Genomic DNA, 72,089 nt, shown 5'->3' on the forward strand with positions numbered 1-72,089 from the left:
TATGTATTTGTCAAACTATACTTTTGCAGGGAACATTTATATGCTTAGACAGGAAGGTATCTCAAAGGGTTAGAGAGTCATTAAACATTTCATTTTCTTTATATGAAAGTTGTATTTGTATATTTATATACATATTGAACATTTATCATAGGTTGAATGTATGTTTCACTACTTAAAAATAAATGTATGAATCAATATGCATGTTATTTCTTTGTTGTATGCCTCAGTACCCCCAACATTAAAAACATGTGGCAACTCTTGTTCTACCAATTCTAAAGTACAAAGTAAGTCATCTTTATTTGAAATAATCAAGTTTCCATTCATTTAATGATAAGGCACTTTCTGGGCCACAATGATTAACCATTTGAACCCGAGTGTGTTATCTTACCCTGCAGGAGTGTATATCATTATTTTAGTTTTATGATTTTTATGTAAACTTATCAGGGCCCACCTCTACCTGCACACAATATAGTGATCAGTTTGTCCATCTGACATCACTTGTCTTGAGCATATTTTCTCTATTAGCGCAATCTGTCTCATACTTTACTCTCGGTGCTTGTGGCTTAAAAGCATGCAATCACCTTGAACCAAGATTTTAGGAAAAAAGATAGGGCATATCAGAAATCCAGTTTTGGACCTCAATATCTCCCAATGAGATTAAATTTTACTCTGACTTAATTTACTGTCTGCATGCAAGGGGTGTATTGTGACTTTGAATGCATTGTGGATTAAAGCTGCACAAAAGTGTCAGTCAGTAGAAGTAACATATTAGTAAAGAAAAAGTAAATGTGCATCTTTTAAAAAAATAATTTTGAATGTAAATTGGATTTAACTGATCTAAAATAAAAATTTCGAACACCAACTTTTTTCTCATGTACGTAATGAGCTGGATGTTTTTGGCTCTACACATTATGATGATGGCTCACAAGAACTTTGATATTAATGAAAATACAATTTTTCCTGAACCTATTAAGTCGTTGAAAAATTAAAACACATACTGTATCCAGGATTTTGATAATTTTTAGTAGGGCGTGTCATAAATATTCAGGTGAGTAGTGAGGCCTGTAAACCTCATGATTGTAGCACACATATAGAAGCAATTATTAAAAAATGATATATTCTATTCTATTTTTAAAACCTAAATTACGTTGATCATCTACAATTGTCTCTATAGTCTTTCTAGGTCTAGGAATCCGTAAATAAATAGTATGCGGATACTGTACTGATCCAGGCGAGCTTTAAATCCAAAAAGAAGATCGGGTTCGGAATGCTCTTAATTGATGGTGTGAAAAACAAAAGCTAAACTGTAAACAGATAGGACGTACTTTGTCGTTAAAGATGCCTTGCTGTGGTCCAGTGGACTCTTTTGTTAGCCCTTTTGTAAAATACGTTCTTTTCTTCTTCAACTTTCTATGTTGGGTAAGTATTTTGTCGTCGAGCTACTGTTAGTTAGTAGCTGGTTAGACTTAGACATGCCCTCAGGACCGTCGGACTGAAGCAGCGTAGGATGAAATCTAAACCTAGACTACTTTGCATATATTGTGAAGCCTTTTATACGAGAAAACTAAATCTTAACATTATATGATTGTCTGTTCTCTGAAAAATATTTTCATTAAGAATTTTTTAAACCCTGATTGTTGAAAATATTGTTCCAGTAATGCCAAGGAATAAATCTCATTAAATTAATATAAATAGAATATTTACCAAGGACGTACATTCCTGTTTGTAGTATCACTGTAACTTGTAGCCCATCCTTCCAAGTTAAGGGTTTCTGATCTGCTTCAATTTGGAGTGAATCGGAAACCATCGACTCAGAAGGTGTACCTTTGATAGAGCTAAACAGGCTGATATCCATGGTCCATCATAGGGTATCAGGAGAAAACGTACCCAGGAGAAAACGTACCCAATCTCTAGGGTACGTTTTCTCCAGGAGAAAACGTACCCGGGTACGTTTTCTCCTGGAGAAAACGTACCCTATGAAAATTATAATTATACTACTTAATAGTTTTTAATACTTTTAAATACTATTTTGCATAATAAATATACAGAAATGTAAGAAAGTGATAGATAAATATATTTAATACTTTATAATTTGGACATTTTAAATATTTTCAAATGCTATTTAATGCATATTTCAATGCATAGATGTATAGAAATATATTCATTTTATGAATGATATCTTTATAATAATTGTAGCAACTTTTATTTTAGTACGTAATAATCACCTGTCATAAAGTGTTATCAGTCTACTTCTTCTAATTATCCATTTATCGGTAGCCTTACCGATTTGAGTTTCTCTATGCGAGATCCCCTGATTTTAATTATAGTGATAATAAATTAAATACCTGAGAAGTTATTATTACATGTATGTAATATTATGTACTGCCTCTCCGCGCAGGAGGTAGAAATATTCACTCTCCACACATTATACATGTCAGTGGCGTCGGAAGCAAATTGACTGTTGAATGTTACATTTCGTAGTAGTTTCCATATATATGAATCAAACAAATATTTAAAAGACTTGGACTTTGTTTTATTAAGCAACTTTGTTTTATAGATAATTTTCAAAAAAATGTTTTAAAAAACGCGATATCGAATTCTTGAGATACTCATCATTTAGTTCTCCAAATGAGATTGCAATAAAAACTAATTATTTAACTGTTTCGTTTATGGTGGATTAATTGTCGACTAATTAAACTGCTCAGGCCACGTTCGTGTATGTGTATGTTACAAATTATTGTCTTAATAATTTAAGTACGTGACCATGGTGACTATGCATTTAAAAACTACAGCAACAAATGATACAAATGTTCATTGTATATTTTATTTTATTTCATTTAAGAATATCTATGAAAACCATTACTTATTATTTCCATACCTGGAGAAAACGTACCCTATAAATTGGGTACGTTTTCTCCTGGGTACGTATTCTCCAGCATTCCATCATAGCCACCAACTATTGCATTCCTCCCTCCCCCCCTCTTCACTCCTAAAGACTTGGCCTAAATTCACATTGTAAGGACTTGTTAATCATCTATATTGCCTGAATAAGGAAGGTCTCAACACAACCTGTAAGGTAGTATGAATATGCAGAAAACCACATGCACAATGAAAATATAGGGCTAGATGGGGAATTGAACCCTGGACCCATGCAACTTAAGTTGGGAACTACTGGTATATGTTGAACTATCCACTGACCAGGCATATATCCATTGTTTATATAGCTACGTCAATTTTTTTTTGCCTACGAAACAAATTAAACCTATTTTAGATATAAGACTTAAATATGAATGTAAAATAAAACCTAAATAAAAATTTCCTTTCCTTATTTCCTAGCTCTTAGGAGGTGTATTGATAGGCATTGGAATCTGGGCCTACTTAGAGAAACAGAAATATTACAACAAAGAGATAGAGTCAGTATATGATGTCATCTTTGATCTTGCCATAATCTTCCTAGTTCTGGGAGCTGTCATATTTATCCTGGGATATGCAGGATGTATCGGTGCTCTCAGGGAAAATGTCTACCTCTTGAAATTTGTAAGTATATCTAAAAACAGTCACTTAATATTGAGCATTTGTATATTAACTTTAATTAACTTCCTCAATTGAATCTTGCATTTGCTTATCATTTTTGTGATTTAAGAATTTTATTATTGTGCAAACTGATACCAGTAGGCAAAATATTTTGAAGTTTTCTTTTTCTGTTTGGTACAAATATGCAGGATATACCATACCATGTATTTGCAAACACTGGGACTTCATCCCTGCATTGGAAATTTTAAAATAATTTGTATTTTCTTTTTTAATTATTTTCTTTCATCAGGTGCTAAAGTTTTAGGTGATATCTGATATTAATTACACTATTATTGGGTTTTTTTTCAGTACTACTTTGCTATGCTGCTGATATTTCTGGTTTTGCTAGTTGGTGCTGTGTTGGCTTTTGTTTTCCGAGACAAATTTCGACAGAGGTTTACCTCTCTACTTAAAGATAATCTGATCATTACCTACCAAGACGACCCAGATAAACAGAGTACCATTGACTGGTTACAAGAACAGGTATCCAAATTATACCCAAAAAAAATATTTTATGCAAGAACTTTATTGTGTGATTTTGCAGTTTTGTTTCAAATTGTGATTCTATAAAATCGTGAATGCCAAACTTTGTTATGAATAATATACTCTGAAAAAAGCAAGATTTTTAATTTTACGAGGGATATTTCTCATGACCTTATTATGCATTTAATAAGGAATCTACAGTAGTGCAGTTTTGCCTTACTTCCTGTTGTATTACATTGTTTTTTTTGGACAGCTTGGATGCTGTGGAGTGAACTCGTACAGGGACTGGAACAAGAACCAGTACTACAACTGTTCCAGTGAGGGCAAGTATAACCCCAGCCCCCTGGCCTGTAGTGTCCCCCACTCCTGCTGCAAGGTCCAGGACACACTGATGGTAAGCACTCTCAGGACAGAAAACAACTTTTATCAAATATGTGTTCAAGTTTGGTGAAAATTAAAGAGGTTTTTTTTAATTTGTATATCTAGAGAGCTTTCTATTTTAACTTTCAGGCTGGAGTTCCAAACATACTATGTGGAAATGGAGTTCTTAAAATGGTATGAATTTTTAGAAACAGAATTTAATAGATTTGACAAAAGTAACAAAATGCATTAACCATTATTTAACAAAGTCCTGTAAAGTAATGCTTATTTGTCATCAGAACATTAATGATGTATATTTAAAGTAAAGATACATTTACCTGATTAAAATTTCACTTGTATTAAAATCAGTACACTTATGCAATGATGATTTAATGGGTGGATCTGTGACAACATATTTTTGATTGTCATGAAATATAATTACAGGGAGGCGATTCCTCGCTGGTCTACACCATTGGCTGTATTGATGCCGCCCTAGGTCTGGTGGAGACACAACTGCCTATCGTGGGAGGAATCGCAGTTGGAATATGTTTTGTGCTGGTACTATCAGCTTAGTCAGTTTACCATTCCAATGCCTGAAAAAATGACGACAAATGATTCTTGTCACAGTGCTCAAAATTTATCAAGATAAATAGATACAGTTTAACGGAATATTTTACATCATGCAATATATGACTAAATAAAAGACAGCAAGTATTCTTGGAATAAGGTGTAAAATATAAATTGCAATGTTTCAATTCTGACTTTTTACATCTTTATAAACTTTGTAATGAAGAGAATGAATGCAAGTACTGTACTATTGGAAGGCAGCTTCATTTGTACCCCAAAACAAAATGAATTGTCTAACTACCAGTAATCTATATCCACACCATCTGTGCAAAGTAGATACCAGTAGCAATTGGTCAGAAATTTTGCAAAATCCTTTAATTATTGAAACTGAACCCTACTTTAAAGTGTTGACCAGGTTTTGAACCTCAAAGGAAAACTTTTCAGCTGCTGTCTTAGCTTTGGAACATTTTGTAATACATCTACTAGCATCAATAAGGTGTCCAGGTAGCGTAGTGGACAATGCACTCGCTTTTCACCGCTGCGACCCGAGTTCGATCCCCGTGATCGACAGAGGTCGTATGTGATAGGGTATGGCGGTCGCCCGCTTGGACACGTGGGTTCTCTCCGGGTACTCCGGCTTCTTCCCACACCAATGACCCCCTCGCGCTAACATCCGTGCCAACGAGAGATATTAATATAAGTTGTAGAACTTGTTTATCAATCGTTGTAAAATAAATAAAGTTCAGTTTTTTTTTTTTTTTACTAGCATCAATATGGGGAGAAAAATGATTCTATTTAATATGTACCTTATTGCTTTATTTCATTACATTTAATATGGAGATATGTTTTCATATTTTCAGCTGATTGCCATGTTTTTGTCCTATCTCCTGGCAAGGCAAGTTGAGGATCAAATGTTGAGATGGAGCATATAAGGAAATGAATTACATGTACTCCGGTGATCCAGCTATGAAGTAAAGTCAAGACATTCTAAAGTCGTTAAGTAAAGAGGAAAGCTTAAATGTCATATATCCATTAACAACATGACACCTTAATTGTAATTTTTTTATGAAATATTTTGATATATACATGTAAATACTCTACAAAACACACTGAACTTTTGGTTTAACAAAGTCATATTTGTTCAACTAGAGCTAAAATGCAAAGTCGAATCTCAGAATTTATAGTGATATTTTTTTTTTTCACTTTGTTTGTGGGTTTTATTTTTGTTCGGTTTTTATTGTTTGTTTAATGTACATGTATTGTAATATAAAACAGAGGTGCTCTAGCTATATAGAGAAGAATTTTTTGAGGGAGACGGTCAAATGCACTCATTGATTTAAAAAAAAAAACCAACATTTGAATGCATACAGTACAATACCAATTCAAATGTATATATGGGGATCATGTTGTAATTTGTTGGTGTTTTGTTTATATTTATTTTTGTTTTAATTTTATTTGTTACTTAATGTAGTATGCAGTATTTTGGTGCCATATTGTAATTTTTTTTTTTCTGAAGTATGCAAAGTTGAGGTAATCAAAACGGACTGACATGTACTTGGTTGAAGGTATACTACAGGTGCTATACTTAACTTCTTTAGTCACTCAGGTGATCCATTGCTATATAACTTGCCAGTTGGTGTCATTGGTCAAACATTTTTAAATTTTCAACTATTCCTTGAAACCTTCAGGCTATTTTTGGTATGTAGCATTGGTAGGGGAAGATTTACATTAATTTTGAAATTCATGACCCCTGGGGGCCCCCTTTGGGAACTCTTCAGATTACAAGTCCGAACAATTTTGTTAAAGCATAAAATTGCTGTGACCCAGACTGTAAAGTTTCATGGGCCACTTGTTTTAATTCTAGCGATTGCTAGCTGTTGGGCCAGTCACCAATTTAAAACTTAAGTTGGTTTTAGTTGTCAGTTGATAAATAATTGTACATTCCTCTTGTTGTTTTTTTTTTAATACCATGACAGTTTTGCCTTTTATTCTACATTGTAAAGGGAATCTGCAGACATATCTTTACAGTTTTTCTTGCCTTAGAAACTTGTTTAATAAGAATTATACAAAATGTTTTGATAAAGTGAATACTGGGTATGTATGATATTAATTGTTGAACTTTCAGGTGTTTTATTTATTTTAATGCCTATATTTGCCATGCGCGGATCCAGAAAATTTTTCCAGGGGGGGTCCGAAGGATAATTGTGTTTGCCAGGGGGGGTCCGAGGCATATTTTCGCGATAATTTTACTATCTAAATTTAATAAATTTTCATTTTCCAGACCCCCCCGACCCCCCCTCTAGATCCGCGCATGTTTGCTATGAAGTCTGTTATGTTGTCAATTGACATTTTTGTAACTTGTTGGGTGTTTTTTTATCTTTTGGTTAGCATCAGGAATATTATGCTTATGTCTGGTTGTATATATATATAGATAGAAATAATGAATGAAGTATTCATATTCACGGTGATGGCAGCACTGATATATAGGAAGTTTGTAATTTGAATGATGCATATAAGTCTTTAAATCTAAAATCTGATAGATCGCAAATGTCAAAACAACTATAAATTGATAGCTGGAGAGAATTTTTATTATAAATGCTATCAACAAATCATTGTTTAGGAGGTTTACTTTATATCTGGTTTTCTGGTGCAATGCTTTGTCTCAAAGCAAGTATGGTCCAATGTGACAGAAACTAGAAAGAATTGTTTTCTTTATGTTATATTAACCATACAAGAATTTAAATGCAACAAGTTTTACTTTACATGTTAAAGTATATTTTGGAAGTTGTATATATTTTTTTATTCTCTTAATATATTGTACATCTTTTTTCCACAACCTTGAATCTCTCTTGATATTACAATTTCCTTGGGTCTTTACAAATTTTTATTTTGTAACATGTTGATTTTTTGTTGTGTGTTTATGTGTGCTCCCTATTCAGAAATTATTTTTGTTTGATTTTTTTTGTGTTGATGTTTATTGGTGTTTAACTTACTTTTTAATGATGTACACATATGATTTTAATATTAGTTTTTATAAATTCAAATTAACAATATTAAAAATTTGTTATTGTCCATCATGTATAGTGCTGTGGCTGAACTTTTGGATACATGCATGTACATGTATGTATTTCAAACTGCAATAGTTGCCACTATTACGTATCTATAAGATTTGATTTTTTTTTCTTACTGCCATTTTTTCTGTGATATTCAAACTCCTGAAGAAACTAGTCTTTGTAAAGCCTGTGTGAATTCCTTGTAAAGATGAAAAACTTTTAAACTAGGGGGAAAAATCATGATAATATGTCGTAGGATATACCCGGTACAAAATTTTTGATACATTCTTGTATTTTGGCTTGATTTAATTGTTGCTAGTTTAGTGTGTGGTACATGTATTAGGTATTTTTCATGTATTTTATATACATAATGCTTGACAAAAAGGTGATGGATCAATTTTGTAAAAACATAAAGGAAGTTATTGACATATATGCAAAGTATGATATGCAATATACATGTTTATGTGCAATTTTACTGTATTAGAAAAAGGTGAAATTTTCAACTTATTTTATAATTACTGCTATTATGATTAATTCAAATTGCAATCATTTTGCATCAAACTCTAGGTGAGTACTAATTAAGCAAGAGATCAGACACTTAAAACTGCTAGGTCCATTTGCAGCAGTTTTACCAATTGTTTACAGTAAATAATATTTCTATGAATAAAACAGTAAACAAAATATGTTTACTTAATTGCATAACAAAATTTGGGGAATGCTTATGATTCTGCTTGTGTAATATAGTGAAAGTTTCTAACTTTCAAAGAGAATTGGTTAAAAGAAGGAAGGAAATACCCGTAAAAAGTTGGTGCCATTTTAAAGTTTTTGTATTGAAATGTTTTGTGATGAAAATAACTATTTGTATATGATTTTAAAAGACTTTTGATAAATAAATTTATTTATACCTAATGAGTTTCCTTTTATTTGAATTACCATTATAGTTTTTTTTAACCTTTATTGTCACTCAGGTGACTTATTGCCTCTGGTCTGCATCAGTTGCCATTCATTTTACATTTTAAACTTCGATCATCTTGAAAACTGATACATGTAGGTATATACTATTTTGAATTTGAAGCATTTCTACAATGAAAGGAATCTAAATTATGACATTTATTAATTAACAACACCCGGCATGTTGAAAAAGCCTATTTGCATGGTTATGATGTCTATGAGGCCCTCTACCAAAATTGTGAAATTTATGGTCCCTGAAACAAAGGTTCAGGCTCATGGATGCAGGCAATATGGCCATATTATATAGTGAAAATGTATTTAATATTACTTTAAAAATCATGCTCTATACTTCCACAACAGGGGAAAATAAACATAATGCATGCATGGTTGTGATGTACATTAGGCCCTCTACAAAAATTGTAAAATTCATGGCCTCTGGGTCAGGGGTTCAGGCTCATGGGTGGGGGTTAATATGGCCATAAAGGGCGCTTTCCATTTACATTGCCTCGCCGGCGTCGTTATCGGGAAACGGCGACGTTAATGGAACGGTTGGCAACGTCACAATGATCCAACGATGACGATTGCAGCTTAAAACTGATACCAATCTTAAAATTTGATCCAAAAATGTTGGCTATTTGCAGTTTTAATGTATTTCAATGTAGTACGACAAATTGTAGTTTTAGAAATACTAGTTTTGTAGAATATGATAACATTGACGCCATATTGTTTCATTATCGGCAACGGTATATTGCGTTGCAACAATCGCTCGCCGGCGACGCGCGTTCCAGCAATCGGCGACGAAGGCAACCCGGCAAATCCGGCGATGCTGGTTAAATGGAAAGCACCCATAGTTAAAAATGTATTTAATTTTAGAAAATCTTTAATGTACCAATCAGACCCAACCTAACAGAAAGTAAACCCAAACTTAACCCTGGGTTTACTTTCAGGGTTTACTCTGGGTTTACTAGAGTGGACCCAGAGTGAACCCAGAGTCAAATCCCAAACTAAACCCTGAGTGGACACAGAGAAGAAACCCCGATCAAAGTACACCCCTGAAAGAAGACATTACAAAAATGTCAGTCAGTAGAAGTAACATATTAGTAACGAAGAAGTAAATGTGCATCTTTTTAAAAAATCATTTTGAATGTAAATTGGACTTCACTGATCTGAAATAAAAATTTTGAACACCACCTTTTTTTTCGTACACGTATAGAATGAGCTGGATGTTTTTGGCTTGACACATTATGATGATGGCTCACAAGATCTTTGATGTTAATGATAATGCAATTTTTCCTGAACCTATTAAGTCTTTGAAAAATAAAAACACATACTGTATCCAGGATTTTCGATATTTTTAAAGCGCTAAGCATAGCTGCAGCGCTTTTTTGTCGCCAGATTTCTGATCCTACTTCCACTTTCGATTTCGCATTTCCGAAATACCGCCACCTACTGGAGGATGCTAGAAAAGTCGTACCCTGGAGAATTCTAACTTGGGAGAACTCATAACTATGCAGTAGGGAAAACATATCTTCAAGTTATCCTACATGCAGATACATTTGTTCTATCAGTATTAAATTGGGAATAAATTCATTTAATGAATATTATTATTATACACACGTATATCGGATATGGGTGCTCCAAAAGATATCACATTCATGATGATGATTTCTTTCCAATTAGAATTTTTTGGGGGAAAAATGCATTTGGTTGTGTATTAGGTGTTAAACAATGATTGGAATAACTTGGCATAAACACTAGTGCATCCATCAAGGCGTGAGAGTTTGTTACGTCGAAATTACACGTGTGCTTGAAAAGCACAAGACCACAAATCAAGATCTTTTCATCAATCCTCCCCTAAAAAAACAACATGCATAAAAAATTCAAATGATCTTACATTATTACAAAAGTTGGATAGTCAGACACCTTACACATGCTTTTTCATTACATAAAAGGTTATCCCTTGTCGCAGGTGGAAATGAACCAAATTCGAAGGAAAAATCGGAAATTATTTTTCCTCAGCCCTCTTTTGACGTGACCTAAGATAAAATACTGTTGTGACATATTTGAATCGGCATCCATGACAACACCCTTTAAAATAAATTATGTTGGAACACGCTACTTTTTACGTATGATAAGATGTGAGCTAAAGACTTAATTAAATTTAATGATATACCCTAAAATATACCGCAGAAGAGACTGTCTATGATTTAACACTTTCTTCCCGGCTTAGCGCTTTCCATTACTTTCAGTACTTTGATTTTAGTAGGGCGTGTCATAAATATTCAGGTGAGTAGTGAGGCCTGTAAACCTTATGATTGTATCACATGTTTGGAGCAATTATTTAAAAATGATATATTCTATTAGGCCTATATTTTTAAAACCTAAATTACGTTGATCATCTACAATCGTCTCTATAGTCTTTATAGATATAGGAATCTGTAAATGAACATACTATGCGGATACTGTATAGATCCAGGCGAGCTTTAAATCCATTAAAAAAATCGAGTTCGGAATGCTCTTAATTGATGGAGTGAAAAACAAAAAGCTAAACTGGAATAGTGGAAACAGATAGGACTATTTTGTCGTTAAAGATGCCTTGCTGTGGTCCAGAGGACTCTTTTGTTTGCCCTTTTGTAAAATACGTTCTTTTCTCCTTCAACTTTCTGTGTTGGGTAAGTATTTTGTCGTTGAGCTACTGTTAGTTAGCTGGTTAGACTTTGACATGCCCGTCGGACTGTAGCAGTGTAGGATGAAATCTAAACCTAGACTACTTTGCATATATTGTGAAGCCTTTTATACGAGAAAACTTAATCTTAACATTATATGATTGTCTGTTCTCTGAAAAATGTTTTCATTAATGAAATTTTTAAAACCTGATTCATTCACTGATTGTTGAAAAATATTGTTCAAGTACTGTTGCATAGGCGTCGGAACCGGGGGGGCTAGGGGGGGCTTAGCCCCCCCACTTTTTTTGCCAATTTATACCTTACCATTAGAAACATAGCATAATAGAGGGTTCAGCCCCCCCACTTTTTCTCGCAGGAAAGATTATTGTTTCTAAATTTACCTTGAAAGATTGAAAATTTGGATTCAGAAGCATCCACCCACCCCCCCCCCCCCCCCCCCCCCCCCCCCCCCCCCCACGGAATAGGAATTTCATGATTTTGGGGAAAAAAATTGTTGGGTAAGTAATTTTGTTTTTTACGGGAAGTATAGGTATACCCCCCCCCCCCCCCCCCCCCCCCCCCCACGGATTAGGATTTCCATGATTTTGGGAATTACTTTTTTCTCAATATTTCCGAGGATTAGTCTAGCCCCCCCACTTTCAATTTGCTTCCGACGCCAGTGTGTTGTAGTGCCATGGAATAAATTTCACTATAAATGAATATAAATAGAATATGTACCAGGGACGTACATTCTATACTCTGTTCCAATATATCCTGGATTTACATTTTGCTTAATTGCATGATATTTGTATTAAATACCTCGAGGTTCAACTGATGTCCATTCAAAAGTATGAAAAATTTCCAAGATTTCTCAGTCGAAACGCCCCTGTTAGCTTATCAGGTTTCAATACAATGCTAAAAAAAGTGATGTCTACGGGGATATTGTATTGCAGCATTTTAAGCCCAGATGATAACGTTGAAAAATTGTGCGATGTATTGTGAGTGTATTCCGAATGGAGAAAAGATGTACACATTCCCCATTATAAAACTCCGTAAGGAATCTTTTTTTGTCCCTGTGAATTTTTCTGAGAGAGAGATGATAATGTGTCAATGAAATTATCTTGGAGATTATCCCTTTCAACTATTTCAATTGCACTTCTTTCACAGGTATGTTTATTTTTATTAAAAATCGTCCAAATGTGCTGCATAAATATCTTGGGACAGACTATAGTACCGGTATATACATTCCTGTTTGTAGTATCACTGTAATTTGTAGCCCATCGTTCCAAGTTAAGGGTTTCTGATCTGCTTCTCTCTACACAAAGAGCAGAAGATTTGGAGTGAATCAGAAACCGTTGACTCAGAAGCTGTACCTTTGATAGAGCTAAACAGGCTGACACCCATGGTCCATCATAGCCACCAACTATTGCATTCCTCCCTCTCTCCTTATCACTCCTAAAGACTTGGCCTAAATTCACCTTGTAAGGACTTGTTAATCATCTGTATTGGCTGAATAAGGAAGGCCTCAACACAATCTGTAAGGTAATATGAATATGCAGAAAACCACATGCACTATCACCAGTGAAATGACATTCATTTCACTTTTGATAACTTTTAGCATATATTTTCATTGTCTACTTTATTTTACTTTATTCTTATCTTATAAGTTCCCATACTTAGCAATTCCTTATTGACATCTAAAGCATTCCTTATTATTTATTTCTAAAGGTTGTCCAAGCTGTTGTTTACTTCTTAATTCCCTTTAGTGATTTCACAGTAATTGTTAATCTTAAGGTAAGGTTTGCGGCTTGCATTTTTTAGAGGTTGTACCAAAGTTACATACCATTTTGTTCACTATACTAAAGTCTTTTTTCTCATGAAATTCAAATGAATTTTGCCCGTCCCGTTTTATAACTACAAAAGGTCAAAGTTCATGATTTCCAATTTTCATTTTGATGAAATGTAAACAATTTCGTGAAAATATGTACATTTTATATGTGACTATTATGGGGGTTATTTATGCTTAAAATGTTCGAAAATAATATCACTATTAATATCATGATTCACTTTTATTAATTTCTGATGAACTATCTAAAAATAGAATAAAATGCAACAAAAGTCATAATTTTGGACTACTATTTTGTAAACGAAAACATTTTATTTGAAACCTTTCCAAGTCCACCGATTTCAGGAAAAACGTATCTTAGAATATGTGTAATCTGGCCCCGAGGTTATAAAACTTTCTTGAGTACGATCTCGTACTCCAAATCGTACTCCGTGCTCCAAATCGTACTCCTACTCAAGATATCGAGGTTATAAAACTTTTTCATACTCCTACTCGTACTCCGGCTGAGTACAAAAATGCGATTTTCTGAGTAAGCTTTGAAGCTTTCTCAAAGTCGTACTCAAGACATTTAATCTAAATAGAATGCAGTGCAAACATATAATATTGTTCATATTGTAACATTGCTGTATTATACGCTCTAATTTAATCATATTTACATGTATATGAATTAAAATGGAAAGTTTTTACCATTTTATTAATGACATATCTAGATATAAAGGAGGTGAATTTAAGAGTAAGGGCGAACTGCAACCAAGATTATCAAAATAACTTTTAGATAGTTTTCTTCATTAATTAATGTACATATACATGTATAACTACGTACTAAATACTACCGTTGAATAGCTCGACTTTTTAAGAATTCTGTTTTTTGTCAAATACGACCCATACCCATCATTTAAAACAAAGAAATCAATGTACATGTATCATAATTAATCAATTTCAATCAGATGTACTTGCTGGGTCCATTTTTTTATTATAGTGAAAATGTAGGTTAGTTCTAAACATTACAAAGGATGGGGGATGCATAAAAGTCTAACGCTTTCTATTACTTACTTATTAATCAATTATCATTTATGTTGCATGCCACAAAACTTGGAAAGGGAAACATTTTATAGAATAAGCGGTAAATCAGTGGCGGAGTAAAGGAGGTCGCACCCGGCGTCCCCCCCCCCCCCGCCCCCACAGCCCTAAAAAAATTGTCCAAATAAAGTTAAATCATACTCCTTCTGGCAAAGAAAATGTACAACTTGCGAGTCTTAATTATCTTTTTTTTTTAACTTGGGGGATTTCTCTACATTAGACTGTTTCAATTGTGCAATATGAAGGAAACGCGTGTGTTCAATGGTGTAACTAAAAAAACCCAGGAAAAAACATTTTGGTTACGCTGTCCTTGGGTTCAAATATGACCAGTCACCCATATACCCACCTTTAAGTAATTGGTTATACTAACTAGTGTTTTGACGACTCTTCCATTGTTATTATAATATAAGCTGGTATATATAGTTATCTTTTATTAAAACTTCATTAATTTACATTGTCCCATTGAACTTGATTTTTAAACTGATTAATTTACAGTCATTCGAAAGAAAAAAATAAAAAGGATATGTTTCTTGGATTTCTACAAGACAGAGGAATTTGATGACTGTAGGTCTTAAATCTACAAACCTTTAAAAATTGTAAATAATTTTATTACTTTAAGTATACCGGTGTCATATAATATTTTGATACCGCGAAATAATGAACCCGGGTTCAATATATTATGCGATATTATGAACCCGGGTTCAAAATATCGCTGCGATATATTGAACCCCCCCCCCCCCTTAAAATATTGAACCCCGGGTTCAAAATATTATGGCTGCAACATTTTGAAACCCTCTCGAATTTTCATTGCTCTTGGAGAGGGGGTTCAAAATATTATGGCCGCGATATTTTGAACCCCCCTCCATTTTTTATTGCTATTGGAGAGGGAATTCAAAATATTATGGCCGCGATATTTTGAACCCCCTACCTATTTCCAATTCCCATTGGAGAGGGGGTTCAAAATATTATGGCCGCGATATATTGAACCCCCTACTGTTTCCAATTTCCTTTGGAGAGGGGGTTCAAAATATTATGGCTGCGATATTTTGAACCCACCTCAATTTTTCATTGCTATTGGAGAAGGGGTTCAAATATTCCCTTTGGAGAGGGGGTTCAAAATATTATGGCTGCAACATTTTGAAACCCCCTCTATTTTTTATTGCTATTGGAGAAGGGGTTCAAAATATTATGGCTGCGATATATTGAACCCCCTACTTATTTCCAATTCCCTTTGGAGAGGGGGTTCAAAATATTATGGCAGCATAATTTTGAACCCCATACCTATTTCCAATTCCCATTGGAGAGGGTGTTCATAATATTATGGCTGCGATATATTGAAAACCCTTCTTATCATGGTACTCTTCCAAGTCCATGGCAGATGCGGTCTCAAATGAATTGATCAGTAGAAACTCACAATTCCCAAATTGTATTACATAACAGGGATATTATACAGGCTGATGTCAGCTATGAAGGGAGCCAATTAATGTTTACCTAGCTACCACCAGTGTGTATACGCAGTACACAGGTGTTAGCCCCTTTTTCTCCCACCTGGGGACTACCATTTAGAGTAACCTCCAAGGATACCCTATTTTCTTGGTAACAAAAAGAATCACCAAAAACAATATGATTTTCATTCATAATATGTTTTATTACAGACTGACAATAAAAGCACAATCATACCCCCCCCCCCCCAAAAAAAAATTGAATTCTGTATATGCATGAAGAAAAGATTGGGGAAGAAAAGATTGGGGGGGGGGGGGGTAAAAAGCAATAAAAGAAGGGGGGCATTATTATTTATAATTAAATTTCACAGCCATTAAATTTTGAAACCCCTAGATCTCCAATAGCCAGTAATAAGAAGGGTTTTATGGCAGCCATAAATTTATGAACCCCCTCTCCAATGGGAATTGGAAATAGGTATGGGGTTCAAAATATCGCTGCCATAATATTTTGAAACTTCTCTCCAATGGAAATTGGAAATAGGTTGGGGGTTCAAAATATCGCAGTCATAATATTTTGAACCCCCTCTCCAAAAGCAATGAAAAATAGAGGTGGTTCAAAATATCGCAGCCATAATATTTTGAACCCCTTCTCCAATGGGAATTGGAAAAAGGTATGGGGTTCAATATATCGCAGCCATAATATTTTGAACCCCCTCTCCAATAGCAATGAAAAATAGAGGGGGGTTCAAAATATCGCGGCCATAATATTTTGAACCCCCTCTCCAATGGGAATTGGAAAATATGAAGGGGGTTCAATATAACGCAGCCATAACATTTTGAACCCCCTCTCCAAAAGCAATGAAAAATAAAGGGGGTTCAAAATATCATGGCCATAATATTTTGAACCCCTTCTCCAATGGGAATTGGAAAAGGGTAGGGGGTTCAATATATCGCAGCCATAATATTTTGAACCCCCTCTCCAATGGGAATTGGAAATAGGTAGGGGGTTCAAAATATCGCGGCCATAATATTTTGAATCCCCTATCCAGTGGGAATTGGAAATAGTTATGGGGTTCAAAATATCGCTGCCATAATATTTTGAAACCTCTCTCCAATGGAAATTGGAAATAGGTTGGGGGTTCAAAATATCGCAGCCATAATATTTTGAACCCCCTCTCCAATAGCAATGAAAAATTGAGGGGGGTTCAAAATATCGCGGCCATAATATTTTGAACCCCCTCTCCAATGGGAATTGGAAAATATGAAGGGGGTTCAATATATCGCAGCCATAACATTTTGAACCCCCTCTCCAAAAGCAATGAAAAATGGAAGGGGGTTCAAAATATCGCGGCCATAATATTTTGAACCCCCTCTCCAATGGGAATTGTAGAAAAATAGGGGGTTCAATATATCACAGCCATAATATTTTGAACCCCCTCTCCAATACCAATGAATAACAGAGGGGGGTTCAAAATATTGCGGCCATAATATTTTGAACCCCCTCTCCAATGGGAATAGGAAAAAGGTAGGGGGTTCAATATATCGCGGCCATAATATTTTGAATCCCCTCTCCAATAACAATGAAAAATGGAAGGGGGTTCAAAATATCGCGGCCATGATATTTTGAACCCCCTATCCAATGGGAATTGTAGAAAAATAGGGGGTTCAATATATCACAGCCATAATATTTTTAACCCCCTCTCCAATACCAATGAAAAATAGAGGGGGGTTCAAAATATCGCAGCCATAATATTTTGAACCCCCTCTCCAATAGGAATTGGAAAAAGGTAGGGGGTTCAATATATCGCGGCCATAATATTTTGAACCCCCTCTCCAATAGCAATGAAAAATAGAGGGGGGTTCAAAATATCGCGGCCATAATATTTTGAACAACCTCTCCAATGGGAATTGGAAAAAGGTAGGGGGTTCAATATATCGCGGCCATAATATTTTGAACCCCCACTCCAAAAGCAATGAAAAATGGAGGGGGGTTCAAAATATCGAGGCCATAATATTTTGAACCCCCATCCAATGGGAATTGGAAAAAGGTAGGGGGTTCAAAATATCGCAGCCATAATATTTTGAACCCCCTCTCCAATACCAATAAAAATAGAGGGGGATTCATAATATCGCGGCCATAAAATATTGAACCTGGGTTCAATATTTTATGGGGGGGGGGTTCAATATATCGCAGCCATATTTTGAACCCGGGTTCAATATATCGCGGGGTTCAAAATATTCTATGACACCGGTAATCACGAGAAGAAATATCTCAAACGTCTATTTAAAGACTTCCTTTTTACCCTACAAAATCTCTAGAATCCTGGAGCTTCTGGTGCCGGCTTTGCCCCCTGGGTCACCAACAAGACTTTGCCCTGGACCATCTGGAGGCCACAAAGCGGCCTCTCCAGACTCCCTGTTTTATACTGACGCCCCCTCTACCTTCACATTCAGGATCTCCCCCTGGAACTAAATATTTTTAAGAGGAGTTGGTGTTGGTGTGTGTGTGAGTGGGGGGGGGGGGGGGGCGAATCCTACTTCCTGTTGTTTATCTATACGATTGTTGGTTTTTTTTTAAATTTCCATAAAACAGTTACTGTCTGCATGTGGAAAATATTGGCTTATAAATCGCCTTTCCTCTGTAGTGTCAAAAACGCTGTGAAATTTAGAGTAATTTTGAACAAGGTTCATTTCTTTTTATCTCGAAATATCGATAATAAAAACCTATTTTGAAAGTTAAAAAAAAGCAATCTTACTTGGAAATAAAGAAAGTAATCAAGAATCAGCAGTAAGTAATTAAAACGCAGGTTAAAGGGCGTTAGATGTAAACATAAAGATAATATTTCGAATTTTTGGGAGTTGATTTTAATCAACTCTCCTATGCAGTTACTCTTGCAAACCGAAAGTGAAACAGTGTTTGGACCTAAGCACAAATCATCACCGCTGACAAGACTAAGTTCTTGAAAATAATAGAAAAAAAATATCGATGTAATGTATGTTGAAGCATTGTTTTTCAAGGAAACTTATCTATAAACACTTTGAAAATAGTCAAATTTTATATATTACGAACAATTTAGATATTTTTGTAGTCTCATATATTCCTACGACAGAGTTAATATAGTCTCGTTCAACCAGACGCTCGGCTGTCTCCGAAAATCTGCGACAAGCAGAGAGGGGGCTCTCTTGCTTGTCGGTTAATAACGGAGACAGTCGAGCGTCTAGTTAAACGAGACTAGAGTTTGATATCAATAGTGCTTGGATCCATACAATTTTTAGAATTGTTTCGATAACTAATACATACAAGTAGTTGATATATATCTTTAAATATCACACAGCATGATTCAAATGGGGTTTCTCGAAAATCTTGTCGGAAAAGTCTAAAAATTCATATTATAAAAAAGTGCGTAATTCAAATACAAACTAGAAACTAATTGCCATGCAAGATAAATTGATTTTAAAATAAATGATAATCGGTAAAATCAACTCCCGTCAGTACTTCAGTTCTTTGATTAAGTTTTGTATTGGCAATAATTTTAAAATTATGACGTACATATTTGGCTTCCTAGGTGACCATACATACTACATGTAGCTGCAGAGATCTATGTGTGTTTTTTGTCTAATATAGGCCGCAACTTCTTTTTAATTTTACTGCGGGAAGGTAGAGTATCCATTCCGAACCATCTACCAGTATTTGATTTTTGTTTTCCAAATATTAAAGAAATTTTACCATGGAACATCACCTACATTACGATCTTTATTATTTATTTCGAATTAAAACATCGAGAGCATAGACATGTCAAATATACGTAAGGTGAAATGCATTGTTTGGTTTAACATTTGATTATAAACGCTCGAATATAAGGATGATGGGTCCCGGTGACCCCATAGTCTTAAGTATTATATTAGTATCTTTCTACAAATAAAATTTGGTGTTATGACATCAAATTTTATTCTTAAATACACCGTTATGGAAAAACATTAAGTATGATCGACGTATACATTCTGCTTCAGAATTCGGGTAATTTACAGTTAATTAAAAGCTTGTTTATGTAAAAAAAAAAAAAAAAAAAAAAAAAAAAAAACACTTAAATTAATCATAACCCGCATGATAGAAGCTAGAATTTATGAGAGAGAGAGAGAGAGAAGAGAGAGAGAGAGAGATTTGATGGGAATTATTGTTATTCTATGCAATCGATTGAAAATACATGTACTACTTAAAATAGCTTCTTCGCATTTTCATGTGAGAGATTTTTCTCTACATAGCTTAGCTGTGGGAATATTCATCTGTTAAATTGTTTAATTTTATTAGCAAGTAACTATTTAGATAATTCATATAGCTATTCCTTTTTTATCTAAAGTAACCAAATATCTATGTCAAATGCATCAAAATTAACACATATATTTCGAATTTTAAAGATGAATAGGAAAAGGCTTGCTCAAAAATATCAATGGACGTTACTTAAGATTAAAAATGACACAGTATGTATATATAAATTCATTTTCAAGCCTTGACTAAGTGAGAAAAACTTGAACCATCAATAAAACCCCACAAAAAGGGGTACAGCAACTTTAGAACACAGTTTCCTTGAACACGTTGTTTCGGTTTAACGTGGACCTCAAATTGGAAATTTCAAAAATATTTCAATTAGTGAATTTTCTTAAACTCTCGTGCACATTCCCAAAAATATTAAAATGAGAAACTTTACGTGTGTCTTTGGCTTTTGGCATATGTTCATTGATGCAATTCCAACACCCACCCCCACCACACCCCTTCAAGATATTAGATGTTTTTTTCTCACAAGAATTTTAAAAGGCAAATATAGTACTAAGTATGCTGCAATTAAATTGGAATACCCATATAATTTCCTTAGTGTATACTATATGAGTGTGAAAATAAACGGATTTCTCAGTATTTTTGTGATTTTCCCAAGTATATGTTTCTATTTTTGAATTAAACTCTTCCCTGTTTTCCCTAATACAGGGACTGCTCACTAAATATCTTAAGAGATATCCACTTGGGGGCAGTGACTTTCCAGTTTTGTATTGGCGTCGTTTCTGACCTTTTCCTGGCATGTAAAATATCAAAATCGTATAAAAGCCAGGAAAACTTAAGATATATCGAACTAAATTCTATGTTGAAATACTCTCTTCATATCCGTGTAAATTCTTACTTCTTTCTTTTATATTCATATCGTTCCTTACAACATAATTATACTTAATCTCCATGCTTGCAGATGGAGAAGGTAATATGTACATGTAAATAATGAGTTACATTTTGTTGATAAATAAATAATCTGAATACATGTACAGTTTGCCTACATGCCAGGACTATTTACATGAATTACCGTTCTATGTCTTTCTTCAGAGACGTAAAATTTCATCGATCGGCTTTTGGAGCATACTCCAAATAGTACTCAGCGGAGAACGTACTCCAAAACTTTTATAACCTCGGTTTTTAAAGTCGTACTCAGTGGAGCACATACTCGGAGTACGGAGTATGAGTATGAGTACGAGTATGAAAAAAGTTTTATAACCTCGGGGCCAGATGTTTCTAAAACACTTATTCAAAACCATATGATGCGGCTTTCGTTTTCGTGGAAATTGATAAAATGCTTGTGTCCTCTTATATTTTCATTGAAACTAAGAAACTCCGCAAAATAAAAAAACCTGAAATCAATTATGACGTCATATAAATTTTGACGTCAAAACTGAAATAAAGGGTAGTTGGTGTTACGTCACAATGAAAATGTGTGAGTTATCTCCCTGTAACCGCAAACCTTACCTTAATTGTCAGTGACACTGCTCATGGCACTGGGCACTCATAGGTGTTAGTTAGAGTAAACAAAACCACTTTGACTTCTTCACATCAAAGGGATGACACTGACAACTTAATTATTTGATTAACCCTAAGTGACAACTTTACCTTAGGCAATTCATAGAGAAATTAATTCTTGTACATTAGTTCTTTTAGAGAGAGAGAGTTAGCTTTGAGACTTCGGACTGAAAGGATGTAGGGCGAAGCTAGGAAATCATGTAGAGTGTTAGGAGACAAATTTCTAATTCATCTGTTTGGGCCCTTTTCTCTAAATTACAGTTAGGAACAAGACTTGCTCATTAATGTTGTTATCTGCATGTGTAGATTGGATTATTTAACATTCAATCTTAATAAACTTTTCTTATATCCTGCCATTTGGACTTTGTGCATTCTTGATTTACTTATCCCCCTTGAGCTTAATTCCCCAAATGAACGTGCACCATCGCCTAGTTATGTACCAGACATCCGGGCGTGGTCACATGCACAATGAAAATATATGGCTTAATGGGGAATTGAACCCTGGACCCCTGCAACTTAAGTTGGGAACTACTGGTATATGCTGAACTATTCACTGACATGGCATATATCCATTGTTTATATAGCTCCGTCAATTTTTTATTTTTTTTTGCCTACCAAACGAATTTAACCTATTTTAAATACAATGTATAAGATTTAAATATGATTATAAAATAAAACCTAAATAAAACTTTCCTTTCCTTATTTCCTAGCTCTCAGGAGGTGTATTGATAGGCATTGGAATCTGGGCCTACTTAGAGAAACAGAAATATTACAGCAAAGAGATAGAATCAGTATATGATGTCATCTTTGATCTTGCCATAATCTTCCTAGTCCTGGGAGCTGTTATATTTATCCTGGGATATGCAGGATGTATCGGTGCTCTCAGGGAAAATGTCTACCTCTTGAAATTTGTAAGTGTATCTGAAAACATTCACTTAATATTGACCATTTGTAAATAAACTTTAATTAACTTCCTCAATTGAATCTTGCATTTGCTAATCATTTTTGTGATTAAATTATTTTTTTTTATTGTGCAAACTGATACCAGGAGGCAAAATATTTTGAAGTTTTCTCTTTCTTTATGGGACAAATATGCAGGGTATACCATACGCTGTATTAGCAGACACGGGGACTTCATCCCTGCATTGGAAATTTTAAAATATTTTGTATTTTCACATTTAATTATTATCTTTGATCAGCTGCTACTGTTTTAGGTGACATCTTATATTAATTAAACTATTATTGGGGTTTTTTCAGTACTACTTTGCCATGCTGCTGATATTTCTGGTTTTGCTAGTTGGTGCTGTGTTGGCTTTTGTTTTCCGAGACAAATTTGGACAGAGGTTTACCTCTCTACTTAAAGATAATCTGATCATTACCTACCAAGACGACCCAGATAAACAGAGTACCATTGACTGGTTACAAGAACAGGTACCCAAATTCTAAATAAATGATGTATTTTGTGCAAGAACTTTATTGTGTGATTTTGCAGTTGTGTTTCAAATTGTGGTTTTATCAATATCGATAAATATTGAATGCCAAACTTTTTCATAAATTTAACTCTTGAAAAAAAAGCAAGATTTTTAATTTTTCAAGAGGTACTTAATGTGATTTTATGCATATTATATATTAAAAAATACCTTGCACATTTAATTAGGAATCTACAGTAGTACAGTTTTGCATTACTTTCTGTTGTATTACATTGCCTTGTTTTTTGGACAGCTTGGTTGCTGTGGAGTTAACACATACAGGGACTGGAACAAGAACCAGTACTACAACTGTTCCAGTGATGGGAGGTATAACCCCAGCCCCCTGGCCTGTAGTGTCCCCCACTCCTGCTGTAAAGTACAGGACACACTGATGGTAAGCACTCTTATGACAGAAAACAACTTTTATCAAATATGTGTTCAAGTTTGGTGAAAATTAAAGAGGTTTTCTTTTAATTTGTATATCTAGAGAGCTTTCTATTTTAACTTTCAGGCTGGAATTCCAAACATACTATGTGGAAATGGAGTTCTTAAAATGGTATGTATTTCAAGAGACAAAATTTGATAGATTTGAAAATAGTATCAAAATGCATTAACCATGTCTATGTAACAAAGTCCTATAAAGAAATGCTTATTTGTCTTCATAACATAAATGATGTATATAGAAAATAAACGTACATTTACTTGATTAAAATTTAGTTATTAAGATCAGTTAACTTAAGCAATGATGAATTAATGGGTGGCTCTGTGACAAAATATTTTTGACTGTCATGAAATATAATTACAGGGAGGCGACTCCTCACTGGTCTACTCCATTGGCTGTATTGATGCTGTCCTTGGTCTGGAGGAGACACAACTGCCTATTATGGGAGGAATCGCAATTGGAATATGTTTTGTGCTGGTACTATCAGCTTTGTCAGTTAACCGTACCAATACCTCCAAAAAGTGATGACAAATGATTCTTGTAACAGAAATGCTTAAAATTTATCAAGATAAATAGATACCCTGTAACAGAATATTTTACACCAACAGGTATGCAATACAGGTAATTCTCAAGGGCTCGAACTTCAATCGCTCCAAGTTCTTGATCGCTCGAAGTGAGTCCAGGGTCCCGATTTTTTTCTCTATATAACTAAGCAAATTTACTCTTGATTTCTCGAAACCCTTGTTCCCTCGAAGTCAAACTGCAGTCTGGTTATTCATAATCTATAGTTTTTTACTCTTGATACATCGAAGTCGCCGTGTATCTCCAAGCGCTATACCTAATTAACACATACTTGGTCATTTAAATGGCTTAAGGCATTAGAAGCGGGACCCGTGTCACAGGTTGTTTATTCAGGCGACACTTGTCCTGCAAGGTGATAATTGTTTGATGATTGACCATACCGATACCTACATGTAGTCTATAATTAACACCAACTGTTTTACGATAATTTGGAGACGCAATGAAAATGAAAAATTAATTGAGACGAAACGATGATATTGAGCCATGGTCAAATTTTTGAATTATAAAATTATAAAAATTATGCTTATCAGCATTGTTGTCATTATAATAATTATTGCTAAACAAGTTCTTACAGCTGGTGAAGGACCCGTACAGTGGCAACAATGGGTGTTACTCAGCTTTCACATTTATGACATGTCGATCACCTCGCAGTACAGTAGTTCTGAGCAATCCTGTCTTAATATGATGCATAAAATAAATAATAATTATGAATTTATTCAATAGTTGTTTGTATTTAGTTTTAAAAACATCCAGTTCTGTATATTTTACCGAAAAGAAAACGTTTATGCACGTGCGTAATGTTATTACTAAATTAATGGCTTAATCATAACATCCGGTAAGACTAATTTTACAACCCGTCAGTCAACCCGGAAAATTCCGAACTTTTGAAAACTCAAACTCTTGAAACCTCGAAGTTTTTCCTCTGTCCCATGAACTTCGAGGTATCGAGAGTTACCTGTATATGACTAAATAAAAGCCAGGAAGTATTCTTGGAATAAGGTGTAAAATATGAATTGCAATGTTTCAATTCTGACTTTTTACATCTTTATAAACTTTGTAATGAAGAGAATGAATGCAAGTACTGTACTATTTGAGGGCAGCTTCATTTGTACCCCAAAACAAAATGAATTGTCTATTTAACTACCGGTAATCTATATCCATGTCATCTGTGGAAAGCTGATACCAGTAGTTATTGGTCAGAAATTAATGCAAAATCCTTTAATTATTGAAGCTGAACCCTACTTTAAAGTATTGACCAGATTTTAAACCTCAAAGGAAAACTTTTCAGCTGCTGTCTTAGCTTTGGAACATTTTGTAATACATCTACTAGTACATGTACTAGCATCAACAAAAAAAATGATTCTATTGAATATGTACCTTATTGCTTTATTTCATTACATTTAATATGGAGATATGTTTTTATATCCTATTTTCAGCTGATTGCCATGTTTTTGTCCTATCTCCTGGCAAGGCAAATTGAGGATCAAATGTTGAGATGGAGCACATAAAGGTACTCCGGTGATACAGCTATGCAGTAAAGTCAAGACATTCTAAAGTCGTTAAGTAAAGAGGAATGCTTAAATGTCATATATCCATCAACAACATGACACCTTAGTTGTTATTTTTTATGAAATATTTTGATGTATACATGTAAATACTCTACAAAACACACTGAACTTTTGGTTTCACAAAGTCATATTTGTTTTACTAGAACTACAATGCAGAGTCAAATCTCAGAATGAATGATATTTTATTATTTAATTTGTGTGCGGGTTTTATTATGTCTCCCCTTTCAAAGGGGAGACATATTGTTTTTGTCGACTTTCTTCTTCTTCTTCTTATTCTTCTTATTCTTCTTCATCCAAATTTGTCCAAGCCGTAACTTAAATACCCTTTGACATTAAGACTTCAAACTTAGAACATAGGTAGATGGTATTAAGAAGGAGTGCACGCCACCAAAATTTTTGACCTTGACCTATTTTCTTTTTCAAGGTCAAGCATTTTATAAAAAATAGAGTTTGGACTATAACACAAGATTCCTTAAACATACAAACTTTTAACTTGTATCATAGATAGATGGTATATAGTCCAGTTGAACCTTACCAAAATTTTTGACCTTGACCTTAAAATTTTATTTCAAGGTCAAATCAGAAAAAACTTCATTGTTCACCTCCTAAATATTCTTTGACAGAAGGACTTCAAACTTTACACAAAGAACAATTATAATACACTGAGGTGTACTATTGATAAATATTTGACCTTGACCTTGTTTTACTCAAGGTCAACTTGAGAAAAAATAATTAAATTTTGTCTGGGTGGTACCTTAAATACCTTTTGACATTAAGACTTCAAACTTGGAACATAGGTAGATGGTATTAAGAAAAAGTGCAGGCTATCAAAATTTTTGACCTTGACTTATTATCTTCTTCAAGGTCAAGCGTTTTATAAAAAATATAGTCCGGACCATAACACAAGACTCCTTAATCATACAATCTTTTAACTTGTATCATACATAGATGGTATATAGTCCAGTTCAACCTTACCAAAATTTTTGACCTTGACCTAAAAATTATATTTCAAGGTCAAATTAGAAAAAACTTCATTGTTCACCTCCTAAATATTCTTTGACAGAAGGACTTCAAACTTTACACAAAGAACAATTAGAATACACTGGGGTGTACAATTGATAAATATTTGACCTTGACCTTGTTTTACTCAAGGTCAACTTGAGAAAAAATAATTAAATTTTGTCTGGGTGATAACTTAGATACCTTTTGACATTAAGACTTCAAACTTGGAACGTAAGTAGATGGTATTAAGAAGAAGTGCACGCCATCAAAATTTTTGACCTTGACTTATTATCTTCTTCAAGGTCAAGCGTTTATAAAATATATAGTCCGGACCATAACACAAGACTCCTTAATCATACAATCTTTTAACTTGTATCATACATAGATGGTATATAGTCCAGTTCAACCTTACCAAAATTTTTGACCTTGACCTAAAAATTATATTTCAAGGTCAAATTAGAAAAAAACTTCATTGTTTACCTCCTAAATATTCTTTGACAGAAGGACTTCAAACTTTACACAAAGATTAATTATAATACACTGAGGTGTACTATTGATTAATATTTGACATTGACCTTGTTTTACTCAAGGTCAAATTAAAAAAAAAATGATTAAATTTTGTCTGGGTGGTAACTTGGATAGCTTTTGACATTAAGGCTTCAAACTTGGAACATAGGTAGATGGTATTGAGGAGGAGTGCACGCCTCCATAATTTTTGACCTTGACCAATCTTGTGTCTCAAGTTAATTCATTTTCTAAACTGTATCATATATGGATGATATCTAACATATAGCTGACTTCATTCTTTTTCACTTATTAAATTTGCCCCATATTACAATCCTTTGGGAGAAGGGGAGACATGTGTTTTTTTGTATAAAAAAACAATACCCACTAGTTTTTGTTTGGTTTTTATTGTTTGTTTAATGTACATGTATTGCAATATAAAACAGAGGTGCTCTAGCTATATAGAGAAGAATTTTTTGAGGGAGAAGGTCAAATGCACTCATTGATTTAAAAAAAAACCCAACATTTGAATGCATACAGTACAATACCAATTCAAAAGTATATATGGGGATCATGTTGTAATTTGTTGGTGTTTTGTTTATATTTATTTTTAATTTATTTAATTGTATTTGTTACTTAATGTAGTATGCAGTATTTTGGTGCCATATTGTAATTTTTTTTTTCTGAAGTATGCAAAGTTGAGGTAATCAAAATGGACTGACATGTACTTGGTTGAAGGTATACTACAGGTGCTATACTTAACTTCTTTAGTCACTCGGGTGATCAATTGCTATAACTTGCCAGTTGGTCTCATTTGTCAAACTTTTTAAAATTTTCAAGTATTCCTCGAAAACCTTCAGGCTAATTTTAGCAATTTTTGGTATGTAGCATTGGTTGAGGAAGATTAACATTAATTTTGACATTCATGACCCCTGGGGGCCCCCTTTGGGAACTCTTCAGATTACAAGTCTTAACAATTTTGTTAAAGCATAAAATTGCTGTGACCCAGACTGTAAAGTTTCATGGGCCACTTGTTTTAATTCTAGCGATTGCTAGCTGTTGGGCCAGTCACCAATGTAAAACTTAAGTTGGTTTTAGTCGTCAGGTGATAAATAATTGTACATTCCTCTTGTTTTTTTTTTTTAATACCATGACAGTTTTGCCTTTTATTCTACATTGTAAAGGGAATGTGCAGACATATCTTTACAGTTTTTCTTGCTTAGAAACTTGTTTAATAAGAATTATACAAAATGTTTTGATAAAGTGAATACTGGGTGTGTATGATATTAACTGTTGAACTTTCAGGTGTTTTATTTATTTTAATGCCTATACTTGCTATGAAGTCTGTTATGTTGTCAATTGACATTTTTGTAACTTGTTGGGGTGTTTTTTTTTTCTTTTGGTTAGCATCAGGAATATTATGCTTATGTCTGGTTGTATATATATTTAGATAGAAATAATGAATGAAGTATTCATATTCACGGTGATGGCAGCACTGATATATAGGAAGTTTGTAATTTGAATGATGCATATAATTCTTTAAATCTAAAATCTGATAGATCGCAAATGTCAAAACAACTATAAATTGATAGCTGGAGAGAATTTTTATTATAAATGCTATCAACAAATCATTGTTTAGGAGGTTTACTTTATATTTGGTTTTCTGGTGCAATGCTTTGTCTCAAAGCAAGTATGGTCCAATGTGACAGAAACTAGAAAGAATTGTATTCTTTATGTTAAATTAACCATACAAGAATTTAAATGCAACAAGTTTTACTTTACATGTTAAAGTATATTTTGGAAGTTGTATATATTTTTTTTATTCCCTTAATATATTGTACATATTTTTTCCACAACCTTGAATCTCTGTTGATATTACAATTTCCATGGGTCTCTACAAATTTTTATTTTGTAACATGTTGATTTTTTGTTGTGTGTTTATGTGTGCTCCCTATTCAGATATTATTTTTGTTTTATTTTATTGTTTTGATTTTTTTTTTTCGTGTTTAACTTACATTTTAATGATGTACACATTTTTGTACAAATGATGGACAAACAATATTGGTTTGTAATAAATTCAAATTAACCACATTCAAAATTTGTTATTGTCCAATATGTAAAGTATAGTACTGTAGCTGAAAATTTGAATACACGCATGTACATGTATGTATTTCAAACTGCAATAGTAGCCACTATTTCATTTTAATAAGACTGAATTTTTTTTCTCTTTATACTGCTGTTTTTTTTTCTGTGATATTTAAACTCCTGAAGAAACTAGCCTTTGAAAGACATTTGTGAATCCTTTGCAAATTAAGATGAAACACTTTTAAACTAGGGGGAAAAATCATGATTATTTAATGTCATATGATATGTACAATATTTATGATACATTCTTGTATTTTGGCTTGAATTACTTGTTGCTAGTTTAGTGTGTGGTACATGTATTAGGTATTTTCCATGTACATTATATACATAATGCTTGTAAAAAGGTGATGGATCAATTTTTTATAAACATATAGGAAATTACATTTTGTATTGACATATATGCAAAGTATGATCTGCAATATACATGTTCATGTGCAATTTTACTGTATTACAAAAAGGTAAAATTTTCAACTTATTTTATAATTACTGCTATTATGATTAATGCAAATTGCAAACATTTTGCATCAAACTCTAGGTGAATACTAATTAAGCAATAAATCAGACACTTAAAGCTGCTTGGTCCATTTGCAGCAGTTTTACCAATTGTTTACAGTAAATAATATTTCTATGAATAAAACAGTGTACAAAATGTGTTTACTGAAATACTTAACAAAAATTGGGGAATGCTTATGATTCTGTCTGTGTAATGTGTAATATAATGAAAGTTTCTAACTTTCAGAGATAACTTATGTAAAGAAGGCAGGAAATACCAGTATATGATACTTTATTTTGTTAAATTTGGGACCAAGCAACTTCAATGTTATGAATAAAATTTAAAAAGTTGGTGCCATTTTTAAGTTTTTATATTGAAATGTTTTGTGATGAAAATAACTATTTGTATGGGATTTTAAAAATTTTGATAAATAAATTTATTTATACCTAATGAGTTTCCTTTTATAGTTTCTTTTATCCTTTATTGTCACTCAGGTGACTTATTGCCACTGGTCTTCATCGGTTGCCATTAATTTTACATTTTAAACTTCGATCATCTTGAAAACTGACACATGTTGGTATATACTATTTTGAATTTGAAGCATTTCTACAGTGAAAGGAATCTTAATTGTGATATTTATTAAATTACCACTCCCAGCCTGTTGAAAAAGCCTTTTTGCATGGTTATGATGTCTATGAGGCCCTCTACCAAAATTGGGAAATTTATGGTCCCTGAAACAAAGGTTCAGGCCCAGGGGTGCAGGCAATGTGGCCATGCATAAAGTGAAAATGTATTTAATATTAATTTAAAATCTTCTTCTATACTTCCACAACAGGGGAAAATAAACATAATGCATGCATGGTTGTGATGTTTATGAGGCCCTCTACAAAAATTGTGAAATTCATGGCGTCTGGGTCAGGCGTCCAGGCTCATGAGTGGGGCCAATATGGCCATATAAAGTTAAAAATGTATTTAATTTTAGAAAATCTCTGCAGTACCAATCAGACCCAACCTAACAGAAAGTAAACCCAAACTAAACCCTGGGTTTACACAGAGAGGAAACCCCAATCACAGTAAACCCCGGAAAGCAGACATTACATGTGTATTTGGAATATACAAGTGGTAAAAATTACAGGCAGTAAGATGGTAAGATAAAAGACAGCTATATAGGTCTGTCACGCTTCAATGCGTAGAGTTGACCCAAAAAGCAAATCCTAAGTAAACCCAACCCCAAATGGACACAAATTTTCAAAAAGCAGACCGAGAGTAAACCCGAAAAGTAAACTTGGGGTTTAGTTAGGGTTTACTCTGGTGTTAGGTTGAGTCTGATCGTTACTCGTGTACTTCCGCAGCAGAGGGAGACAAATCAATTGTATGATGATGCCAATGAAGCTAGGCCTCTAACTAAATTGTGAAATTCATGAACCCTGGGGCTTCAATTCCTTGGTTATGGCCAATATGGCTGGCATGCACATCAGAGTCAATATATAAATAACATATATCTCTGATGCACACATATTTTTAGTGAATGCAGAGACATAATTAATGTTATTAATTTATGTCTCCGGTGGATATATAGATAAATTTATAATATTTTTGTCTATACTTTTACCGTATAGAAGGAGATAAACTTAATGCATTGTTAAAATGTCGTTTTACCTTTATTGATGCTTACTGGTTGTTAATTGATCAATATCTTAAAAAAAATCAGAATGTGAAAAATAATCAAAAAGGGCTATTTCTATTGAATAGAGAGTTTTAAAAGCAAGAAAGGGTGAGAAGAGACAAGGAATTAAAGGGGAAAAAAACCCTTTTATACACGATTTATTTCTGATCTTTTTAAAATCAACATTTTATTGGAAACCTACATAACTAATTATGCATTTGAAGGGAGAAAACTCTGTCTGTAACACTTTTGAAAGTCCCGCCAAACATAAAGGCCGCTCAAGGGTTGTGAGACAACGTCTACATTTCCATTCTCGTAGTTCTTAGGTTCTAAGATATAAAATTTGCATCTGGTTTAAATAATCAGTAAATTTGGTGAAATGTCACCCATACCTATACTCTTATTCTTCAATTTGTATTTTATTTTTATTTTACTTATGCGGTCTTGTAATTTACCGCCATTTGCAATTTGTAAACAAAGCCGGAATATTAGCAAAACTTTATTTCAAGATCACCTATATATCCTTAAATTTTGCATTATGCATAGTTGAATATTATCGTTTATGATGTGCATAACTTAGAGACTCGTTCAAAATGTACATCAAACAGGTAAGGTTCTAAGAAATCCTGAAAAGCGATAGCGTCTTATCAATTGATGTTCGTCTGCAGGCCAATATGTGATCAGGAATGATACCTATGCCGCAAGACCAGTCGACAATGCACGTTACTTAATAGAAACGATACAGTGAAAATATCATATTCACAAAGATTACTTATTTAGATAGATAAAGTAATGGTGTATTTTTGCATAATGCCGTGCATAAGGTATTTGTTAATTAGTGTGTGTTACTTCATATACAGCAAAAATGGTGTTAAAAGAATACCGTAAGCACTTCGAAACTCACATCATAGTTTTCTGTATAAGATACTCAGTGTGTGAGTCTTTTCAAAACACAACTTTGTGTCAGTTCTAGACCGAGTTGAATGATGATCAATCATTTGATGTTGTTTATCATATTGCAAAGCAAGTTATTGTTCTATAAAATATATGATCTTGTAAAAAGTGATTTCCCGACAGGTTATCTATGGTTGTTATATCGTAAAAAATAATTTATGAACAAACACACTCGCATTCTCAAACACAATTCATGGGGTTGGGGAATAGGTAGGATTTACAATATTTATTGTAGTGATGACAATTTATTTCAGAATTGCTAATCCGTTAATCATAACTGACCAATTAATCGGTTACTCATATCATACTACATCTTTTAGTTTACTGTCGTTAATGCCAAAGAAAGCTTTAATGTAAATTTTTTGTCAACATATGTCATAATTTTATATCTAAATTATTCATTGTAATTTTCAAAAAAATCTTATTTATTGTCAAGAGCAGGCTTGAAATAAAAATCCCTGTCGCAATTTCAAAGTCAGCTCAACTTATCAAGTAAATATGAACATCAAAATTGAATTTTTAAAAAACTGATCTGAAATAATTTGGTTTCAAAATTTCTGTATTGTAAAGGTCTGACTATTCACCTCAATTACATTTTTTTAAGGTAATTATCCAAGGATTTAGAAGTTACAGGGATCAAACCATTGTTGAGCCTTTTAGCCCAAAACACAATGTTATAGGTACAGTATATTTATTGTTCTCTTAAATCATAGTTCTTTTTTTGCTTGATCATTATTGTAATTATTAAATTTCTGGTTTTGCAGTTGGCAGAAATGGGTCAGGAAAAAGTAACTTCTTCTACGGTAAGTTTAAGTTGGCTCTATTCTTGCTATAGACTAAATGCAATGGTCATTAGTAGACATTAAGTGTTGCTCTCAGGCTTATTCAACATCTTGTATTTGTTTGTTCACCAGCTATCCAGTTTGTCCTGTCAGATGAGTTTAGTCATCTTAGACCGGAGCAGAGACAGGCCCTTCTTCATGAAGGAACAGGACCAAGGGTTATTTCAGCCTTTGTGGAGATTATATTCGATAATTCAGATAACAGAATACCGGTAAGTGTAAAATGTCTGTTTTATATGATGAAGACTCTTTTGCTGCAGATTTAATTGTTTTTTTCTTGGTGAGTGTCATGATATTACGAGATTTAATGACCGCCATTGTCAAATAAATTTTGTTTGGTTTTTGTTATTGACGAGTTCATGAAACAATCAAAATTTAAAGATGTATTTCATGTTTGGTTTGATTTTTCTTTTAATCTTTAGATTGATAAAGATGAAGTAGTACTCAGGCGTGTTATTGGATCCAAGAAAGATCAGTATTTTTTAGACAAGAAAATGGTTACGTAAGTACATGTTTTCTATCAATTAATTTACGAAAACTCATTTGTATTTTGTGCATGCAATTACAAATGAAACTGACACTGTCATCGGAGATTCTCAGCTATTTCATATTCTAATATTGCAGGAAAGGAGATGTTATGAACTTGTTAGAGAGTGCTGGATTTTCTCGTAGTAATCCATACTATATTGTTAAACAGGGAAAGGTATTGTGGATTTTTTTTTTTGGTGATAAATACAGATAAAAAGGATTGGTCACTTTCAATTTCATTCATGTTTATATATTTGTCAATGGTACTGATCACAAAACTTTTAAAAAATTGGATTTTTAAAAATTTGTTTGTAGATTAACCAAATGGCAACAGCCCCTGATTCTCAGAGAATCAAACTTTTAAGAGAAGTGGCTGGAACTAAAGTTTATGATGAGAGAAAAGAGGAGAGTAAAGTAATTCTTAGAGAAACTGGTATGTTATTTACATTGACACTAAAGTTTTCAAAGCATGAAATCTTGCTTTGGTCAGTCTATTTACTTCAGTCTTGTATGCATGTACATTAGGAGGAATGAAGTAAACTGGTGTTTATTGTATGACAATGTATGTTGAAGAACCTCTTTACCTAGATACTTGCACTGTATTGTACATGTAATATAGTTAGAATCACTTTTTACTCCATGTATACATGCATCACTTTTGTAGAGGGTAAGAGAGAGAAGATCAATGATCTGTTGAAGTACATAGAAGAGAGGCTGGCCACATTGGAGGATGAAAAAGAAGAGCTTAAAGAATATCAGAAATGGGATAAGATGAGAAGGTACAAAGGTTATCTATTTCAATGGAAAAAAAGTCTTTTTTAACAATGTGCAGCATGACTGAAAGATTAAAAGAAAACTTAAATTTTAATCAGATACTACGTGTATAGCATTTCAACTGACTTCAAACATCAGTGTCGCAGATTTTTGTGCAGATATTTACACTGTATCACAATATATACTATATATATGATCAATGTCTCATGTGCAACTTTGTTCTTTCACCAAACAGATCTCTTGAGTACACAATTCATGACCATGAACTAAGAGACACAAGGAAAAAACTGGACGAGGTATGAACAACAATTACCTTTTGTACTGTCAAAGTAAATATTAATTTCAAAGACACATTTTACTGCAGTTCTAAGTAGGTTATGTATATACATGTTTTAGGTACTTTGGGAAAAACATTTTGTTTTGGGATATATTTGTATTTGTTTATTTACACTTGCATGACTTTATCATTTGATATGTACACAAATTTAATTGTTATGAATTTATCACTTAGTTGCAAGAAAAAAGGGACAACAGCGGAGCCATGACTCAAAAGATTCGAGACAAACAGCAGTCTACAGTGGATAAAGTGAAGGTAGTGAACCCTTGTCTAATTCATCCACAGGAACAAGTTGTGATTATATGGAATATGAAACCATCAGGACTACACTGTACATGTAGTTGCATCCAAATTTCATATCTTTATTCAGGCCATTACGAGAGAACTCCGAGATCTGAAAACTAAGATGCAGGGGGTGATGGAGGAAAAAGAAAATTTGAACTCTGAAAACCAAGAAGTGACAAAGCGCAGAGCCAAGCTAGAACTGATGATCAAAGACATCCAGGATGAGTTGGAGGGAGATAAAAGTGCTAGGGTATACATTGCTTGCTTTTTAAAAGAGTTTGCATTTTTACATACTGCTTTATCTAATTATTTCATTCAACATCTCATAATTTCATACATTTATGCTACATTATTTTGGAATTTGTAATTGAAGCTTTTCAGTTGAAATGTACATACAACTGTATCAAATATATATGCATAAGCGAACAACTGATGAGTGAATAAAATCAAATTTAGTTTACAATTTAGCTCAAGTTAATAGAAATCATGCCCAATCTTGTTTTTACATACATGTAGATATTAGTACATGTAAAATGTTTGAGAAATTTTGTTACATACTTATATTTGTACATGTGTGTTTGTAATTTTAGAGCAAATCGGAGGATGAGCTGAAAAAGATCAATGAAAAAATCCAGAAAACACAACAACAGCTAGAAAACAACTTGCCACTGTATGAAGCTCAGAAACAGAGGGAGGAGAACTGTACCCAGCAGTGAGTATCTAACACAGGCTCCTCAGTCGTGATGTATGGTGTGGGGATTTTTTATTCCAAATTTAAAGAAAAATGATAAAACTATATAGACCATCACATTGAATATCTTTTCTCTGATATTAATGTGTTTGATTACTATGACTGTTATTTTTTTTATACGTTGTGTAGATTATCATTAGCGGAACAGAGGCGGAAGGAACTGTATGCAAAACAGGGCAGAGGAAATCAGTTCACCTCCAGGGATGATAGGGACAACTGGATTAAAAAAGAACTCAAATCTCTCAACAGGGCAATCCGAGACAAAGAAGAACAGGTTCATCTTTAAGTTCATTATTTATTCATCTCATAAAGGTTAAACTTTAAATTAATTTTTTACTTATATAACAAAGGTTCTCCATACTGTGCCTGGAAAATTTGGACTTGCGCATGCACTACTATGAATTCCACAAAAGTAACTTTAATTGATACAGTAATGCCAGATAAATGATGTCTGATAGTTAGTTTTCAAAACAGATGTTGATTAATGCATGTACATTGTGCAGTCTTGTATTGTTTCGGTGTATCTTATTTAACGAGTATGCCATGTTCTACATGTAGATTCGGAGACTGAGAGAAGATTTAGTGAATGATAACAAAAGAGCTGAGCACCTGGGAACTCAAACACTGGTAAGTTGGAGCTTGCTGTAATTTCATAGACACAACTCCAATGGAATTTATTTGTTACAGGTGACTAGAAATATCAACAAATTTTAAAAGAAGTATTGAAGTGTACTTTAAAATCTTCAAAGAGATTCTCATAGGATTTGTAGTTCTAACTTTTTTTAAATTTTTGTTATTTTCTCTTTTCAGGAAATAAGCAGCAAAATTGACCAGAATAAGGATATCATTGAGCAGAATAACAGAAATTTCAATGAAATGAAGAAACAGAGGGATGCATTACAAAATGAAAGAAAGTATGTACATGTCCGTTATTCCCATGATGACCCATTGACTGTCGTGTTATTGCTTGAAAGTGCAGGTTTTGTCACAATGATAGAATCTAAAGAAATGTCTTCTTCTTTTTTTCCCCTTTACCAGTGTATTATGGAGGCAAGAAACATTATTACAACAAGAATTACAGAGTACAAGAGAAGAATTGAGTAAAAAGGAGCAAGGCCTGAGGTCAATGATTGGGAAGGTTAGTTGCTATTCAGTATCAATTATCATTGCATACATGTGTCTGTTGGGTATCAAGAATATGTCTGAAAGTTTAGATTATTGAGGATTATTGAGGTGATGGTCTATTTAAACCAAATTTGACACATTAAAACCTGTACTTGCTGTATGAGCTTTTATATATGCAATATAATTTTCTGATTTGTTTTTGGAATTAATGTAAACAAAATTGTTTTACAGGCCACCTTGAATGGAATTGACAGTGTTCAAAAGGTGCTGGATTCCTTCCGAGAGCAGGGAAGGTACATGGATGTGGTGGAAGGTTACTGTGGAACGTTAATCGGTCAACTAGACTGTGAAAAGACATTCTTTACCTGTGTGGAAGTTACAGCTGGAAATAGGTAATTCCTCATACAGTATTTAATTGTTGAACGATCAAACTCTTTGTATAAAATAAATAATTGATTGAATTCCACAACATATGACATTGATCAAAAGCATCTCTTTCAAAGGTTAGAGATATAATGCAAAATATCATTGAGCTCTATAATGTGATGAAAGTTAGATGTTTTATGTGTCGCTTTTAAAAACTTTCAGACTTTTTCATCATGTGGTGGATTCAGACAGGACGGGCACAAAAATCCTAACAGAAATGAATCGTCTTAAATTACCAGGAGAGGTTACGCTAATGCCGCTCAATAAATTAGACGGAAAGGAGACGCAATATCCCAGTACTAATGTAAGACATGATTGAGATCTGACTGCAGTGTCATTAAGAGCTGCACTTCTTGATAAGAGCCTGCTTTGTAATGATTGCCATGTACATTAAGCTTTGATTTCCATTCTTAGGATGCCATTCCTATGATCAGTAAAATTAAATATGATCCTCGATTTAAACGTGCAATGTACCATGTCTTTGGGAAAACCCTGATTTGTCGAAATATGGAGACCGCCACCCAGATTGCTCGAACTCAAAACCTAGATTGTATAACATTAGAAGGTAAGGGAATGTTTCAAAAAATTGAAGAACAGAGATGATTCATCTAATGACATATAAGATTCAACCACCACTGATTTTAATGATTCCACAGTAGTTGGTATAGACACTTGTATGTATTTCCAATTGAAAGATTAATAATTGTTGTTGTGTATATACATTTACATCAGCAGCTGCCAATAACCAATGGGCTCTTGCTTGTTTTAGGTGACCAGGTGAGTCGGCGGGGGGCCCTGACAGGGGGTTACTACGACATGCGTCGGTCACGACTGGACCTCCAGAAAGGGAAGATGGAGTACCAACAGAAGCTGGCCGTCCAGGAACGGGAGTACCAAGAACACAAACAGAAACTAGAGGCCGTGGAGACCAAGATCAACAACCTGGTCAGTGAGATGCAGAAGATGGAGACAAGGAACAGCAAGAACAAGTAAGTCTGTAGTTACAGGTAGTCTGTCAGGGAAAGAGGTACAGAGAGGGGTACATGTAGTCTGTATAAAGGTAGAACAAGTAAGTCAAGGAGAGAGGTATATATTACATGTTGTCTGTATGGACAAGTAAGACCTGCAGAAAGGTATTCTAGTTATGTATAGCATTTATTGCTAATAGATAAAGGATCCTGCATAGGAAGGATTAAGAAGAATTAATTATCTTTGTCTTTTTTTGCAGAGATACTTTCGACAAAATGAGGGCAGATTTGCGACTTATGACCGAAGAAAAACAGGCAATAGAAAAATCAATGTCTTCAAAGGTATTTCTATTTTAAAAATCTAATCAAGTGAAAAATGCATTGAGGTTAATTGAAGTTCAAGTGTTGAGTTGTACATTTTTATGATTTTTCTTTCTTTCAGGAAACCAGTGTTGCTAGTTTAAAAGCCAGTTTAGAAACAATGCAGGGTTCAGCTGCTTCATTAAATGAAGAACTAGGATCTGATCTTCTGTCTCAGCTCAGTGTGGAGGATCAAAGGGAGGTGGACTACCTCAACGATCAAATCAAGAATCTCACCCAGCAGAATAAGGAGGCCCTGACAGAGAGAATCAGGGTAAAGTCTAAGATTCGGAGATATAACTTTGGAAGTGTTTAGTGTATGGTGAAATTGTTAGAATTTATGGGGCGCAGTTTTGGTAGATTTTGTAATTGCTCCTTACATACATCCCTGGTGAATTTACACGATAATTAATCATTATATGTAAATGATATCTCAACTTAATCTGTTAAACAGAATTTTAATATCCATGAATATTGGCCCCCAAGAAAAATTCAAGAGTATTCTTGTTTCATTGAATTTTTTTATCTCAGATTCTTTAAACCTTTTGTTTCTACAACATCTATAATGAAGTTCTTGACATCAACAGTAATCGGATTTCATTTTGGGCAAATCTAATTTTTGAAGGAAAAATGTGATATGCTTTGTAGTTGGAGGGTGAAAAGAACAAACTGGAGAATCTGTTGCATAATAACCTGATGAAGAAGAGGGATCGCGTCCTCCACGACCTCCAGGAAGTGTCCGTGGCTGACCGGCGCCACAAGCTGGAGCAATACCAGACGGAGCTGGAACAGGAGGACGAGAAACTCACCAACTTCAAGGAGCAAACCAAAGGTAGGTGGGCCGCACAGAGTCAGGCCAAACAAAATTTGAATGTGAATTTGTGCAGGCACTGCTGGATTATGTTGTTACACTGATTTATTTTTTCTGTTTTAATTTTACACGTATAATTTGATTTTTCTATTTTACATTATATAATCTATCGAGATATATGATATTTAAAATAATTCCCCCTTCTTAAATTGCAATAAAAAATTAAAACTCCGTCTACCACATTATACATGTATTTTACGAATTTTTGCCTGATGAGTTATTGGTTAATTTAACTTGATCTTGCATGTATAAAATATTGAAATTTACACTTTGGTTTACTTGATAGAGTTGGATGCACAGCTTGAGAAGATGAACAAAGAACAGAAGGAAATGCAGTCAAATTTAGAAAACTGGAGGGTAAGAGATAAAGATGCAAATAATGTAGCAAACCCCTTTAGAGAAGGAGTATATCTAATATCTATAATATCTACATGTATCTCATCGGTTAAAATGTATGTCCATTAATAGGCAAAAGAGAAAGAGTATCAGGACAAAATCTCTGATGATGCAAAAGATCTGGAGAAAATGACAAACAAGCAAAGCTTGTTACTGAAAAAGGTAAGACGCTCGTTTGCAGATGGATTCTTAGAGGATTTATAATAAATGTCAATCTTATTTTATGATGTTCGATGGTTGGTTAGCACACATAATTCAGATTACAATTATATTTATGAATGTTGTGTAAAGGAACAGGATTTGAGATGAAAATTTTATTTTTTAATTTTTATGTCTAAAATGGTTTACTTGTGTATTTTGAATAATTCACCAAAATTTGAATGTTAGAAGTCAAGTTACAAGCAAAGTACAGGGAAAAGAATTTGAAATGTAAACAAAGTTTGGTCTTTTATAATTTTACATAAACAAAAACTGATTCCATGTGTTCACAAAACTAATTCCTCAACAGCAAAAAGCGACATTAGATTGAAACTTACATCAATATAGCACATATGTAAACAATAACATGACTTGAACTTTGTTTAAAAAACAAAGAATTCTAACCTGTATAACTTGCTTGTAACTCAATGTTTGATTTTCCAAACATTAAAAACATATATATTGACCAACTAAACATCAAAGATGAAGAAATAATTTTTGAAAAATTTGAACTAAAGTTAGGAAAATGATCTGGTGTGTATTAATTTGATTTGATTTTTTTGCTTACAGAAAGATGAATGCATGAAGAAAATCAGGGAACTGGGTTCACTTCCAAGTGATGCATTTGAAAAGTATCAGAGCTTTAACCTCAAACAGGTACCTTATTTTATCTCCTTAATTCCCTCCCGAAAAACTCTTATATATCCAGCCACACTATGAACAGTTCTTGTTTGATATAAAAGTTGCATTCGCTGTTGCTCATGCTTCTTGTACATTTAACTCTTATAAAATGTCTCTTTAACAGCTTTTCAAAAAGCTTGAGAACTGCAATCAGGAGCTAAAAAGGTACAGCCATGTGAACAAGAAAGCCTTGGATCAGTTTGTGAATTTCTCAGACCAGAAAGAGAAGCTGATCAAAAGGAAAGAAGAGTTAGACAGTGCTCATCAGGTACACACTTCTTATTCACAGTTTATCAAACTTCAGTTAGAAATGTAAAACAATTGCATTATAAACTGTGTCCAACATAGTTGTTCAGATACATTTGAAATAATGGAATTTTTTAGGCCCCCCCCCTCCCCAGTCAATTCCTTTTGATTTAATGAACTGTAAATTATTTTGTTTAAATGTTGTTCTGTAATACATGTAATATAGTGTTTGGTATTCTTCTTTTCAGTCAATTCTTGATCTGATGAACTCATTGGACCAAAGGAAATATGAGGCTATTCAGCTCACATTTAAACAGGTTGGAAATTTATACAAGTAATAACTGTATATTTAAACTGTAATTGTTTCCTGACAAGACATGGTATTGTTAATCTCAATGAAGATGTTGAACTTGATCCTTTGGTATCATTGGACTTAGGACTGTTTATTTTAACTTTGTACTTTGTTATGCCCTGTAGGTGTCTAAATACTTCAGTGAGATATTCAAAAAGTTAGCCCCACAAGGTCATGCCCAGCTGGTGATGAAGAAGGGGGACACTGACCAGGGGGAGGAGGAGGACTCCCAGGACTCAGTGCCACTGGTGGAGCAGTTCACCGGGGTCGGGATTAAGGTGCGGACACTCTGAGTTTAAAATATTGTACATGTTAGCGGCTCGTACAAAAAGTGTTGATAAAAAGTTAAATCTGTATTTTTTTTTCTGTTAGGTATCCTTCACCGGAAACAAGGCGGAGATGAGGGACATGCAGCAGCTGTCCGGGGGACAGAAATCTCTGGTGGCCTTGACCTTGATTTTTGCCATCCAGAAGTGTGACCCTGCCCCCTTTTACCTGTTCGATGAGATTGATCAGGCCCTGGACTCTAATCACAGGAAAGCAGTAGCAGGTAAATACTTGTAACATTTAGAGGGTTCTTTTTTCTGTCCCTGAACAGGGAAAGATATTTATAAATGCCCTAAATTTCAAGTTAGCAACGAGGAATAAAATTCAAAGACGCAACCCTTGCAGGTTATAAAATACAGTTGATTTTTGAAATCTCTAACACTGATATCTTTAATACAGTGGACATGTCGAAGTGATTTATATGTCCCAACAACCTATTTTTGAAGTATTTCACTCTTAATATCTCAAATACTTGGATATCTCAAAGTTTTCAAACAGTCCCATCCAAGTTTGAGATAACAAATAACAAAGTTTGACTGTATTGCTTTTATTTTACTGACATTTGTTAACTTAAAGTTTGGTGCTGGTGATTTTATATTCTATTGATTTGACACAAAAAGACAGAATCCTGGGAGTAGTACTCGCATATAATAAGTTTCATGTTTTTTTATGAAGAACATTTGGAAAACTTTTGTCTTCTTTTGTAGACATGATCAATGAGTTGGCAGGGAATGCTCAGTTTATTACAACAACCTTTAGACCCGAGTTACTGGAGCATGCAGACAAATTTTATGGTGTGAAGTTCAGGAATAAGGTAATTTGATAACATGATATTGTTTCCTCTGTGTTGAATTTAAATCAAATTAAAAATAATTAGAAAAACAGGTATTTTACAAAATTTGCAATACACTAAAAGCTTAAACTATTGGTACCAGGGGGTATCTAAATAGACCTGTCGCAGAGTTCATCAATGTAAGGCTGTTATATTGCTACCAGTAATCTGAAGTAAGTTTTTTAAGGCGTCGAGCTAATGCTCGGCAGCCTTCTAGCGATCGTCTGGATTGGCAATCGTCCAAAAATTCATGCACTGCACCGCCTTTTAAATACGCACAAAATAATAAGTTCCTTAAAGTATTAAACGTATTACAAGATTTTTATTCCATTTATTCAACTACATTGTGTACAAAAAGTCCAACCTTGCCTCCCTGGTTATTGATAACTCTTTGCATAAGTATAAATTTGCCTATTCAAGAATGGCGGATGAATACAAAAGGTGTAAACATTACTAAATATAATTTTAGTTTATCGATTGCATTTTAACTGGAGACCGTGCCCGATAGAAATAAAATTTGATATGTAAATTTATTTGTTATCGGGCACGGCCTCCAAAATGAATGTAAGCGATAAACGTATCTAGTGATTTTGTTGCAATAAATAAACACGATAATGCAGTCGGTTTGGTCGAGCAAAAAATAGCACGTGTTGTGGATTTGTTTGTAAACAACCATACCATAGGTAATCTTGTTTCAAACGGGAATTGAAATAAATAAAAGTATGTTTTATTATTATGATTAGAGACACACTGTAATCAATGTATTCACCTTGAAAATTGTTCAAAGACTGTTTAAAGCAGAAAGAAAATACATGTATAATTATTTTTAACTTTGAAATTTCTTTGATTTTTGTAACTATGATGAGTTATTGTATTATAAACGCATCACAACATATTATATATGGAAATATAGTGATTTTTGTTTTTAAAGAACGCAAAACATAATTCCTTTACTTTTTTTATTCTAATATGTATTATTTGATATACGACTATGAGTACAAAAATTCAAATTATTGATATCATATTTTATCAATCTATATAAAAGAAAATGTCAGCTCGATGCCTTTGTGGCCGTTCCGGCCTTTGATTTTTTGTTTAGTTGTAAACAAACTTGGATTTTTTTGTCTGTTTTAGGTATCTCATATAGAATGTGTCAGTAAGGAGGAGGCGGAAGATTTCGTGGAGGACGATACCACCCACGGGTGATTGACACGCCCACACATACACCCACCGGCAGCTGAATGAGTGCAATGTGCTCACCTTTCGATTCATTCGCTCCATCTCCAGAAAAACCCAAGACCAGTAAAACAAAACTGCTTGTTCTACTGGAAAAATCTTCATTAACACCAAGAGCAATTATTTTACAGGAAAATCTTTCAGGAGCTAGAGGGAACATGGATCACTTTAGTTTTCTTTTTCCTCCAATCATTCTAGTAAACATTTGTGTTGAATGTTGTTGAAAGTTGTCTTGGGATCTGAAGGATGTTTTTTTTTTTTTTTTGAATTACCAGTATGTAAATTTCATTGTCATGTGCTATACTGTGTACGTGTATGTCATTTTTAAGCATCAGTAGCATCTTTTAGCGGTGAAATTGATTTGTATTGCTGTATGATCAAATGTAAAAATCATTATCCCAGGCGCAGAATTTATTTTTAGAAAATTATGTATAGACAGCAACAGTTTGATTTTGCAATTCCCAGTTATGAAATCTTTTAATATTTAAATAAAATCTATTGTACTTATTAATATTTTTCCTCAGCATCTGGTGATACATGTTGTATCCTTATTATCTCTGGTCAAGGTCATGTGTTGGGTAAAGGGGAATTTTGGCGAGCAAGTTCTAGCACCCATTCTGAACTGGCCTCTTGTATAGGGAATTTGGCGAGCGCTTGCTAGCACCTGCTCTGTTGAACACCCCTCAGGAATCTCTGACTGTTCTGTTCATCCAAGTTTTATAGGGAATGCAATGAAGAATAAAAATGACACTTGCAAAGTGCCTCTTGAGAAAAGAAAATGCTATAATTCAATATATACAGATAGAAATACCTGGTAATTATTTTGATACTAACCCACAGCTCTTGCCACCGGGCAAGGCAACTTGTCACTTTGCCACCTTGTTACTGTATACAAGGAAATATTTGCCCTTGTTTTATTTTCGCCCCTTTCGCTCTCGTTGTCAGCGGGCAAATTTAAGATTGGGCAAATACCAATGTTCCAACTTATCTCTTTAGTACACAATCTTGTCTGGTCGAATTTAAGACGGGGCGAAACCATTTGCAACTGCAGGAGGGCGAAAATAACACGGGACGAAAATAACCCTGTATACAGGGTATTCAATTTGGCTATGCAACTTATAGAGCACTAGTCAATGCTGTAATAACCTGAAGATATTCTTGTCTCATGCATCTGCTGCCAATGGAAGAGGATTTAAACAATAAAATGCTTTCTTTGGCGATTCATTTGGGATATGAAGGTAGCAACATCGCAGAAAAAATACAGGCTTCAGCCTGTTACGTTAATTTTCAATGGCCGCTGCCTTCATAACCCGCATGAATCATTAAAGAAAAGATTTAATTGTTTATATTAATATCTTACTATATTAATAAATTGATAATGAAAAGTAAGTCAAATTCACTAAATTACTCTTACTGTACATAAGTACGTTAGCTAAAAGAAACAGCAAAAACTTTGAGTCTGACATCATCATGACTATTTCGTGCATTCCGTGTTTTCTATTGTCGCTGTAGATTTCGACCAATCGATAAACGGGGCGTGTACATTTCAGTCTGGCTGTTTCTATGGAGCTATGATTTAAATATAAGTTTCCGTAAGAAATAGAGGAAATAATACTTGGTAGATGTAAATATTGCATATTAATCTTGGTTTGTGAAAATGATGTACAGTATTATTGTACGGAAGGGTGGAAATTCAACCCAATAATTTTAACCATTTCAAGGCAGAATTTGCTGTGCCTTGTCCTATTTTTATACCCCACACAAGTTGTAGGTTACAATGTTGTCTACCTTAGTATTTTAATACTATACAACGCAGTTGAGTCAATTTGACTAAACAAAACCTGATATGAATTTATTCTGTGTTCCAGATACTAGTATACGTACAGTACTACAAAACACAATGTCATGTATTTAAACAATAAAATGCTTTCTTTGATGATTCATGCGCGATATGAAGGTGGCGACATTGCAGAAAAAATACATAACCTGCGTTATGTATATTTTTTCTGCAATGATCGCTATCTTCAAAACCCGCATTAATCATCAAAGAAAGCATTTGATATTTACACCTTTCTTTTAACTAATTAATAAATAGATAATAAAAAGTAAGTTAAATTCACTAAAGTACTGTTAATGCACATAAGTACGTTAGCTAAAAGAAACGGCAACCCCGTCTCCTGTAAGACTTTAAGTTGACATCATCGTGATTATTTCGTGCAGTCCGTGATATTTCTTAGGTCATTGTAGATTTCGACCAATCGATGATTTCAGTTTGGCTGCTTCTGTAGAGCTATGAATTGACTTTAAGTTTTCGTAAGAAGTAGAGGGAATCATACTTGGTAGATGTAAATAAAAAAAAAACCTGAACGTTGCAGATTTCCAATGCAAATAATTATATGAGGGAGTATATTCACTGAATGTAAATATTGAAGACTTTAATTTATTATACGATTATAGCGAACACGCTTATTTAAACAATAAAATGCTTTCTTTGATGATTCATTCGGGATAGCGGGTTATGTGATTTTTTTTCTGCAATGATCGCTACCTTCATAACCTGCATTAATCATCAAGGAAAGCATTTTATTGTTTATATTAACATCTCTCTTTTAACAAATCAATAAATTGATTATCAAAGGTAAGTAAAATTCACTAAATTATGGTTAACGTACATAAGTACGTTAGCTAAAAGAAACAGCCAAATCGTCTCCTGTGAGACTGAGAGTCTGACATCATCATGATTATTTCGTGCAGTCCGTGATGTTTTGTAGGTCGCTGTAGGTTTTGACCAATTGATAGACAGGGCGTGTCAATTTCAGACCTGTCAATTTCTTCTGAAGTTTCAGCCGCTGTATATTTCGACCAATCGATGAACGGGGCATGTAGATTTTAGTCTGGTTGTTTGCTATGAATTAACTATAAGTTTTTGTAAAAAAAAAAAAAAGAAAAGAAAAAATAGAGGAAAAAATACTTGATAGATGTAAATATAAAGAATTGACGCTTACAGCGAAGTGATTTTCATTCCCCGTGACTTTATTACATGTTGTAAACTTGACGGATATAACGAACTACGCTTATAACGAAGTAAAGGACTTTGCTATAAGCGTGTTTTACCGTATAATGCAGCTCGACAGCAAAAACCACGGAAGTTGGTAGTCTAGGATTATTCATGAAACGATAATTGATATGGCATCTGGTGGTCCTATGTGAATCTGTTCAAGTCCGGTGTTAAATGTACTCTAATACGTTGAACTTTGACATGTCATTTTGTGTTCTATTTTTCTTGGCTTCATTTTGCAGTATGATATTGGCAGCCTGTATCCCCGTCTCATAGGCGCCGTGGGTAGTGGAAAAGTGGTGATGGCTCATGGCTTCCCCAGCAAACAGCAGAGTCGGGTCCTGAAACAAAGAGAGAAAGACGTTAGTTTGTATGTACAACAGCTTGATGTACTTGTAAACTTTTATAACTATGAAAGAGCTGCAGACCAAAACCAACTTTTTCGCAAAGAAGATGGGTGGATAAGGCGTGTAAAATGCCCATACGCGGTCGGACAGGCTACTGAAAAATTAAAGTATCAACAAATCTGATAGTTTTTTTTTAAATCATTTAAAACAATATATATTTAACGAATCATTGATTTGTAACATGTAGGTATGTTCAATACTTGGAATATGTTGACTCAAACAGGCGTATACGTATCAAAACCTGCAAATATTGTCATTTTTTAGAACTTCAAGGCATTTTCTTTTATAGAGTGGGTCTGTGCTCCATATTTTTCTCATAGTCTAATTAAGGTCTAATGGAAAACAAACCGATTTCAATCAACAAAAACGTGGAGAGATGACCCACTATACATTAAAAATATCATTTTGTATCCCAATAACTGAACGTATTGAAAAAATAATACAAGTCCGGTAATTCGTGACCTTAGTCACACATAATATTTAAAAAGCCGCGGTTGTTGTGACTGAAATGGCTCAGTGGTTAGAGTACCTGACATAAGCTAACCGTATATAGTTACGGGTTCGATACCACCAAAATTTTCGACAATATTTTTTTTTCTTATTTTTTGTTAAATATATTAAAAACTGACTATAGTTAGAAATTTTGCTTTTGCAAAGTTGTATTATAATATATTTGAATAGATTTAATTGGGGAAAAATAAATTTAAAATTGTATTTCACTACTAAACCGAATGGGCATTTGCGCCATCTTATTCCCCCATCTTCTTTCGTGAAAACCCGGAGTCGCGAATATTTCTTTTCGCAAACTAGACTAATATTGTTTTATATGTAAAAAAAAAAAATAATAATAATAAAATAAAAGGAGAAATTGATATAACGAAAATTTATAATCTTAATATGATATACGGTAATTTCAAATATTTCTAAATTGCATTCTAATTAATAATTTTCTGGGAAGCTAAAGTTGTGTCTCAGAAAAGTGGGTGCTTATGATATTTAAATTTTCTAATATGTTGAGTAAGAAATTAGCTACCTCCTCAGATGGTAGAGGTTTGACCATTTCCTCGGTGTCACCTGGCTCGTTGTACGTGGAGATATAGCTGAACGCTCCTTTCGTATATTCATCACTTAACCATTGGGTTCTGGAAAAAAAAACCAACAATGAATGTAGTTTAAACAGATCACTTAAGAAGATAAATAATGGCCCTGCTAAAAGGGCATACTTTGACCACTTTATGTGTTTAGAGGGGTTTACTGTATCCAAGGTTATTTTTCGCCCGTGTGGTTCTTTTTAGCTCACCTGAGCTGACAGTTCATGTGAGCTTTTCTGATCATTTTTTGACCGGCGTCCGTCTGTCTGTCTGTCCGTCCGTCCGTCTGTAAACTTTTTACATTTTCGACTTCTCCAAAATCACTGGGCCAATTTCAACCAAACTTGGCACAAAGCATCCTTAGGTGAAGGGTATTCAATTTTGTAAAAATGAAGGGCCACGCCCTCTTTCAAGGAGAGATAATTAAGAATTATTAAAAATTTGTTGGTATATTTAAAAAAATCAAAAAGCAATTGGCCTGAAAAGCTGTATTTTGCATTGAATCATCCTCAAGTAGTGTAGATTCAAGTTTGGTCAAATCATGGTCCAAGGGGTACGGTTAGGCCCCAATTGGGGGTCGAATTTTTACATAGCAATATATAGAGAAAATTCTTTAAAAATCTTCTTCTCAAGAACCAATTGGCCAAAAAGCTGTAACTTGTGTGGAAGCATTCTGAGGTAGTGTAGATTCCAGTTTGCAGAAATCATGAACCCCGGGGGTACGGTGGGGCCACAATTGGGGGTCGAATTTTTACATAGTAATATGTAGAGAAAATTCTTTAAAAATCTTCTCAAGAACTAATTGGCCAAAAAAGCAATAACTTGTGTGGAAGCATCCTCATGTAGTGCAGAGTCCAGGTTGTAAAAATCATGATCCCCGGGGGTACGGTTGGGCCACACAAGGGGTTCAAAATTTGATGTAGGTTTATATTTATATGAACAGTTGTTCAAAATCAATTTGGAAATGGTAATGGTCAATATTTAATATAACAGTTACAAAAGGTGCTCAACATAAAAACATCTGTAGAAAATTTTGAAATTTTTTTAAAACAGGATCAATTTTACTCATTCTTTGGCCCGATATATTTTGAATGAGTTCATAAATTTTATTTTATTATGGCTTGTGTTGCTCAGGTAAGCGATGTGGCCCATGTGCCTCTTGTTTTTCGCCCTTCTACACTTGCAAACGGTTTCGCCACGTCCAATGAATTCGCCCAGACACAATTGTGTGCACGGTATATATATACATGTACTCTTTCTAGTTACAAGGTTTTTATTCCAGGATTTTCATTAAAGATATTCTTTGCCTTTCTGGCTTCCAATCTTGAAAAATCCAAAGACTGGCGCACGAAATATATTAGGGCATACAAAAGTATGTATTTGTGGGATCGACTTGGAGCAGACGAGATATGTGACAATGATGTTAATACTGTTACAGTGCTCGATCACAATTGTTGGCATGTGAAGTGTGTTATATATACGGCAGAAATAATTTTATTCCAATCATTTATCATAATTATATGTATTGAAAATAGGAATGTCCTAGAACCTTAGCATTGTTGAACTTGTTGAACCTAGAACATAGCAAAGTTGAACTTTTTTGGCCATTATACAAATTTTCTTAAAGGGACATTGTCACGATTTTGGTCAAATTCTATTTTTTGTTTTTATTATTTTCAATTCATTTGAAATGCATTTCTAATGATCAAATGTTGAGAGTCAGTTGTAGAGTTATAAGCAAAATACAGGGCTCACAATTCTTTGTCATGTACACAAGGCTTGTGCCTTGTTTTTGTTTACATACACGTAGGTTCAATATACCGTTTAACACATGTATTTTAGGTCTAAAACTGTAATTTTCACTTCTGCATTCAAAATGTAAACAAAATCCTTGTTTACATAGTAAAGAATTGTGAGCTCTGTAGCTCGCTTAAAACTCAACGAACGACACCCAAATTTTGGATGCCTTTAAAAAATGCTTACTGAAGCATTGTAAATATTAAGATCTGAAAAATAATTTTTGACCAAAATTGTGATCATGACCCTTATAAATACGACACTGTTCCTTACTAATTACTACTACTCAGACCTACCTTTTTATCGCCTGGGGCTTTGGAATTTTCAGGTGAGGGGCGAACTGTTGAAGGAGGAGATGGCAGGTGTGTAGGATTTCTTCCTCACTGAGGTCCTCCGTCAGTATCGCCCCCTCTCCCCCCATCCATCCCAGTAACGTGCGGGGGTTCTCCTTAAGAACGTGGAAACCATCAATGTCCCGCCACCATGGGTCTCCGTTCTGAAATATACGTTGTGTGTAAGCGTGTGTGTGTATATATACATAAAACTGCGAACGCTATCGCCCGTTTCCCGCGTACATTTTACACTCAAAATTTCGGAATTTGTCAGATATTAAAAAAACAAAGTTATCTACTAAATAGCATAATCAATTTCAAATAATTATTTATTTTAACGAAAGTTTTGCCCGGGGGGGGGGGGGGGGGGGGGGGTCAGGTCAGGTCTAAAAACATCTTCATTGAAATCGGTCTCTATGAGTTAGGAAAATATTAATTAGCGGCCGATATTTGCATAAAATTTAATGAACATGTTTACGTTAGATATTAAAGTAAATTGTCATGTAAATTCATATTTGTTAACAGTTACAAAGCAAAATGATTTTTGTGGAATGCATTTTGGTCAGTAGACATATGCCCCCCCCCCCTCCCGCGTGAAACAACAAACCCTTCTTTGGTTTGAATATTCTAAATATAAGGAATAAGGCATCGATCATTCTTTGAGTATTATGAGGTGATAATTTCGGTCGGGTTGTGATCAAATCCAATAAAGCCCTTCAGGCTTTATGATAGATTTGATCACACCCCGACCGAAATTATTATCTCAGAATATTCAAAGAATGATTCCTTATTACTTATATTTATATAATTTTAAGCCATCGTACCCTTATATATTTAAATGATAGATAAACAAACCCCGCTGGCGCCTAGATTTGGCATCATTTGTATTATGACTTATATAGAACAAAATCGATATTATATAAATAGTGCCTGTTTGGGAGGGTAACAGTTGAAATTGACACCCCGAGAAAACCATTGTCAACCGACGCGAAGCGGAAGTTGACAATTGTTTTCGAGTGTCTTTTTTAAAAATTTTAAGAAAATTTTACTGCTTTTATATAGGAATAACGTGAATTCTACAGCGAACCGTACGCGCATAATTTTCGCGCATGTAATATTTTTTAATGTTACCCGTTGCCAAGTGCGTTGCTAACGCTGAGGGTAATAGTAAATATTATTAACTGCGTCTTAACCAATCAGATTTCAGTATTTAACATGAAAGTATAACAAAAAATTTTATTAACTGCGTCTTAACCAATCAGATTTCAGTATTTAACATGAAAGTATAACAAGTAGTGTTATCACAGGCAAAGACACTGGAAAATGTAAATATAACTAATATATAAAATCCCCCGAAAGGGAAGAAGATGTATTAAGGTGGTATGGGACATCTGTCGATATTAATGTGGATTAAAATACATTATTATTGTAATACTTTCACCGGTTTAGAATTTTCAAATTTTACAATATTTAACCAATAAGATAGCTTTTAAAAATATTTGGAGGTAAAATTTTTAAAACCCCCAGCGGAATATTTAATTCGAACTCATGACTCACAGATTCGTTGTAAAAACCACTGCGCTACGCTGATAGGTGACAAAATGGGGAAAGAAACTAGTAACTACATATATAATTACACTTGGTTTTATTGTTTATTTCGATAAACAATACGTCACAACATGGAAGTGTCCCATACCACCTTAAAAAATCCGTTTCCGTTAGTTTTTATTATGAAGTGAGCTATTTTAACACAAAATACAAGGTTATCTCTCTTTGTTTGACCTGTCATTCATATTTAGGCGGCTAGACAATGCTACCGTTCGCAGTTCTTTCCGCACTGCAATATTCTGACAATTCCGAAAATATTATAATGTTGATCCCACGAACTGCATGAAGACGACTTGCGTCTTCATAAACAACATGGCATCTTATGTAGCATCAATATTTTCACGCTGTAAGATTTAACTAATCGTCGTCATGTATATACATTTTAAAAATAACATTAAAGATAAAAAAGGTAATAGTACACAGAGTATGCAGTTTACTTATCATTACATTATACCTTTTTGGTCAGTGTGTTCTTTGGTAGCCTATCTTTACTTTTATCAGCTGAACATGTCCAGACAAATTGGATCCCTTCAAAAGAACTCTCCCAGAAAGGTTCTGTCCATGTCAAAAATATCTTTACAACGCTACCGAAACCGCGCCTACACAAAGCTTCTTTCTTGGATTGAGGTAAAGTCGGACAAAAAAGTGTGTTGATATTTGTTTGTAAAACACCCAATGGCACTGTGACGATTACATAATAACAATTCACATTTCCGCCATGTTTGGTTTCCACCGTGCATTTTCGGGATCTACCCGAATTTTCCTCACCTCTCCAGTGTATTCTTGGTACCGGCGTGCCAGTTCGAACACACTCCGGAGGAATGTCATTTAACAATGAGTGAAATATTGACTGAAAACCGCCACGGACGTCTATAAAATAGTCACCGCTATTGTTTTGATAGCTCCCATTCGTTGCGTCAAACAAAGAAAGGCAACTGTTGTCATGTAACTCCCATCGAATTCGCCAATCGAACACTCCTCTCTTTGTGATGACGTCGTTCTCCGAATCGTCACATGATTGGAGATAATCCTCGAACCGCGTTTCAAAATGATGCCCTATGCTCTTGTTTGTACTGGCGTTGTCAAGACAACAATTACACTTCTCGTACGCTTCTTCTAGAACCTCGTTTACATCTCGGACGGTATTTTTTGGTACGAGATCCCCATTGTCCGTACGGAATTCGTTTCCGTATAATTCTGCTGTGATAGACTTATTGGTATCTTTTAGTTTCGATGATGGGGAGACTATGAGATCGTGCTGAAGGGCCAGCTGGTACAGAGGGTTTTCATCCTGGCCGTGAATGTACTGGGCTCCAAAGTCCACATTACCTGAGTCTGGATTTTGAAAAAATTCAATGCTATATGCAGTGTCTAATATATTAAAAGGTATAATTTTTTTCTTAATGTTTTACAAGCAGAACCATTTTATTGTCACGATTATTAAAAATTATTTGTGTGTCTAATTTTGTTCAAAGAAAACGTGGAGCCCTCGCCAAAATGTGTTACGTTATTTTTTTAATTCCTTTTCTTCATTTTGTATCAAAATATCAAGGAATGGCCGAAAATACCTTTGAATGCTTGATAGAATGCTTCTCTCCAATATTTTTTTAACTCGATGAAAAAAAGCCTTTGTTTTGCGAGCTGTAATTTAAAAAAAATTGCTATCTTTTCTGACTTTTTTGGTCCGTATGTGACCTTGATAACGAATTTATTTTCTATGTTATACAAATTTTAAAATAATATTGTTTTACTAGTGAAATAAATTTGATGAAAAGAACCCCAAAATAATATTAATTGAAATTGTGCCGATAAACATTTATTCATACCAATAGCTAAAATATTAAGAAATAGGGATTTTGACAAGTTATTTATTCATTTACTTCATTTAACTTTACATTATTTTGACCAAAGATGTAAATTAGAAGTGCATTTTGACGTCACGTTATATTTACACCCGGCTTCAGTAGGTGGTACGGAAATTTACGACATAGGAAATAATGTACTTGCAATTGGGGAGATATATATGTAAATTACATACCTATAGCGTTTTAATGTTTGTTAGTTATCTTTTCAGTCCATGTTTATTAAAATATATATTGATAATATCTTTTCAAAATCTCAATCATTTAGCAAGAAATACTCTTGTTCTGTTTGTTAGTCACTTGTCAAGGATTTTGATTATAAATAATAGCCCGAGGTACGTGTAACATCAGGTCACTTACACGTACATGATTACAACCATTTTAACAAGAGCTTGAACTTTGGGTAGTTGTGTCAAACAGCAATGTGACGTAAGCCTGTCTATTTCATTGCTGGCCACTCAGCCATGGCTCTCTGAAATCATCAAGATATATCTGGCTTTTGCGCTAATACTACGCAAGCTATGCATATTTCACTCGACACTAACGTCATTTTTAACTTGTTTTGACGCAAGAAACAGTTACGTCCAATTTTTATACCAAAATTCCAAGCTCTTGTTAAAATGGTTCTATTTGCCATGAACAGAAAGGAGAGCATTTGATAAAAAATTGGTTCTTTAAAATCATTTACAACATTTATTTATTAAATCGAATACATTTATTACAGATATTCATTGCAAGTACTTATGAATTTTGAAATACTAGCATTGTGTGTAACTGATTATTTGACCAGGCCATTGCAACCGAGTAACATTGACATCGCCAAAAAATGCAATGCTAATTACAAATGTATTATGTAGTTTTGTATAGCAAACACAACTATGCATTTTTTTATCGAAACTATTCGTCTGATAATGAAACATTTACAAAAAACATGTACCCGAATTCATTTTAACTGATCCAGGTTTTTCAGTTACTTTGAACTTTGGGATGGGATGGCGTGTTCTTTTACATTATTTAGCGCACCGAATCCATTATGTTACCGATATTAAGTGCAGGGAGATACCCGTCCATTGATTATAATTTGGTGATTGGCTCTTAACACCTGCTTACAGTATTAGCTGCAATTTTTGGGAGTTGATTTTAATCAACTCTCATATGCAGTTACTCTGGCAAACCGAAACTGAAACAGTGTTTGGACCTAAGCACAAATCATCACCGCTGACAAGACTTAGTTCTTGAAAATAATCGATATATTCGATGTAATGTCATCTTCGCTAGCCAATGGTTTTCGGTTCACTTTGCTTCCCATAATTAACGATGCTATTAAATATGAATTATGATTTGGTGATTGGCTATTAACACCTGCTTACAGTACAGCACAAATCATCACCGCTGACAAGACTTAGTTCTTGAAAATAATCGATATATTCGATGTAATGTCATCTTCGCTAGCCAATGGTTTTCGGTCCACTTTGCTAGCGAAGATAATGTAATGTACGCTGAAACATTTTTTTAAAGGAAACTTATTTATAAATATCTTGGAAATAGTCAGATTTTAAAAAGTACGAACAATTTAGAATTTTTTGCAGTCGTATGTATTCCTAAGCCAATGGTCAATATAGTCTCGTTCAACCATCGGCTTGTCTCCTTACATCTCCGACAAGCAGAGAGTCAGTCTATATTTAGAGGTTGCATCATCAAGCTATTACGTGACCTGGTATCTCTTACTTGTCGGAGACTAACGGAGATAGCCGAGCATCTGATTGAACGAGACTAAAGTTCATTATTGGTTGGATCCATACAATTTTTTTAAATATTTCGAATAACGATACATAATTTGATGAAATCAATTCTATTTTTAAATATTACACATCATGATTTATTAGAGGTTTTCTCGAAATTCTTGTCGGAAAAGTTCGAGAATTCATATTATAAAAATTGGCGTAATTCAAATACAGATTATAAACTACTTCCCAAGCAAATTAACATATCGATGATTTTAAGATAAATAATAATCGATAAAATCAACTCCCGTCAGTACTGTAGTACTTTGATTGATTTATGGCCAAATGAATTAGTACACGGAGGACAGGGAGTTAACTTCGGGGATTTCTGTCTTATATCTACATGTATACCAAACCAAGACACGTTGCTTTAAATCAAAAACTAAACGACAACTTATTATCAGCAACTGTATATTTTTTTCATCAGTTTTTTTTTCGTATTGTTTTTTTGTCTGAATATTATATGGATTGAAAGGAGACTAATCTCAGACACCTCTTTATTTATTTTGTAAATTGTAAATTGAAGAAATTTAAAGACATTCTATAAAAATTAACCGATGTTATAACGGAGTTATAGATTTTCTGGTAACCAAGAATAAAACATGAACTAGATATATGGGTACTTAGAGTACTAATGCTTACCCCCTGTCACTGTATGTATTCGACCTCCCAGGCGATCCTTGGCCTCCAGAATCAGCACTTGTTGGACTCCCCTGTTAATAAGGTGACGGGCAGCGCTCACCCCCGCTATCCCCCCTCCCACGATCACCACCATGGGGTCCTGCCGCGGGAGTCCTACTTGACCAGACGCGGTGACAAGTCTAGCATCCATGCCCAAAGTTTAATTTGATACTTCTCACCTTTACGAACTTACAGTAAACTATGTGATGTTCCTTATTCCTTTTTGGTTCACGTAAGTTCAGGATTACGTAATGGGGACATATATCTATATTCGTAATACTATATATGTTTGTGACGTAAGGATGTGTTCTTTCATATTACTGCAGGTGCACCCACGACGGACCTAGGGTAGTTAAAACAGTAATCAACAAACCAACTTCCGCAAAAACTTCCGAAAGGATACTTTGTATATCAGTAGTATACTCATTAATATTGCTATGAAGTTGTAACAATTTTAAAATGATAAATAGTCATATAAAAGTATCTGTTTATACATGTTTCACCAATGAATTTTAAATGTAAAGTTCCTATCGCGAATTTTCCGTGAAGTTGCGGTTAGCCCGGTAGCATGCCAATCGGCTTTCTACTAAAAATACTACCCAACCTTCACGAACGTATCATGTATTTGATTTGTATTGTAAACTGTGAATTGTAATGTTGTAATGTAAAAGTGTGAATTCAGGGGAAAGCTCAATTCGTTACACTCGCTCAAGTTTACGCTAAATAAAAAAACTCCAAAACGAAACAAAAGTTCAACAAGTTGTATTTAAGTTGGTAAATAAACGGTACATGGGATTCTGATGAAAACCGATTCTCGGAGTTCTGAGAGAACAACTTAATAACATGCAGAGATTCCAGCACGGACAGTCCGATATAATTCTTTGCACAAAATCGACACTAACGTGCGGAAATCCAGCACAGCTAGCCCGATATCACATAAATTCCACTAACGTGCGGGGTTCCAGCACAGTTAATTAACCCAACATAACACTCTATGCTAACGTGCGGGGTTCCAGCACAGTTAGCCCAACCGTTCTCTTCCAGATCTTAAAACATTCTCCTTACAATTATTTTTTTGACAGGCATTGCTTTTTTATGATAAAGGGATAGTAATGGCTTGCCAGAAAAGTAAACATTCACATATATAGCTGTTACGATAATTTCACACTTCTATTGTCCAACAAGTGAAGAAGATATTAAAGACTAGTGTTAGGAGGGATTGTTATAGATAAGTTTAGAAATCTTCGATTTTAAACTTTTAATGTAACACATGATCACTTACAGCATCTAAATTTTACTTTTGAAATAATACAGTAGCTAGTATGCTAAAGTTATCATTTACTCACTGGCGTCGGAAGCAAATTGAAAGTGGGGGGGGGGGGTGGGGGGGGGGATAGACTAATCCTCAGAAATCTTAACAAGCAAAAAAAGAAAGAACCTAATTCCCAAAATCATAAAAATCCTAATCCGTCGGGGGGGGGGGGGGGGGGGGGGCTGGGGGGTTACCTATAGCTCCTAAAAAATTCTTACCTACCAAATTTTTTTTCCCCAATCATGAAATTCCTAATCCGGGGGGGGGGGGGGGGGCTAGTATGACTCCAACTTCTCATTATTTCAATCTTTTCAAGGTAAATTTAGGAACAATTATGTTTCCTGCGACAAAAAGTGGGGGACTGAACCCTCTCTGATGCTATGTGCCTAATGATTAGATCTAACTTTGCAAAAAAAGTGTGGGGGGGGGGGGGGGGGGCTAAGCTTCGCGGTTTATAAAGCGTAAACTGTCCCAAACCATTTTATATCGTATAAAACTAATAAATATTGAATTCATTCCTTAACTAAAAACATCGACGTCGCCGGACGTTACGGCGCAACGAGAGGTACAAACAAAATGGATTTAACCCAGGAAAAAGCCGACATACGCTGTGAAAATGCTCAATGGTGCAAAAAATAAGTCAACAATTATTTGCAAGTTTGTGTTTAACTGTAATGAACTTTGTGGGGGTGGTGGTAAGTGTATTTTGAATCTAAAACAGTCCGAAAGAGAGTAGAATGTCTGTAAATATTTGGTCAAACATTAAATAAGTAACGTCAACCGACGTTCAGGGTTATCCTTACTTTAAACTAAGAGATACACGGTTAGAAAATGAAAACTTTTAGGAACTAACTTATGATTCTCGAACAAATTTGTGCAAATAAGATGTTAAGTGGTTCAGTGCCATTTAAAATTGTAAGGAGAAAGTCACAAGAGACTACGCGTGATATAAAGACGGGGTATATCTATAAATTGTGCGTGTTTAATCTTGACGTCATGTTTTGAACATTACCGTGCGCCGTGGTGACAAAACATGTTGTTTTTAAAAAGGGGTAACAAAAATACCATTTCATCAAATGGACTAAAACTTCGCATATCAATAACATAAATGTTGGTGCACATATTAATCTGTTAAGTATGACTTTCATGAAAAATATATGATAGACATCCACATTGTATTCGTATTTTTTGATTGACCCTCGTATAATAGATTTGCTGTCAACGAGACATGTTAAAGTATTACTTAGGGAGAGGTTGGTATACAGATTCTAGAACTTGTAATAAGAATGCAATAAAATACGTTTAAACCCTAGATAACCTCATTAGAATTATCGGTCAAAATTGTATGTCAAAAAGCCTTTTTACTAGCATCTTTTCTATATATAGAACACCCTAATTTGAGTTTCCTTAAGGAATCGTTCTTTGATTATTGTGAGGTGATAATTTTGGTCGGGGCGTGATTTTAAAAATCCAATAAATCCCGAAGGGCTTTATGATAAATTTGATCACGCCCCGACCATTACGTGTTCATCTCCCTTACACATGTATATGTATATACAGTAGTGTCTAAGAAGATCGTCGATGTGCCATGCAGAAATTGTATCGATGAATTTGAGATATTTGTAACAGGAATTTCCAATCATTGAAAATCATCTCTTAATTGTTGGTGTTTAAGCTCTATCAACTCACTATACTGTAACTCCTCAAATGACATGTTAGCTTACACATGTCTCTAGTTTTTGAGAGAATATGGGGGGAATAAGATGGCGCAAATGTCCATTCGGTTTAGTCGTGAAAAAATAAGTTATTTTTCCCCAATTAAATCTATTCAAATATATTATGATACAAGTTTGCAAAAGCACGATTTCTAACTACATTCAGTTTTTAATATATTTAACAAAAGATAAAAAAAAAAATATTGTCTGAAATTTTGGTGGAATCGAACCCATTTCGAAAAAAAAACTAGATATACCGGTATAAGGTTAGCTTATGTCAGGAACTCTGAGCCATTTCAGACGCAACAGGCAAGTTAAATATTATGACTTTGGCCACGAATTTACGGACTTGTATTATTTTTTCAAAACGTTCAATTGTTGGGATACAAAATAGGTTTAAAATCAATGATATGTTAAATATATATTGTTTTCAATAATTTTTTTTTAAAATAAAAGATTTATTGATATTTTAATTTTTCAGTAGTTTGTCCGACCGTGAATGGGCATTTTTCACGCCTTATCCACCCATCTTCTTAGTAGATTAAAGAATTAAATTAAAATGAGATATATAATTTTATGAATTTCAAATATTAACGTGCATTTCATACAACATAAACTACATAAGTAACATCGATTTCAAATAGTGGGGTGGGTGGGCCTTATCAAAAATCTTAACAAGAGAAACAATAAATTACTTTGAAAATATTACACCATTTGAAAAAAAAATCTTTTTTCATTGTTTACAATACTTCAGTGAGGCATTTCAAATAGTCTCAAATAGAAGCAAGAATTTTTACCAATGCGGAAAAAAGCTTCTTTCCATCTCCATATCCGGCATTTAGTTTTAAGATACAAAATCTCATATACGTTTTTTTAAAGCAATTTTGATATATTTTCCATAGCTCTAAATCTACACGGATCAAAGTATTAGTGATTTACGCAACATGATCTTATGAAAAAGTCATTTCGTCTTTGCATTATATTTTAAAGTCTGTGTTGAAATATGATGACATCCCTGATTTCCGTTAGAAAATTATGCTTTTCAAGCAACCGGAATATATTGTCATGCACCAAACATTTGAAGGCAAGTGTGGTATCTTATTTTAAATTTGTGAGTTTTACTATATTAAAAAAATACAGTAAAGTTATTTTATATGCATGCCATTTAAACAGAATAATGTTGAAAAACAAAGAAAACTTACGTAATATCTCCACTCTTTTTATTTTTAAATTGCGTATTGAATATACTTTTTATGGCAACCTATTTTTGAAACAATACAAATAGCCAGCATTACGCAAAGTCACACGTTTAGGCTATTATTGAAATTTTCATATGTCATTGATTACTTAGGTTGTTTAAATATAATGTTTTATTTGCTCTTGTAAACTAAAGAACCAATCTATCAATCATTAAGAGTGTTTAAGCATGCAATTTGTAGATACCCATACACATAATCTTCTGACATCGATTTCTGATACTTTAATATTGAAACTGTCATTTGCAGTAAAATAAAATAACAACCTTTGAATCTGCTTACTTTATATAAGAATGCAGGAGTGAAAAGCTGTTTAAACAACTCTTACTATCAGGATAGTATCTAAATGAGCTAGACCTTAATACAAATAGAACATGGATTTGAGATTGGATAAAGATAATAATTCACATTTTGATTTCATATTCAATCTTGGTATCAGCAATGGTCTACCAAAAAAAACCCTTACACATGGAATATTATTTTAACCAAATGCATTTGTAATCAAATGAATCTTTTAAATGACTGGATTGCATTAAGAATAAATTGTTTTTCCCCACAGAATTTAACATCACCTAGATGTAATTTTTCAACATGGAACAAACAGATATCCAAAGTCTTAAAGAAAAATAAGGTAATATTTTATTTATATTATATTTACTTAAGTATTGATTAAATATGAAATATATGAGAATCCCAACTTAGCATGTTTTATCAATATTCATGTTCACGAAAATGTTTAATATTGCATATATGCCTTGAGAGTATACACTTCTGCCAATAAAGTGATGTACTATGATTAGTGATGCCACAATTTGATTGAACAGTTAAACTGGTCAAATCATAGGTTGCAGTTTATAACAGAGGCATTTTAATTGGCCCATTTTGTACCTGCCCATTCTTACCTGCTTATGCAGTACTGATAATTTATGCATCCCCCCCCCCCCTCAACTCACATATATGGCCAGAAATTAGTCCTGACTTTTTCCCCACTCTATTTGTAACCAGTAACATTTTACATGTATATAAACAAACCACACTTCTTCATTTTTTGGAGGTGGTGACAATTTTTCAAAGATTTTCAGTACAGATTTATTGTAAGCAAATAAGTGAGGACATATATTCTGTAAAGCATTGAATGGATTTCACTGCATGTCAACTCGAATTTTCACGTAGATCTACATTTTGCAGCAAGCTTTTTACTAGGAATAACAGTCTGTTCAACTCAAGCGATTTATATGCTTCAAGGGTCTCAGTATAAAGTTCATTCAGCCAACCAGAGGAACCACAACAGATGCTGCTACAGCTCCATTTAGCCGGCAGCAGAAAATCATTGGGGCGTGGTTGTTTGGCTGTGCTGGCATGTGCTTTGGTGCTGTGATACTTGGAGGAGTCACAAGGTAATTAAATTAAGCCAAAATTCGTATACTGTAACTTGTTTAAAATTAGTTCTCAGTAAATCTCCTACTGGAGAACATGAGAAGCTGTGCTCACATGGATTTTAAAAATATTGGTACTACGGTACACTTTATGAAATTACAAAATAAATTAAGCACTGGCAATTATACGTTCTCCCAATTGGACAAAAAAGATGGGATTGCGGAATTCATTATGTGTAAACGGTACTTGCATTGAATAAGGAATCTAGTCAATTTATCTACAATATTTAGCTGATGAAATCCCAGGGATTGAACATTTCATCTAGTAGGAGATTCAGTACATTAATTTATATCTCTACCCTCCATCCTCCGTAGACTTACAGAATCTGGACTTTCCATGGTGGACTGGCAGTTGTTAAAAGACATGAAGCCTCCCAGGAGCCAACAAGAATGGGAGGAAGAGTTTGAGAGATACAAGCAGTATCCAGAATACCAACAGTAGGTTGAAACATAATCATGGAAGCAGATATGCTACATATTTTCCTTTAGAATATTTCTTTTGTGAGAAATGCTTAGTATACATTATAATGAATTGTTTTGTTGTCTTATCTTTATTGCAGCATCATAAAGGAGCGTGATTTCACCCTGTCAGATTTTAAGTTTATTTATTACATGGAGTATGGCCACAGGATGTGGGGCCGTATGATAGGTGTGGCTTTCTTAGTCCCAGCTGCTTTCTTCCTCAGCAAGGGATGGGTCAACAGAAGCCTTAAATTCCGCCTAGCGGGAAATGCGGCTCTCCTAGGCTTTCAAGTAAGATTTATGAATTTGCCGATGAATATTTAAGAAATTCATTATTTGTATGATTGGAATAATTTTATCATATATTTATGGAAAAAAATTAGCAGATAAAATGTACTCAGTAATAAAGAGGTATAAAAAGAAGACATTTATTGATGAAAGAAACAAATAAGAAAGGTTATATATTATTCTTCAGGGATTTCTGGGATGGTACATGGTGAAGAGTGGACTACAGCAACAGCCCCTCCCCACAGACGTCCCCAGGGTAAGTCAGTACCGACTGGCCGCCCACCTGGGCTCAGCCTTCATCCTCTACTCCATGTTCCTCTGGCAAGGACTGACCCAGTTCATACCCATCAACAATGTGAGTAGATCTTACTCATCTATTGTTTATTACTATCATATATACTTAACTGAAGCTGGCAACTAGAATAAATCACAATAGCAATACTTGCATATGCCCAAATGTTGATCATTGAAAAATAGAGAGCTATTTGACTGCAGTAACAAGAATTGTTTGTATGCATCTTCAGCTACCAAATACGTCCCAGATGAGGAGACTCAGAATAATGGCTCACAGTATAAAGGGACTCACCTTTGTCACTGCAATATCAGGTCAATATGTGCAACTCATTTGTCCTTAAAATTGATGTCTATGTAACAATATCATAAAACAGTGGTACCAAGTGTGTAATTTCTGAATGAATTTATGTAAAATGTATGAAATAAAACATGTGTTCCATGTATTCTACACACACTGTATAATACAACACTTGTATTCTTGTGGGTCTAAGAATTGAAATAAAAGTCTGTGTATGTAATAATTACAAGCTGTGACTTTAATGACAGGTGCCTTCGTAGCGGGACTGGATGCAGGACTAACCTACAATTCCTGGCCCAAAATGGCCGACAGATGGATCCCTAGTGACCTCCTTGCATTCTCACCTACATGGAAAAATTTCTTTGAAAATCCAACCACAGTGCAATTTGATCACAGACATTTGGTATGCATTTATTGACATATCATATGATTTTTTGTATATGGTACATGTATTTGGGGCTCAGGAAGTAGAATATATAGGAGGGGTATTACCCTTATAGCATTAGTTAGACTCTATATTACAACTGCTTATAAGCCGTTTAGGTTGAAAAACATGCTTTGTTTCTCAAAAATTTGTTCTTCAGTATATTTTCATAAATATCAAAACAAATACTGGTGTACCAATGCAATTGTAGTGAAAAATGTTCTTTGATTTTGTACATTTTTAGGCTGAGAGTACTGTCCTTTTGATTGCTGCATTCTGGTTCATGAGCAGGAAGGCTCCACTACCCCCTAGGATGAGAATGGCAGTTAATGCCTTATTAGGCATGGGCCTTTTGCAGGTATTAAAGATTCTCCCTACCAATGCCTGTATATCATTGCTGTGACTCAATGTCTTACTGCGTGAAAAATACAAGTACATTTACTTATTGAATTCCTGGTAGATTTTGATCATGTACCATTAGATATATGTAATTATGCTACCTGTTGCTCTGTCTCTGGTGTGCAATGCATTTCTTTAAAACACCATCCTGTAAATATATGTCTACATGATTCTATGGAATCCTTTGTCTGTTTCAGGCTTCCTTGGGTATATCTACCCTGCTGATGTACGTCCCCACCCCCCTAGCGGCCACCCACCAGTCCGGTTCTTTGGTCCTACTCAGTTTTGCTGTCTGGCTGACTCATGAATTCCGCAGACTCCCGAAATGAGTGAATCGAACTTTTTGACAATGAAACAAGATGTACTTGTACTGACCAGAACGAGTAAACCAATTCTGACTCAATGTGCTTAAAATTGTAAATTTTCAGACACTTTTGTGGAGATTTTTGGCTTCATGGCTTGTACTCAGATATATTGCTTAAGATTTAATCAATATGTCATTGTTATGAAAAAAAAAAAAACCCAAAAACAAAAGCATGATGATTGTTGTATGGTATACTGGGTAACTGTGATGGATGATGAGAATATGTGCTGATACTGTGATATACCTAGTGAAGCAAGGAGTAACAAGTACTGTCAATATGCTTATACATGTAGCTTGATTACAAGTTGTGAATTTAATAAATAGTACTCTTCTGTTGTGTTCTTTTTTTAGCCCCACACCAGCTGAAGGGCTAAGTGTGCAAAAGAGAGAGAGAGAGAGAGAGAGAGAGAGAGAGAGAGAGAGAGAGAGAGAGAGAGAGAGAGACTATGAAAATGCTCTGTCATTGGATAGAATACATCTTGTGATTACGATGTTTCTGTAGATTCCACTAGATGCCCTACAACTCCATGAAGAAAGAACAAATTTAGAACAAAAATGTAGATTAATTTTATGTGTTGTTATTCAAAGGCAATGGTTTGTAATATTTAGGTGGCCTAAACTTAATTCTATGTTTAACGTAACTTCAAAATACCATATTTAAAATGGCCAATATATTGGTTGGCTAGAGCTAGAAGGAGCATTGCAGTACTGAGCCTCAAAGTTTTATTTCCCAAAACTGTAATCCTTGGAGAGATTTGGCTCTGCTTGATATTTGGACTGATGCACCTTCACCAAATCTAGTGGAGGGGTTATTCTAATGTAACAGGATGGGAGAAATTATGATGGACCAGACCGGGATTTGAAACCGAGCCCCCTGAATCTCTTGTCAGGTGCTCTACCAACTGAGCTATCTGGTGGCGGTATTAGAACCAGTCTGACGGTCACACTATAAATATCAAGTTGAGCTGAATCTTTGCTGAGATTACCTAGACTGTGCATAGCTCAAACACAATATGTGCAGTGCAGGAAGTGATTTTGAATACAGGGTATGTAGAATGCTATGTGTGTCCTGATTTAGTCTTTTATACATGTACACCTGGGTTTTTTTTTTATCTACTGATAAAATGTGAATACCAGATAAAATTTTGGGTTTCATTTTACAACTTGTAAAATGTGTTTTAAATTTAGCTCTACTGTTATGTTTTCCAGACGTTCTTTTAAACAGATATTAAACAGCTATCATTTATCTTAACCTAAAATTAGCATACCTTGCATTTTCTTTGTCGGGAAAAGGGGGAGGGGGTCCCATGCTTTATTTCTGTGGATTTTGTTTGTTTGTTAGGGAGTCTTCTTGATCTGAGAGAGAGAGAGAGAGAGAGAGAGAGAGAGAGAGCATAATCTTTTCATGTTCATATGATACGCAAGCAGTTTCATATTCATAAACTCCCGCCACACGGCCCTGCAGTTATCCACGTAGCGCCATCTGTCGACAGAAAAAGTCGGAGTTGCAAGGTACGTGATTTTTTTTTTAAAGAATAGATTTAAAAGGAAAAATCACCATAATTAAACGTAAGACTAATATTTGAAGATTATTTAAAGAGTCATGAAGACATGTATTAAGATTTAGATGTCTCAGAAAACCCGATGAGAAAAACTAGAAAGTGTGTTTTTAAGGAGAAAATTCGAACGGAAAGTGATCTTAAAACGGAAGCATGATAATAAAAAAATTAACGAGTAAACAAACGTGCAAACAGAAAGTCTCACATAGATAAAACATTCTCTTTAAACTAATCTGAATCTGAAGTTTTTGACGATCAAACTGATATCTAGGATTTGTTTATTTGTGACGGTATGTTTTGAAAGACTCAGAATCCACACTGTTTTACAAAATACACTCAATTTTATAATATAAATGTGAAGATCTAAGTCTCTGATGGTTCTCGTGTACATTTGTATGAAATTAGATCTATATGCATGTTGTTTGCATACGCAGGAACGTTATAAATCTTTTTAGTTTGTGCTTATTTATGATGTTGATACATTAATTTGAATGTATACATATATATACAATTAATTATATAGTCTGTCCTATAGTCTGTCCCAATATATTTTTGCCGCATATTTTTCGAAATTATTCGATATTTATAAATACTTCTTGATATAGACGATGTTCATTCAATAGTTTGAAAAAATCACAAAAGTTCCCTTTTGAAACAGGTTTCAATACACGGCTAAAAATAGAAAGTCTACGGGGATTTTGCATTGCATCAACCATAATTAAGCCTGGATGATAACGTTGATAAATTGTGAGAGATATTCCAAGTGACTTCCAAATGGGGAAAAGATGTCAACATTCCCCATTTCGAGTCTCCGTAGGAAATCTGTTTTCGTTCCTGTGAATTTTTACAAGTGAAAAATGATAATGTATGAATGAAATTATCTTGGAAAGGACTGTGTGCGGTTTTATGCATTTTTTGCCCCCAAAATCAAAGTTTTAGAAAGAGCTTTAAAAATATGGTGATAGATAGTTAAAATCATATTGGAAATAAAGGTGTAAAAGGTTATCACCACAGTGAGGTCATAGTGTAGTGATGACCTGATGAATATTGCATTATATTGATAAATTGATGTTTTGTAGCAAAATATGGGCGTTTTCCAATGGTTTTTCGACTGGGAAACATCGAGCGCAGGCTTGCTCAAGTACTATTTTTTAGTATAATGTGTATAACTATCTGAAGAAAAACATATGTTAAAATCGCACTTAAGCAGACCTGTGCTCTATACTTCTGAATGCAATATATAGAGCAAAAATGAGAATATTTTCATTTGTTTGCAAATTTGCGGGAATTAGGTCATGGTGACTTCATAGATAAACAGCGAATGAGCAATGATGCCTAAAATCCTCTATACAATGATTTGTGAAGATTTTATTTTTATACGATACTATTTAAAAACTGGTTGAAATCGGGGGCAGATATTTGACCGTACCGCACATATTCCTTTTCTCTTTCATTGATTTAAATTTCACTTCTTTCACAGGTATGTGTAATTTTATTAAAAATCATCCAAATGTGCAGCAAAAAATATCTTGGGACAGACTTTAGTTGATGTTTCAGTCACATTTGCGTGATTCTATCAAAAATACACATTCCTATAAAAGAAGAAATTGATGAAAGGGAAAAAAGATGTCTTCATTAATACATACATTATCATTTCACTAGAAAGAAAATTTCTTACAGAGATTTATAATGGAAAATGTTGATAATTTATCTTTTCTCCATGCAGAAGTCACTAGATCATTATACCTCACAGTTTTCTGGGTATTATTCAGTGCAAAAAGCCAGTAGACTCCTTTATTTTTAACTGTGTATTGATACCAGTAAAGCAGAAGAGGGGGCATTTCAAAGTAGAAATTGTGGTAATTTTCCATACTTACATGTAATAATGATCATCATTTTTATTTATGATTATTGAATTTATGATTATTGAGTAATTAGGGAAAGTGTGAATTGAGGATATCTTTGGACAGAGTATAAATAAAGAATATTCTATATAAATTAAGACTTGTTTATCCCCCCTTAAATCAAGTAAATTGTATTCATGATTTCTTCTTTTAATATAGGTTTCTGTAGTTACAATGAGAGAGAGCATTCATTGGAAATGATGGCATTGACAAGCTGTACATCCGTGAGGACAGATGATGTGGATGTGTCGTGGTATGCGTCCATAGTTCATAACTGTATTCAGGAGGACAAGTTGAATAAACTGAAAGCAACTCTTCGGAAATTCAACAAAGACCAACGCAGACGGATCGTTGCCCATAAGATCATCGGCAATGCTCCCCTGTTCACAGCTTGTCTGAAGGGACTGGTACACATTGTGAATTATCTGTTAGAGGAGTGCTATGCTGATATTGAACAGCGGGGGATTTATGAAGTGGAGCAAGACCATTCTCGCCATGTTGTCACTCCACTCTGGTGCGCAGCAGTAGCAAACCATATAGAGGTTGTGAAGACATTAGTGCAACATGGTGCTGAAATCAACAGTCCTTCTGATACTCAGTCCACCCCTGTTAGGTCAGCCTGCTACATGACCAACATTTCTATCGTTAAATTCCTTGTGGATCACGGTGCGGACCTTCATAAACCAAACGTCAACGGTGGAACCTGCTTGATAAACTCAGTTCAAGACCCCTTTCTTTGTGAGTACTTGATCAAGAAAGGGGCCAATGTGAATGCTCGTGATAATTCTGGAAACCTGGCTCTTCATTATGCCATTAGGGAAGACCAACTGGAGACTGTTAAACTTCTCCTGAGATATGATTCGGACTATAAAGCTAAGAATGTGTTTGGAGATGATGCTCTGCAGACTGCTGCATTAAGGGGATACACCAGTATTGTGAGATACATTCTGGATAATACGGAACAGACACCCACGGATGCTATACACTCCCTGGAACTTCTAGGAGCAAATCTGGTGGATGAAATTCACGAAATCTCAGGAGCCATCGAGATATGGAAAAAAGCCATGACTCTGAGATATCTAGATCCACAGAACATTATTACCAAGGATATTCCCCAAAATACCATCTATGCTTACCAACATGCTAAAGAACCTCAAACTCTGGAGGAACTGGACAAACTTTCAGAGGCAGACGACGTGTACATGCAGGCCTTGTTGATCAGGGAACGCGTTCTAGGTCCAAACCATAAGGATACAACATTTGGATTAATGTATCGTGGAGCTGTGTATGCAGACAGCCATCGGTACCAGCGGTGTGTAGATCTGTGGATGTATGCCTACAAGTTGAGGCACAGTAAAGGTGATCCCTTGAAACAGGAGTGCCTGTTTACTGTGCAAGCCTTAGTCAAACTTTTCTGGGAAATGCAAGTAGAATTGGAGTCCAATGCTACTGACGAAAGGGTATAGTTTTTTTGCTTCTACCTTTGGTATACTAGCATATATGACAAAACAATTGAAAGTTTTAAACAAAAATAATCAGCACATAGTCATCAGGCTCTAAGGACTAAGGATATACACTGTACAACTTAGATAATCTCAAATTTAACCTAAGTCTCACTTTTTAAAAAAAAGAACGATATTATACTGGAAAAATGAAACTGAGATGAAAAGTAGAACAATTCTAACAAGAGTTTGGACTTGGGGAAGTTGTGTCAAACAGCAATGTGACATAGTCCTGTCTATTTCATTTTTGGCCACTAGCCATTGCTTTTTGAAATCAACAAGATTTTTCTGGCTTTTGATCTGTGTATATTTCACTTGAAACCAGCATCATTTTTAACTTGTTTTGATGCAAGAAAAAGATGGTTACACCCTACCGTAAGTCCAAGGTCTAGTTAAAATGGGTCTAAAAGTGAGCTTGTCTAAAATTTATGGCCCGAGAGCCAGATAGCAGTTGGTGTAAAAGTATGTTATTGTCTACATTGAAATTACTAAATCTTGAGAGGAGAAGGAAATGTTATGATGTAATTGTTTTTCAGGTTAGGTTATGTGATGCCTTGGATGTCTTTGCCAAACTCACGGAGCAGATCATCGATGGACAGCTTGTCATCCAGAAAGGGGACCAGTTTACGGTGGAGAATAACCTGGTGGAGGATTTTCAGCTCCTGCTTCAACTGTCTCTCCACATGATCCACCTCATCTCCCAGCTTCCACAGTCCGACGAGGAAAGCTTCAACTTCAAGAGAATCGTCCACCAGCTTGTGTCTGCCAACCCAAGGGGCCAAGAAGGGGAGAGTCTGCTTCATCTGTCAGTAGATCCAAAAATTTCTCTCACAAGTGAGGAGTTTTTCTCACCATTTCCTTCTTTGGCTGTGGTGCAAATTCTGATAGATTGTGGGGCAGATATAAATGCCGTGGACCACAAACGGAACACAGCTCTGCATAACAGCATAAAGTTCCTTACATACTCAGAACTTCAGAATGAGGGGATCCTCGCCTGTCTCCTGGGACATGGGGCTCACGTGGATGTGTACAATGGCGATGGACAGAGTGCGTTAACGCTGATACAGACAGCGGGGCTTCCTGTGTTCCCATTACAGTACAGAAGTCTCCAATGCCTAGCCTCAGAAGTCATCATGAAGAATAACATCCCATTCCAGAATGAAGTTCCAGCCTCTCTGATTCCGTTTATAAAAATGCATGGTCACACTGTGGGTATGGACCAATAATTTCTACTAGTTTTCAGGGTTACATTACTTGGACAAAGAAAAAATATTTAACAACATTGAGTTACATGTACTAGACATTCTTTACAGTGAACAAAATGTTTATTTTGATTATAAAGTGCAATGTGAAGCTCTTTACACTTGGAATTTTACACAAAGCTTTTACAAGATTTGGTGTGTGGCTTGTACTAATAAATATGCACATATCAATTTGACAAGAGTCAATACCCAAGAGTCATCATAAATCACTAATGCACAATACATTGCATTAATTTGCACGCAAAGCAATGAAGCAGGGATTCTTCTACTTTTATTCATGCACAGGGAATTATTACACAGCAAAACCTAGACATTACATGGCGTTGAGACATTACATTCAGCAAGTTTTGCCAGACTTGTTCTCTAGCTGTACTGTAGGTTAGTAGTAGGTGTTATTTTCATGTTGTTGTGAAAATGAGTTTTTTTATGTTTTTATTTTCTTTTGTTATTTATTCTTATGAAAATCTGTGATCTATGCAGCAAGCTTAGCTTCCCAATGGATTTATATAAAATTTTTTTTAACTTAACGCCATCATTAATTTAATTGCCAAGCGGGGTAAGACAGACAGATGGAATTGCAATCATTGTGCTTGATTAAAGCACCGATTACCGGTACCTTCTTTTGAGACATTGGTCAAAATCTCCATTTTAAGGCATTCAACAATCTTTTCACTTAATGATTGCATATACGTGTATGCATAAACATTCAAAAACTTTGTAAATGATTTGTGTACCAGTTTGGCATTGCTTACTAGGTTTATTTTTGCATTATATGTATGT

At 34.4% G+C, this 72,089-nt stretch overlaps 5 protein-coding genes across 8 annotated transcripts in view; 4 read left to right on the top strand and 1 right to left on the bottom strand.

Annotated features, from left to right (window-relative positions):
- Positions 1-311: 311 nt before the first annotated feature.
- On the top strand, positions 312-7,137 carry LOC128179983 (tetraspanin-33-like). Its single transcript, XM_052847716.1, has 7 exons — positions 312-1,419; positions 3,337-3,537; positions 3,883-4,056; positions 4,310-4,450; positions 4,567-4,611; positions 4,861-4,974; positions 5,844-7,137. Exons 1-7 carry the CDS (start codon positions 1,339-1,341, stop codon positions 5,913-5,915), a joined length of 828 nt encoding a protein of 275 aa, XP_052703676.1. The 5' UTR covers positions 312-1,338; the 3' UTR covers positions 5,916-7,137.
- A 4,379-nt stretch (positions 7,138-11,516) lies between these two features.
- On the top strand, positions 11,517-44,721 carry LOC128180323 (structural maintenance of chromosomes protein 3-like). 2 transcript variants are annotated; one of them, XM_052848344.1, is made up of 37 exons: positions 11,517-11,659; positions 22,565-22,765; positions 23,112-23,285; positions 23,577-23,717; positions 23,835-23,879; positions 24,129-24,242; positions 33,284-33,359; positions 33,444-33,482; positions 33,594-33,733; positions 33,944-34,023; positions 34,146-34,224; positions 34,365-34,482; positions 34,714-34,828; positions 35,059-35,119; positions 35,335-35,415; positions 35,531-35,695; positions 36,036-36,157; positions 36,326-36,470; positions 36,755-36,823; positions 37,007-37,110; positions 37,235-37,334; positions 37,553-37,713; positions 37,910-38,051; positions 38,162-38,312; positions 38,517-38,736; positions 38,976-39,057; positions 39,158-39,349; positions 39,724-39,907; positions 40,233-40,303; positions 40,415-40,504; positions 41,111-41,197; positions 41,346-41,489; positions 41,716-41,784; positions 41,945-42,097; positions 42,192-42,369; positions 42,854-42,960; positions 44,113-44,721. In XM_052848344.1, the coding sequence occupies exons 1-37, from the start codon at positions 11,579-11,581 to the stop codon at positions 44,182-44,184; spliced, it is 4,353 nt and encodes a 1,450-aa protein (XP_052704304.1). In that variant the 5' UTR covers positions 11,517-11,578; the 3' UTR covers positions 44,185-44,721. The 2 variants fall into 2 exon arrangements, with proteins under 2 accessions (XP_052704304.1, XP_052704303.1); XM_052848343.1 differs by lacking the exons at positions 11,517-11,659; positions 22,565-22,765; positions 23,112-23,285; ... (1 more) ...; positions 23,835-23,879; positions 24,129-24,242 and adding an exon at positions 32,158-32,333.
- Positions 44,722-47,245: 2,524 nt separating this feature from the next.
- Positions 47,246-57,003, bottom strand: LOC128181514 (spermine oxidase-like). Its single transcript, XM_052849939.1, has 5 exons — positions 56,796-57,003; positions 52,962-53,842; positions 50,864-51,063; positions 48,713-48,821; positions 47,246-47,613 (listed from the first exon to the last, which is right to left on the bottom strand). Exons 1-5 carry the CDS (start codon positions 56,983-56,985, stop codon positions 47,443-47,445), a joined length of 1,551 nt encoding a protein of 516 aa, XP_052705899.1. The 5' UTR covers positions 56,986-57,003; the 3' UTR covers positions 47,246-47,442.
- A 3,759-nt stretch (positions 57,004-60,762) lies between these two features.
- On the top strand, positions 60,763-65,414 carry LOC128180797 (cytochrome c oxidase assembly protein COX15 homolog). The gene is made up of 10 exons (XM_052848951.1): positions 60,763-60,945; positions 61,677-61,748; positions 62,363-62,514; positions 62,869-62,991; positions 63,114-63,306; positions 63,491-63,658; positions 63,828-63,909; positions 64,144-64,298; positions 64,564-64,677; positions 64,916-65,414. The coding sequence occupies exons 1-10, from the start codon at positions 60,865-60,867 to the stop codon at positions 65,045-65,047; spliced, it is 1,272 nt and encodes a 423-aa protein (XP_052704911.1). The 5' UTR covers positions 60,763-60,864; the 3' UTR covers positions 65,048-65,414.
- Positions 65,415-66,544: 1,130 nt separating this feature from the next.
- Positions 66,545-72,089, top strand: part of LOC128180575 (protein fem-1 homolog C-like) — a 5,899-nt gene continuing 354 nt past the window's right edge. Inside the window, exons 1-3 of one of the 3 annotated variants that reach the window (XM_052848696.1) lie at positions 66,545-66,594; positions 68,705-70,005; positions 70,584-72,089. The exon at positions 70,584-72,089 is cut by the window's right edge and continues 354 nt beyond it. In XM_052848696.1, the coding sequence (XP_052704656.1) occupies positions 68,743-70,005; positions 70,584-71,273 (1,953 nt within the window). In that variant the 5' untranslated portion in view covers positions 66,545-66,594; positions 68,705-68,742 and the 3' untranslated portion in view covers positions 71,274-72,089. Of the gene's footprint in view, positions 66,595-66,676; positions 66,932-68,351; positions 68,501-68,704; positions 70,006-70,583 lie in introns of those variants that run through there. The other 2 variants (XM_052848698.1, XM_052848695.1) reach the window with 2 other exon arrangements.

Source organism: Crassostrea angulata, chromosome 4, assembly GCF_025612915.1.
Source record: "Crassostrea angulata isolate pt1a10 chromosome 4, ASM2561291v2, whole genome shotgun sequence".
Lineage (NCBI taxonomy): Eukaryota > Metazoa > Mollusca > Bivalvia > Ostreida > Ostreidae > Magallana > Magallana angulata.

Excerpts from the sequence above, each read along its gene's own strand:
- LOC128179983 (XM_052847716.1), top strand. The coding sequence starts at position 1,339 with ATGCCTTGCTGTGGTCCAGTGGACTCTTTTGTTAGCCCTTTTGTAAAA. Across the intron at positions 1,420-3,336 it reads TCTTCAACTTTCTATGTTGG|CTCTTAGGAGGTGTATTGAT; the intron begins GTAAGTATTTTG and ends CTTATTTCCTAG. Across the intron at positions 4,451-4,566 it reads AGGTCCAGGACACACTGATG|GCTGGAGTTCCAAACATACT; the intron begins GTAAGCACTCTC and ends TTTAACTTTCAG.
- LOC128180323 (XM_052848344.1), top strand. The coding sequence starts at position 11,579 with ATGCCTTGCTGTGGTCCAGAGGACTCTTTTGTTTGCCCTTTTGTAAAA. Across the intron at positions 38,737-38,975 it reads ACAAGGAACAGCAAGAACAA|AGATACTTTCGACAAAATGA; the intron begins GTAAGTCTGTAG and ends CTTTTTTTGCAG. Across the intron at positions 41,198-41,345 it reads AGAGCTTTAACCTCAAACAG|CTTTTCAAAAAGCTTGAGAA; the intron begins GTACCTTATTTT and ends TCTCTTTAACAG.
- LOC128181514 (XM_052849939.1), bottom strand. The coding sequence starts at position 56,985 with ATGGATGCTAGACTTGTCACCGCGTCTGGTCAAGTAGGACTCCCGCGG. Across the intron at positions 48,822-50,863 it reads AAGCCCCAGGCGATAAAAAG|AACCCAATGGTTAAGTGATG; the intron begins GTAGGTCTGAGT and ends TTTTTTTTCCAG. Across the intron at positions 47,614-48,712 it reads AACCTCTACCATCTGAGGAG|GACCCGACTCTGCTGTTTGC; the intron begins GTAGCTAATTTC and ends TCTTTGTTTCAG.
- LOC128180797 (XM_052848951.1), top strand. The coding sequence starts at position 60,865 with ATGATGACATCCCTGATTTCCGTTAGAAAATTATGCTTTTCAAGCAAC. Across the intron at positions 60,946-61,676 it reads CATGCACCAAACATTTGAAG|AATTTAACATCACCTAGATG; the intron begins GCAAGTGTGGTA and ends TTTTCCCCACAG. Across the intron at positions 62,515-62,868 it reads ATACTTGGAGGAGTCACAAG|ACTTACAGAATCTGGACTTT; the intron begins GTAATTAAATTA and ends CATCCTCCGTAG.